This window comes from Ochotona princeps, chromosome 1 (assembly GCF_030435755.1).
Source record: "Ochotona princeps isolate mOchPri1 chromosome 1, mOchPri1.hap1, whole genome shotgun sequence".
Classification (NCBI taxonomy): Eukaryota; Metazoa; Chordata; class Mammalia; order Lagomorpha; family Ochotonidae; genus Ochotona; species Ochotona princeps.
The window spans coordinates 28,700,030-28,771,569 of NC_080832.1; the positions used below are offsets into that span (position 1 = coordinate 28,700,030).

The 71,540-nt window shown below is 44.0% G+C and overlaps 2 protein-coding genes across 7 annotated transcripts in view; both read left to right on the forward strand.

The window, feature by feature from the left end:
* Positions 1-13,854, forward strand: part of HBS1L (HBS1 like translational GTPase) — a 91,329-nt gene extending 77,475 nt beyond the window's left edge. For all 4 annotated transcript variants that reach the window (XM_058672612.1, XM_058672711.1, XM_058672765.1 and 1 more), the window contains 5 exons: positions 1,504-1,594; positions 2,300-2,408; positions 9,115-9,215; positions 12,154-12,298; positions 13,202-13,854. In XM_058672612.1, the coding sequence (XP_058528595.1) occupies positions 1,504-1,594; positions 2,300-2,408; positions 9,115-9,215; positions 12,154-12,298; positions 13,202-13,213 (458 nt within the window). In that variant the 3' untranslated portion in view covers positions 13,214-13,854. The remainder of the gene's footprint in view (positions 1-1,503; positions 1,595-2,299; positions 2,409-9,114; positions 9,216-12,153; positions 12,299-13,201) is intronic.
* Positions 13,855-24,656: 10,802 nt separating this feature from the next.
* Positions 24,657-50,056, forward strand: ALDH8A1 (aldehyde dehydrogenase 8 family member A1). Of its 3 annotated transcripts, XM_058671008.1 has the most exons (7): positions 24,657-24,793; positions 26,911-27,058; positions 29,418-29,573; positions 33,104-33,253; positions 34,974-35,230; positions 41,922-42,083; positions 49,593-50,056. In XM_058671008.1, exons 1-7 carry the CDS (start codon positions 24,665-24,667, stop codon positions 50,043-50,045), a joined length of 1,455 nt encoding a protein of 484 aa, XP_058526991.1. In that variant the 5' UTR covers positions 24,657-24,664; the 3' UTR covers positions 50,046-50,056. The 3 variants fall into 3 exon arrangements, with proteins under 3 accessions (XP_058526991.1, XP_058526997.1, XP_058527005.1); XM_058671014.1 differs by lacking the exon at positions 41,922-42,083; XM_058671022.1 differs by lacking the exon at positions 33,104-33,253.
* The last annotated feature ends 21,484 nt before the right edge of the window (positions 50,057-71,540 follow it).

Consider the following 71,540-nt stretch of genomic DNA (forward strand, 5'->3'; position numbering starts at 1 on the left):
CAAAAATTTACATCATTATGGAATTAATTGACATAGTAATGAGTAACCAATATGTTAAAAGTAAATGCGAGTTCCCAGCCACCTTCTGTGACCACCTCACCTACACTTCAATTTTAGTTTATACACAACATATAAAACCTAAATTTAATTAACGAATATTTATTCAACTTTTCTTAATATCATAATTGATAACATTTTGGAATAAAGATCTCTTTGATATTTGATGCAAGTTGTTCTTCTCAGATAAGTACAGATTAAACTTTTCATAAATCTTAGCTTGTCCTGAAACTTCCTAAAGCTCTGAACCTACTCCTTGCGAGTATGCTAAAGGGAAATACGAATATACTCAGAAAGATATGGTTATAATTTACTGAAGTATGTCAGTCATTATTTTGATGGTGGTTCTTCTCCCTCCAGTGCTGCGATCCTGTGTCTGAGCACAGGCTTGAATCCCAGCTTCTGTGTAGCTACCCCTCCAGCTCCCAGCCATTGTGCCTGGGAAAGCAGCAGGTGATGACCCAAGTGCTTGGGCCTCTGGCACAGTGGGTGACCTGGACGGAGGTCCTTGGTCCTCTCAGCCTCTTGGAGGGTGAACCATCAGGTGGAAGATATTTCACTTGCTCACTCTGAAACTGCCTTTTCAATATGTTTTTATTTTTAAAAAAAGACTTGAGTTCTAATGGGAGGGAATTTAACTTGCAGACCTACCTCAGAAATTAAGAAAATAACAAAAAAGAATCTAGATTTTGTGTAACTGACAAAATGAAGTTGGGTATATGCAAACAGGTGGCTACTTACTGGCGGTGCCTCTGAATGAAACTTGCAATGCAGAAGGTATTCATCTGTAGAATTCTTTTGCTAAATAAGCCTTACGTTGAGACAGCAAATTTTTAAAAAGTAGTTTAGTTTTAACTCCGAAGTAAATAAGGTCTTAGTGAAATTGTAACTGACTGTCAAAATGATACTGACTGTTGAAGATGAAAATGCGGTAACATTAAGCAATTTGCAAAGCCTTTCTGTGAGGTCACTGCTCGGGACCTGCTCCCTGGATCTGTTTTGGGATGCTCTCTAGTTAAATATTCCAGTGGCTCTAGGATTCACCTAATTCATATAGTTACATTTTCTTGCTACTATTTTCATATTCCCTTTTCTTTTTCATATAAACAGTTACCAATATACAGATCTCTGTCTGGGAAGAGATTGTGTTTGAGTTAAGGAATCTAGAATTCTCATCAAGCAGTCGAATCTTCTTGCTGAAGTGATCAAAAGTCAGCCACTTATGGGCAAATGCAAGTCGCTTGAAGTTTAAGTGGTATTCTAGAAAAGTCAGGTTGAGAGGAAGTGTTTTCCTCAATACTCAGTTATACTTCTCACTCTCAAAGCCATTCATATTGAAAATGATGAGTAGTGGCTGATGAAGCACAAATCAGCCAAGCTTTTTTGATTGTTATGGTTTAATATTGAGGTGTTTCACTGTATTCTTTGGTTCTTACTCATTTCCAGGAATCACTTTGCATGACGAACCTGTCGATTGGGCTGCAGCAGGAGATCATGTTAGTCTTACTTTGGTTGGGATGGATATCATCAAAATGAAGTGAGTAAGAAAATGAGTTTAAGTACCTGTTGTTTTGGATATGGTACATCAGTTTTGCAGTCTGTCAGCGCAATTTTCTAATTTGGCCAAAGATAGACGTAAAAGTATAAGCAAAACCCCCAGCACGGTAGCCTAACAGGTTAAGTCCTCACCTTACACCCGCCAGGATCCCATATGGTGCTGGTTCTAATCCCAGCAGCACCACTTGCCATCCAGCTCCCTGCTTGTGGCCTGGGAAAGCAATTGAAGTCAGCCCAAGTCCTTGGGACCCTGCACCTGTGTGGGAGACCCAGAAGAGCCTCTATGGCTCCTGGTCTCGGATCAGCTCAGCTCTGGCTGTTGTGGATGCTTGGGGATTGAATCATTGGACAGAAGATCTTCCTCTCTGTCTCTCCTTCTCTTTGTATATCTGACTTTGTAATAAAAAATAAATCTTTAAAGAGTATAAGCAAAGCCAGCTTAAAATTCTAGTTAATGTAAGTCAGCACACATAACATAGCATGTTCTTTGAAAGAAGGCAGTCACGTAAGAAAGTAACTACAGATGACTAATGGTTTAAAGCCATGGCTGATCCACAAAGCATTCATAAATTCTCTGATTTACTTGGTTGCTTTTGTTTCTTTGTAAATGAATTTAGATATATTCCTGTGTGATGCCAGTTTGTCACCCAACTACTTTTCCACTTTGTTGTTGTTGTTGTTACAGTGTTGGCTGCATATTTTGCGGTCCCAAAGAACCCATTAAAGCTTGTATGCGTTTCAAAGCCCGAATCCTCATCTTTAATATTGAAATTCCAATCACTAAAGGATTTCCTGTAAGTTTCAAATGTTTATTGAATGCCTTATTTTTGTAAGTTTAAGCTATCTTTACTCTAAAAAGTAATGATTTCCTTTGATAAGTGGCAATATTATATTTCGGTTAATCTTTTTGTTCCAAAAAGATTTTTTGTTCCAAAAAATGTAAAATTGGATTTTGAAATCATTTTAATCTTGATTCTTTAGACTAAGCACTTTTTCAAAGAGGAATTGTGAAGGTGTTTCACAATTAATAGGATACAAACTGATAATAACAATAAAATTTGTCCAGGGAAAGTGCTAAAGAATATTTTTAATGTGTTCTGAAGTTTCCCTGTTTTTATATTGAGTCTTAATGGTTTTTGTTTTGTATAATATGCTTATTTGCAGCTTTTGTGATTAGAAAAGCAGTAGATTGCTTTATGAAGTTTCAGAAAATCAAAATGCTCTGTAGTTATGTTATTCATAGGTTACATTTTAGTCTGCATATGTTAATACCCCAATGAATTAATATTGATATTTAGGTGTGTTCTAGGAATCTTTTATATATAGAAAATTGTAATTTTGCTGAAGCAGCAGATTCAGATCCTGCATCTGATGTTGATTTGGGTCGCCATTGAACGGTCATTTGAATGTATACGTAGAATGATCTTTCAACTTCTTATAGTTACAGTGTTTTAGATGTTGGAAATAAATATATTCAGTTAATCTAAATTCACTTTGTAGTTATACACCTATTTCTGTGATAATTGTGTACCTTACTTGCAGTTAGATATTTCTGTAAATTTGAGAGTATGAAATTATGTTTGTAAAACACTGAGTACTTCAATAATTCATTTCTTGCATACACTAAAAAATAAAAGCATCCCTCCAAAAACATTGTTACAATTTCAAATATCTAATTGTAAACTATGATCAAACCTGTGTTGGATCAGCAGGTAATCCTGCCTGTGCATAGCTAAGGAGTGCATGGAGTTCCTTCATAGAAAGCAGTGTGTCCTGTGCAGAGATGGTGGAGAGCTTGATTACTGCATGTTTTTACTCATGCAATAATAATGTCATTGGAGAAGTAGAGAGGTTAAGAGTTCAACAGTTACTTTGAATAGTAATGCTGTCTTCCTGTCTACTGTAGTTTCCTAAAAATAAGCTTGAATTGAAAGTATTTCATCATTACTTTATGAGATTCTACCTGCATATATTGATTCACAAACACCAGGATGAAATTAGTGTCAGAAAAAAAAAAACAGTCATATGTTGTCAATCAGCCACTCTATTGGGGGAAAAACTTCAAAAACAGTGGCTTTGTAGTCAAGAAAAGGCTTTGTTAGCAATTAAAATGGGGACTAATTGCTTTATACAACATACATGCTCTTAAATTTTACTTAGCTTATATGGTGAAGCCTGTATTTTTTTTAAGAGGAAATATGGAAAAATTGATTAGATTTTTAATTGGGTTTAGTTTTTTTTAAAAAAAAAATGTATGTGTCTATTTGCACATCAGAATGACACGCACACAGAGAGAGAAAGTGAGAGATCTCCCATTCAGTGGTTCCCTTCCCAAAGGTTCCTAATGTCCGGGTTTGGGCCAGGCTGAAGCCAAGAGTCCAGAACTTCCTCCAGATGCCCACATGGATGGCAGGGCCCCAGATACTTGATCCATCTTCCACTGAGTTCTTGGGCACATTAGCAGGAAGCTGAATCAGAAGTGGAGAGGCTGAGACTCCAGCTGGCGCTCCAATAAGGGATATTGGCATTGTGGGCAGCAGCTTAACCCATTGTGTTGCCATTTTTAACCATTTAAAAGATATAATTCAGTGGCACTGAGTTGCTTGCCAAAGTTGTGCAGCCATTACCTCTCTCTATCCCTAGAACTTTTTCGAAATTCTAATCTCAAAATCTGTTCCCTATGATCAAGTTAATTAATAACTTTGCATTATCCCTTGTCCCCATGTCCAGGTAACTACAATTCATCTTGCTTTCTGTTTTCTGTATATTCTACGTCAGTAAAGTAAAATCATATACTCCTCATTTTTTTGTGTGTTTCATTCTCTGAGTATAATGTTTTCTAGTATTATCCATGCTGTAGCATGTAGTAAAACATTCATCCCCTTTTTATAGTTTAGACATTTTAAATTTTTTATTTAATCTTTTTTTAGTTCAAATTGTGTTATATATTTCTTCTTGAGTAAGCTTTCGAAGTTTGTATCCTTCAGTGAATTTTTAAATTTAGATTATTGAAGTCATTGGCCTAATTTGTGTGTGTTAATCTTTTTTACAGTATATCTGGTGATGCTCTCCTTTTACTACCTAGTGTTAGAAATGTGTCTATATATTCTTAATCAAGCCATAAAATATTAATGATATTTAAGAAAGTATTTGTATTTTTTCAAAAATTTTATTTTTCATTGAATTCATAGGCTCAGTGATTTTTAATTTTTATTGTTTAATATCCTATTTGTTTTCATCATCAACTGTTGTGGAAGCAGTCTTTATGGTTATTAACACCCATCTCATTTTTAACTGTCTTAATGTTGTAATGTTCTCTTCATTTTTTTTTTAAAGATTCATTTATTTTTATTTGAAAGCCAGATTTTTACAGAGAAAGGAGGCGAGGTGGAGGCATTCCCCATGTTCACTCCCCAAATGGTTGCAATGGCCGGACTTGAGCTTTTTTGAAGCTGGGAGCCAGGAGCTTCTTCCCATCTTCCCATGTCAGCACGGGAGCCCCAGGTCCCTGATCATCCTCTGCTGTTTTCCCAGGCCGTTAGCAGGGAGCTGGATTGGAAATGGAACAGTACAGACTAGAACCAGCACTCGCATGGGATGCTGACACCACAGTAGGAGGGTTTTGTCCGCTACGCCACTAGGACCACCCTTCTGTTTGACTTTTTGAAGTGTCTTCCATAGTGGCTGTACCATTTTACATTCTTATCAGCAGTACACAAGGGTTTCATTTTCTCTTCCTTATTTCTTCGTAAGACTTACCTTGCATTTTCTTGAAGGCTACTTCTTTTTCTAAGTAATAGCTAAACTAAAGGATGTAAAGTGAAGTTGTATGATGGTTTTGACTTGCAGCTTTCTAATGATTAATGATGTTTCATGTACTCATTGAACATTTTGTATATCTTTTGGAGGAATTTGCTCATTTTAAAATTTGATTATTGTCATTGAGGTGTAGGAGTTCTTTATATGTTCTAAGTATTAATCCCTTATCATATACATAATCTGATAATATTTTCACCTAAGAGTTACGTTTTAATTCTCTTCATGCATAAAAGTTTTACATTTTGATGTTCAGTTGTCATTTTCTGTGCTATTGGTGCCGTATCCAGGTAATTATTGCCATCGCTAGTGTGCTGAAGCCTTTGCCCTATTGTCCTTTCAAGACTTTTATGATTTGAATTCTTATATTTAGATCATTAATTGGTTTGATTCAATGCTTTATGCAGTGTTAGGTTAATAGTTCATCATCATTCTTTTACCCATGAATATCCAGTTTTCCCAGAACCATTTATTAAAAGGCTGTCTTTCCCCTACTGAATGATCATCGCACGCTTGTTGAAAATCAGATAACTACGTATTTGTCTGCAATTTTAAAAGTATATGTTACCTAAAGGTTTAAGGAAAATCATAATTTACCACCTGACAAGCTTTTTAACTTGTTATACTTTATCACACCAGATAATTTGATTTTCAAAACACCACACAAAGCACAATGTCCTCACTCTTATCTGAAAGCCTTCAGGTAGGCCAGCGTGTGTCAAAGTTCAGAAATGTTAGGATTTTAGAAAACTAAATGCCCCATCTCTATTAGTTCGAAATCCTGAGAGAGAACTGGCAGCATTATGTGAGCAAACACACCTGTGTTTCTGCACCACAGCTCCTGAATGTCAGTGCTGAGATCAGTAAGGCTCTTCAATTAGTCCGTATTTATTACCTGGAAGGATTCATCACTGGCTCTGAGAGGTTGTGAGTTTTTGAACATTTGAATGCTTAAGCCAGGACTCTTCATCTATCACATTCACACTGAAACCCAGTCTTGTTTAATAATAATATTTTTTTCCTGTTAATACCATGTTGCAGATTGTTTTGAATTATGGATGGATTTGGTTATAAGAATCTACTTCAGAATCTTCGTGGTAAAAAGTAATTAAAAGATAAGCTTATTGTGATGCAAAGGTATCTTGAAATTCATGTGTGGAGAAGTCTTCAAAATTTTTGTGGAAAACTTGTGCTATGAGAGAACTATGGATGGATTTCACAGTATTTTTACCCCTGAATCAACATTTTTACTTACATTTTTTCCATAAATTTTTTCAAGCACCTGCATATACAATGGAAATTAAAATGTTTATAGATAATATTCAATAATGTCCTTTTTTGCATGTAGATTTTCTCACTGATTAGTTCAAGTATTTTATTTGAGATACTGCTTTTCAGTTGCTGTGGAGATGAACAATACCATAACCTCTTCTTTATGCACCTGATTTTGCTTAGCTTTTTGTTTAAAAAAAATGATTTAATTATTTGAAAAGCAGAGTTGGAGAATGAGAAGCAGAATGAGATCTTCCATCCACAATTCACTCCCCAAAAGGCTCCGACAGATAGGAGCTCCATCCAGCTGTCCCTGCCGTGTGGGTGCAGGGGCCTGAGTAGTTTGGCCCATCTTCTGTTTTCTCAGTGCATTAGCACTGGGGAGCTGGATTGGAAGTGGAGCAGCCAGAATTTGAAATGCTGGCATCTCAGGCGGCAGCTTAACTTGTTCTGTCACAATGCTGGCTGTTTGTTTCTTATCTTTCCTGGAATTCACTTCTAACTCACAGAGGGTAGAAGGAACTTAGTTTTATATGCTTTCTGTATTCAAATTTGGCAAACTATGGAGACCTATCTCTTAATAACACATGAGCTTAATAAAGAGAATCCTGTTTAGTCACCTGTACCTGTTTGTTATGGAAAAGATGCTTGTTAGGTATGAAGAGTTGCATTTAAATTACAGTGGTGCTGTTTCAAAGAGAGCAATCCATTGAATGCACAGGAGTGCTTCTGACAACTTCACCATGCGTTGTGGCATCCCCCCTCCTTAAGAGTCACTTACTGATTCTTTTGAGATCTTTAGATTTTCTAGTCTTTTAGTGTCATTGAAAAAGGAAAACCAACTTGCCTGTTGGGGGTAATAAGGTGTCATCCTGTCTTTGTCTTCTTAATGACCTGGTGTTTGCAAAGTTCCCATGGTGCATGCAGGGTCCTCCTCCCATTTCAGTTTTTTGAATGTGGAAACTAGACAGGATATTCCAGAGTAGGAATGTCAGTGATTCTACAAACAGTGCAGTATGGCATTTACAAACTAATTAAACATTGGTATCTTTACTTCTACTTTCCACTGTATCTCCACTCTAGGCATGTTACACACTTAAAGCTTGTTAATTGAGTGAAAAGGGTCACTATGTTCTGGTTTGGATTAGAACCTATATAAATCTTAGCTTCCTTTTTTATAAGATGAAAACTTCTACCTGGAATTTCTATAGGCCCATGATAAACTGATGTGGGAAGAGCTAGTGTAAAATATAGCTGTGACACATAGTATCTTGTTCACAATAAATTACTTACCTTTTTAATACTAGTTTTCTTTGCATGTAAAACAGGGACAGTAATCCCTAATATGTAAGGTCAGCAGTTAACTGAGTGTTTACCATGTGTCAGGCACCCCTTTTAAATAACATCAGATTTTCCACGTTTTAGTGATAGAATCACTCTGCTGGGCATTTGGGGAGGAGTGTATTGTTGGATTACTTCTCCTAAATAGAAGTGATTTGAATGCAGATTGTCTTCCATTTAAATAAAATTTTGTTATACTATTTACAATAAATGCCTTAAGCTATTATCTTATTATCCTACATATGAGACACCTAAAAGAGCAGTAAACATACCACTGAAACTTTGAAATGAATAGTGATAAATATTCTGTTTCGAAATACTATCGGAATTAAAAACTTGCCTGTGTATGATTTTTTGACATGAAACAGTTCACATTTGTTGAACATCTGCAGTGGCCGTTTGAATTCCCATCACTTTGCTACAAATGCCTCTGCAATTCCCCATTCAATCCCATATCCTCTACTACTGTAACTATAACAAATACATTTGTTCTAAATCACAAATTCTCTTTTTTGATGTTATGCCTTTTATTTATTTTTCACATTTTATTACCAATAGCTAGAATTTCCAGTATGATTTGGAAGAGGGGTAAATGTTCATAGCTTTCCCCATCCTGCCACATGGCAGCAGATCTCTCTTTTTCTCTTAGATTTCCTTAGGTCTTTTCTTACCTTGGAGTCCCCTCCTGTCACTACAGCAGGAGCCCTCTTTCTCTCTTTCTTAAATAAATCTTGCCTTACACACACACACACACAGCATGTCATTGTCCCATGTCTCAGGATCACATTGGCAATTTAAATGTATCAAAAGACAAATTCTCTGAATCTACGACAGCTCTAATTTACACAGTGCTCGGTGAGGTGGGTGAGGTGGCAACTCGCTCTGCTGCAACTGACCTCCCCCTTGTGTGGGTTAAGCAAGCACCTGTTAGAGTTGTGGGGCTCAGCGAAGCAGTTGGAGCTCCTGAGAGTGCAGGCAGAGCCCTGAGCTGAATGTGATTAGATGAAGTGCCAAACCCAAGACTGCCGGTGCTGTGGCGACCTGTGCTTACTGGGACGGTTTTTGTCTTAGGTGCTGTTACACTACCAAACTGTCAGCGAACCTGCTGTGATTAAACGCTTGATCAGCGTCCTGAGCAAAAGCACCGGTGAAGTCACGAAGAAAAAGCCCAAGTGAGTGTTTTAGTGCTAAAATAATAAGAGTAATTTAAGCAAATCCATTCACACTAATTCATTTGTACAGTGTTGGTGGCATAAGAAATCCATTTTTTTTGTTTCAGAAATTGTTTTCCAAGCATTTGACTAAAGGAAACTTTGAATAATGAAGCTTGTGTTTATGTGTGACTACTTTATCTAATTTCTGTTGTGTTCTGTGCTAGAAGATGTGAATTTAAGTTAGCAAGTTAAATATTTAAATTATATATGTAAATATTAAATCATTTGTATGTATATGATTTATATATATGATTTATTTGTATATCATTTGTATATATATGAAAATTTGATGTAAAAATAAGGGCATTTCAAGTACCATTCCTAAGTTTGTAATTATGAGTTTGAATTATGTCTAACCGTTGGTTCCAAATTTTAGGTACATGCTTTTCCTAATTTGTCATTCTTTTTTTAAATTATTATTTTATTTTGATAATCTTTACATAGTTGATTAGGGCACAAAGGGTCAAGGGCTATAGGAAAGTGGGTAAGACCATTGTTTCCACATTCTCTCTCTCTCTTTTTTTTTCTGTATCTGGGGCTGGAGGTGCAGAGAGATAAAGAGAGAAGCCCCACCCAGCCTCCCAAATATCCCAGGGTCCCGACGTGGGGCATGCTCCAAGAGCACTGCTCAAGAAGTTTTAATAGTTCAGCAGTTCTGAATTACCGCCAATCTCACCATTCCAAGCACAGTGAAATCTCTCCAGAATCCATTGGCTGACAACTGTTCACCATAGAGTCTCCGTTTGCCCAGATTTTCTCTACCAACACATGGCTGGGGTAGATGATCGATTTGTTCTGTCCTCTGTTGTGGTACTAAGTGTCCTCTGCAGGTTCCGATGGACTGCCATATCCTCCATGTACAACTGGACAAACTGTCCATTGCTTGTATGAGCTTCTGAGGAGGCTCAGCTTTGACACATACACTCCATAGTCAGACCATGGAACCTGCAAATCACTTCATGGTTGGTGTTCAGAGATTAGCATTTCAGTTGGAGGGATCTCCAAAGAAACTTCGTCTGAGCTGATCCCAGACCTGATTCTTGTGTGTGCATGCCAGTACAGGGTCCAGCCCAGTCTGTCGCTCCAGTCAGCAAATGCAATTGCTGTGTCAGTTCTGTTTCCAGCCCTGTGGATCTCTTTAATGAGACCCTTCCCTATGCTAAGAACACAATGATCTATACAGTCTTTAGCACCACTTCTTTTTCCCACATGGAAAATCTTTTTCTTCTGCTCTAAATCCACCTGGAGCCTTAAGCCGTGGTGATCTTCAGCCCATGGGTTCCTGTGATTATCTCTTCATGTCCACGCCCAGGAATGAACAGTTTACCTGTGCAAGAATGTCAGCCCTTTTGTAAGGAAGTTCTAGGAAATTAAGCAGTATCAATAAAAACAAAGGAAGACCAGAGGTGACTGTTAACAACATGCGGATTTCTTACCCTAATTCACTTGAAAGCTAGTTGTAGTCTGGCTTGGCTGCTTCAGCTCTGGGGTTTTTCTCAGCTTCAACCCCAGGGGGAATCCCACCCAAAATCCCCGTTTTCATAGTCCTTGGGTGTTCCTCATGCTCTGCACCTGCATAGGGGGCCAGAGGCAGCAGGTGGGTTAGAGGGTGGGCTGCACGTGGAGGGAGGGCCTGCACACTGCTGGGAGCCTGCGGTGACCCCACCCTGCCTCTCCTTGGGAGGAAAGGGCCTTGTTACCTTTGATTCAGAGATAGCTCTTTATTTTCAACCTGAGTCTTTAGCTTCTTACACGAGTGTTTGCCACGATGTTCTGAGAGATCTGCTATCACTTTATGACTAACGTTTTTGGAGGGACCACTATTTTGTAGACAGGATGTTTTCACATGAGTTATATTCTCAGCATCCCATATGAAGCAACTACTAGCTGGTACATGTGGCCGAGGCAGGACTCAAACCCGATCAGTTGTTTGCATAAACCATATTCCCATGCAGGAGGCAAGTTATTTGACCCAGGCAGTTGATTTGCGGAGCTTTCAGTCTGAAGCTGGCTCATTGTATCTGTCTGATCTTGAATTCTCTCATCTCTGCTCCTGCTACAAAGTCCTAGCTTAATGATGCTAGGGCCTCATGTATTTTTCATGTTAGTTTTCCCTGTCACCTTACTGGGAGCCTTGTCCTCTTACCTTATTTTACACCAGCACCAGTTGGCTACTCCCCTTCGTTTCAGTTCAGACACATCATAAACTCTTGTTTCCTTCATGCAGAATGGAATTGAACTTTCTTGAAAATAAAATTAGTAAAAGTTGTGAATATATATTTGAAGACTTCGATTTTTTTAAGAAACTTATTTGTTTGTCCCTGAAATTATTTTCAGCAGAATTTGTGATTTCTATCCTCCATCCTTCTGTGGCATATCAGAGTTAAATTGGAGAGCATCTTTAAACTATGTATTTTTGGAATCTACCTCTTTCAAAAGGAAAGTAGGAGTGAGGTCTAGGATTTGGTGGTTTTTTGTGTAGTTATCTCTTTGGAACCTTTTATAACCTGGTTCATGCCTCAACCCCCTTTCATTTCCTGTCAGTGTTATGTGGTGCGAAAGCCTCTCAAGTGGCTTATGTCCTAAGTCTCTGTTATATGACAATGAGTGTATATGGAGGGAGGGAGGGAGAACAACAGATTAGAAATCTTTAAAAAAGAATGTAATAGAAAAGATAGAACGTTGTATTATTATCTTGCAGAATTTAACCTAACTTTAGTTATTACTTACTTTATTAAATGATTGAACTCAATTTCTTGGCAACAAAGGGGGAAGATTTGATCAGGACACTTAACAGAGTTCTAGTTGGAATTGTATTGAAATGTTTATGTTTTTTAAGGTTCTTGTTATTACTTTTACTACTATCTGTTTGTTCCTTTTCCCCCTTCCTTAATAGGTTTTTGACTAAAGGTCAGAATGCATTGGTAGAACTACAGACACAAAGACCAATAGCCCTTGAGCTGTACAAAGACTTTAAAGAGCTGGGGAGGTTTATGTTACGCTACAGTGGTTCCACAATAGCTGCTGGAGTCGTCACGGAGGTATTTAAAGTGACTGGATTTTACATCCATGGTTATGGTGTCTTTTTCTTTACTTTTAAGGATGGTTTTGAAAGGGCCTATGGGAAGACAGAAATTAAAATTTGTTGAACAAATTAAAAGAAGGCAAGAAAATGTTTGATCACAGACATCCCCATAGTGAGGCCTACCCTCCTCCCCCAGTGAGTCTGCTCCAACTGTAAGCTGAAGGAAGTCTGTTGAAAGACCAGCCTGTACGCATGTAGTCCGAGTTACTAGAGTAGAGACTTCCCGAGTCAGATGACCTGGGAGGAACAACTTGGTTTAATAGAAAAGCTCTGATGAGATTTGCATTCATTGACTGACTGGTCAACAGCTTAGTGATGTTTCTGAAACCTATATATACCATATGATGGAAAATTGAGTTGAATTTTGTGAAAGTAGCCAAAAATTAACTAGAAAATTTTAGTGATTTTAAATTCCACTCTACCATATAGTTAGCTTGAATCTTATGAGTGCTAGATTTTAGAGAGGACTTCATTGCTTTCTAGTTATTTTCTGCGTGAAATGACTTGGTTTATTTTATTGAAGATATACTTTGAACACAAAATTTAAGCTGAATCAAAATTCAGTCACACCAGTGATCACATGAAATCTTCATTCTGAAGGCTCTAAAGCACCACATCTGTGCATCCTGTCCTCCCTCGAGTAGCTGTGTGTGGGAGGCACATCGGCTGGGGGCAGGGCAAGCCGCCTTAGAGTTCAGCCGCCTGTTCTGCCTGTGTAAACCTTAAATAGGGAGCCTGGGGATGGGAGGAAAAGGCAGAACGTTTTCTCTGAAAGATTGCTTCACTGTCATTCTCCCTTTTTTTGTTGTTCTGATAATACAAATGATTTAAATATAATGGATTTTTTTTTCTTTTACAGATAAAAGAATGATGGGTCAGAATTTCTGCGACATTTCCAAATGCAATGAAATAACTAATCTCCGATTTTAAAGAATCCAGTTATTTATGTAAAGGAGCAATGTGCAACTGATAAGTTGATATTTTAATGAAGGGAAAAATTATCTGCAAAGGAGTATTTCAATAATCATTCCCATAAAAGTTGCCAAGTTCGCCCCCCAGCAAAGAAAGGCCAATGTTGTGCTTTGATTTAAAACACCAGCTTTCCCTTCAAAATGTTAGTGAATGGATTGATTTTGCTGAGATTTATGCCAAGTATCAGAAACAGTATTAGAAGAGATTGAATGATCATGAAATGTCCCCTTCTTCAGCCACACTGCAAAATAGTTGCAGGTTTCTCTTTTCATTCAACTGTACTGCACACATTTTAAAGAAAAGTAATTTAACTAGAATTTTGAGGTCGTTGACATTTGACCCCAGCCCATTTTTAGTTAACTCTAAGACTTGCTGAAAGTTAAATAGAGGCACATTTTGTGTTGAGCATACATGTGTCCCTCCAACAAGAAAACTCTTGAAAGCTTAATTTGGATTTAGTGAAAACTGTTTTTCTGGCATCCAAGGTATTATTTAAGTTGTAAAGCCTGCTAATAAAATGCTGTAGTGTGAGCATAATGCGCAACGTGTTTTGTTCCTTAAGACAAGTACGGAGATCCTCTGCAGTGTTTTGTGGATCTCTTTTCTTTTTCGCATGTTTTCTGGCTTGTTGTCTTGCCAGCAGAGCAAATTAAGTCTCATCCATTTCCAGGCAGACTTGTTCCCTTCTATTCTTTCTTTCAGAATCTTATTTGGGAACTTAGGCTCATGCATCTTGCATGCCTGTGGAGTCAGGTGTCTCTTTCAAGTTGCAATAGCAAACCCCAAGGTTTACATACTTAGTAAGTGTGTGAAGTCTTCAGAAAGTTAATGGAAAATGCATGTTAAGAGAAAATTATGCATGGGTTTCATTTTTTTTTTTTTACACAAAAACAAACTTATTTTTAAAAATTATGTTTTCCAGAAACCTTTTGCTACCTTCATATTTGTTAAGTGCCCCCTGGGTATGAGGAACTTCAGAGGACATTTAGTCTGCTGCTGAGCCTGAGGTTCTAATGGTCACACACACATGTACACATACATATATACACATATATATCACACATATATATCTTGTACATATATCTATGTATGATATATATATAGATCTCAAGATGGTATGATTTGTTCATTTATATGGTCAAGGGCACAGATGTTGAACATGCTGTTCAGCGAATGATTGCTAGGTTGAAACACCCATACTGTGTGTGTCTGTACTGAACCGTTTGTCACTTCAGAGTAAACTTGCTGAAGTATGGACGTCTTACTTACATGTTGTATTAATCACAAACTTAGCATATATGTGTGATGGAAATACAACTTCAAGTGACATAAGCAGCAGAGAGGTTGTGCCTGACATGCCTGCAGCCCCAGTTGAGTGTCAGTGCAGACTGAGCAACTCACACAGTGTCGATGGGGCAGAACCCCTTGAAATGTTCAAGACAGGACACAGTGATTCCGTCCTGGACCCTGCTCGACCCACCCAGGGAAGATGAGGTAAAAGAGCACGTGCTTGCGGAAGTCCCAGGATGTCCCTGCAGTTGGTGGTGAAGAGTCAGCAGAGTCTTTAGCTTAGCGTCGTAGCAGGGGTAGAATTCCAGGTGCTGTTTGGAAAGGGAAGTGAATTGGGACAGGGTGCAAAGATAAAAAACTTCCACCTTGTGTATTACAGAAGGATGTTGCAGAAGTAAGAATGCAACTTCAACAACTACTGGTAGAAGGAATGAATGAGTTTATCCATTCTACATCTTTTAGTTGTGATATAATGCAGTCTTTTTGGGTTGTGTTTGCATTTATTTTTAGGTGATGGGATGCACTGTAGGGGAAGGATGCTGGCAGTGGAAGGCGGGGTTAATCAGGAAACAAGGAGGGCGAGCTGGCATTATGACATGGTGGGTTAAACTGCTGCTTGTGGTGGGTCTCAACTGCCCCACTTGCAATCCAACAATAATAGAACCAGCCCAACTCTAGTCAGAAGAGCCATACCAGTTTGAATCTAGCAGTACCGTCAGAATTGGCAGAAGCCAGCAGAGTCCCATGTCACTGTGCAGGATGGTCCAAGAGGAGACGTGAGCCCAGCTAACTGGAGAATTGCTTGTGCCAGTCCTCTTTTCTGAAGGCCATTGCCGCATTTTGAAGTCTTTATTTCCTGGACTCTATGACCCCCTTGTGCAAAGGATCCAGCAGTGCCTGAATTCCAGGTAAAAGCACATTCACCCATTGGCTTCCAGAAATGCTAGCACTGAAGTGGACGTGTGATTGAGGGTTTCCCAACCCTAGGTGTGGATGCTTTTATTTCATTAAGAAACAGTAACATGTGGGCCCAGCAGCGTAGCCTAGTGGCTTAAGTCCTGGCCTTGAACATCCCAGGATCCCATATGGGCGCCGGTTCTAATCTCGGCAGCTCCACTTCCCATCCAGCTCCCTGCTTGTGGCCTGGGAAAGCAGTTGAGGATGGCCCAATGCATTGGGACCCTGCACCTGCGTGGGAGACCCGGAAGAGGTTCCAGGTTCCTGGCTTCAGATCGGCGCGCACCAGCCATTGCGGCTCACTTAGGGAGTGAAACATCGGATGGAAGATCTTCCTCTCTGTCTCTCCTCCTCTGTGTATATCTGACTTTGTAATACAATAAATAAATCTTTAAAAAAAGAAAAAAAGAAACAGTAACACGTGCAGAAAAGCCTGTAGCATGTGAGTGGAATAATGACCGGAGCTCATCGAGGCAAAACTTGGCAGTTTTCCTGCCTACCAGAGACAAGCCTCCTGCAGGCAACTGCCACATGATATCCGAGAACACTGGCCTTGTTGAGAAACAGTCGAATATGTTAAGATAAACTACATGGGAAGCTAAATCATGACAGCCAAACTTGGATACTCGTAGAAGACTAAATAGTGATTGGGCCAAGGGGATTGGTGATGCAGAACACTGAGCTTGGGTACCACACTTAGAATGCAGGCAGATGAACAGCAGACATCAAGTCTGCACATGGAAAGAGTGCACCGTAGTTTAGGCAAAGGTCACAGAGGTACTACAGGTGCACTAATATGGGTTAGACTACCTTTGAAATGAAACTGCGAAAGTCATGGTAGGAAAAAAAACACCGACGATCCGACAGCTTCAGGCTTTCCCACAGCACAAAATTCCTAAAGGTGAAGACGTTGAGAAAGAGGGATTTTAATGCACAGGTTCATTACGTAGCTGTGTTGCCGTGGATAGGGGAGGGTCAGAAAGTTTCAGCAGGTTTCTGAGAAAAGGTTGAAGGAGTGAGTGAGGTGGCAGGATTAAAGAAAATGTTCAGATCATTCAAGGTTAAGATTGGGGAGGTGGTGGTAGAAAATTTGGCAGCCAATGTTTGTTGGTGCCAGTCGTTTCTTAGCGTCGTCAGGTGAAAGCCACCAGGCCACAAGTGTTGTTAACATTTGGTTGAAGCCGCAATGAGAGACTTGCACAGCACTGGGGACTGCAAGTGCTCAGAAAGAAGATGTGAATGGGACTTGCACAGTCATCCCAGGTCGGTGATTTTGACGGGGTTCATGTGGTCCACAGTTTCTTCTAGCTTGGGTGTTGTTGGTAAGTGTGTGTGTATGTGGGGGGGAGAGCGAGGGAGAGGTCACTGCGATGATCAACTTTTATGTAAGAGAATGAAGAGAAGTTGAAGTTACTCATGTCAACCACAAGAGGGCGATTGTAGCCATTTTTCTGGCTTGCAAGTGTTCTTTTTGTGTGTAGTCAGGCGCAAGCGCAGTGTCTGTCAGGATCACAGAGTGAGTGACCTTGTCTGATAGCTTAGTTGAAAATTTTTAACCTTCGGCAAACAGTGGCATAACCAGGAGTTCCAGACTAGCTCTTAACTGTCAGAATCTGTTCTCTCTCACAGTGAGGCTATTCAAATATGTAAAATAGCAATGTAAATATAGTTGTATAATGCAAAACAGGATAATTAACAAATTAAAGTATAACTTCCAAATATGACATAAAAATATAAGGAAAGTGTTGCCAACATGGTGTCATAGTATGCTAATCCTCTGCCTGCGGTGTCAGGATCTCATATGGGCACTGGTTTGTGTCCCAGCTGTTCCACTTCCCATCTAGCTTTCTGCATATGACCTGGGAACGCACTGGAGGATGGCCCAAGTACTTGGGACCCTGCACCTGTGTAGGAGTCCTGGATCCCAGGTTCAAATCAGCTCAGCTCCACCTGTTGCGGCAGCTGAAAGACCCTCTGTCTCTCTGATCTCTTTTTGTAAAATCTGCCTATAAATAAAAATAATAAAGAGACTGCATTAAGTTGCTGGTAAGAGGAGTGTATTTTGTCATTCTGATATAACAAATTTTAAGATTGTGTAAGATAACTACTAAAGAGTATGAATAAAATTGTACCAGTCCAAAAGACAGAAGGAGGGAGAACTGTTTTGTAGAGCAAAAAAGAATAAATCAAATGGACACAAAGATTGTAATTATTGCAATAAATAAAAATATTTTTTAAAGATGCATTTAAGCTGTAACTAATGACATGCTATTACAAAAATATGCAAAAAAAGAAATGTGGATTGAGAGAAAATGGGGCACAAATGTGTGGTGAGAAAATCTATGATCAGTTTGTTGGGTTTCTTTGACATTCCAGACAATTTTTTAAATTAATTGATCTTTAAAATAATGATTACATGGTTGATCAGGGTGGGAAAGATCAAGATGTAAGGAAAATTGGGTGAATTCATTGCTTCCACAGACAATTTCATACTCCAGTTATAATTTTATATAAATTCCTTAAGATTATGATTTCTTCTTTTTTTTTTTTTTTTTTTTTTTAAGAAAATTGAGAGACAAATCAAGCTGCCCTTCACTGATTCACTGTCCAAATGCTTGCGATGACCTGGAATTGGGCCCGGGCTGGAGCTGGAGCCAGGAGCCTGGTGCTTAATCCAGGTCTCCTGTGTGTGGCAGGGCTCCACTGCTGCCTCCCAGGGCCTGCGTTAGCAGGAGCCTCTGGTCAGAGCCAGAGTCGGCAATGAAGGCCTCTGAACTGACATTTAACAACTAGCCTAAGTGTTTACTCCTGACAGGTTTTTAAATCACCCAGCATAATGTCTAAGTACCCAAGTGTCTGGGTTTTTTGATAGTTGTTTCTCATGGTATGTACATTAGCAATTTGGTGTTAAGTGTCAGTGTTGTGAGTTAAAGGGACCATTCTTGGGGCAATGACAAAATCAGATCTCAGAGCCTGCAAACCACGTGTCATGTCAAGCTAATTTCATCCATGCCTGTGGAGCCCCCTGGTGACAGCACATGGACATTGTCATGTGAGGAATTTAACCTGTGCTTTGGTGCATTTCCCAAATGTCTATTTTTAAAATTTGAATATATGCATAATAATGAAGGTTATTAACAGGCCAATCATAAAAGTAAAGACAAAGACAAGAGTTTCCAAATGTAACACCAGACATCTAAATGCTAATAAAAGAGGGAAGGAAATCCGAGATTTTTTGGGAGAAAAATCAGGTCTGCTGAAGTACATGCCTTCAGGAAGCAGCTTGTGGTGACAGGTGCTCCTGGCTGTGAGGAAGGGGCAGCCCCGTGCGAGGCTCAGCCCCAGAGCTCGGAGGCACGTTTACAGTTTTCCTCACTTGGCTTTGTTTGCAAGCTCTTATTTTCAACTCTTTTGAGTATGAGTGCTCCCTCACCCTTTGGTCTGTAAGTCTTCTCAAATCATTGCGGAATGCAAAATAAATCAGCTATATGAAAAGCTGCTGTTCAATCCATGACAGACATTTCATATGTGTTATACAAGTATTCTTCAAAAAGTTTGTTGGAGGGTGGGATGAAAGGCACATTTTTCTAGGTGCAGAAGTTTTGAAATGCACTGTGCTTACATAATGTACGTTTCATGAGCTTTTGGAAGACCCTTTGATATGTTTGGAGTTTGTAAATTTTTGTAACAGTAAACTTACCTTTTTAATATCTTGAAGTTTTTGAAGTACCTTCATATAAGCTTATTATATAACCCAAATGTGTGATGCAAAATGCATATTCATGAGTATGTATTCATATATATTTAACAGGAAGGAATCTGTAATCTTAAATAGTTTTATTGTTGACATATAGGAAAATAAAATTTAAGATATCCTACAAAGAAACAAAATTACTGTTCTTGGGCAGGAGACATGTCCATGAATCCATGCTGCTGTAGCTCTGTGATTGAATACAGAACTACAGAGAAGGAGGAGAGACAAAGCTCTCTTGAAGAAGTGTTCCCAGTGACTTCTGTACGTCATCCTGTAGGAAGCGGATTAGAACTCCCCACTCCTTAAATATGGGCCTCCGTAAGTGGTGGATTCTTTCCAAAGATTACGGTGGAATCATGTTGAAAAATAAAATTTTTAAGTGGGAAAGTCTGAGAAGTCCCAAGTCAGCCAGGTGATCGAATTGGATCTTTTGAAGGAGTTGGGAAACCCAGAAGGATTGAGCTGCCTGGGAGTCTTGTTCCCTCTCCTCAGTGTACAGTTTTGCCACTAAGTCCCCCTACTAAGGTGTGTGGGAGGTGGCTCTGGTTGCTGCTAAAAGGGAACCAGATTTCATCCATGGCTAGGAACAAAATTCTAGGGGTGTGGCCAGAATGGATTCCCACGCAGTAAGGTGGGTGTGGGGACAGGAGAGGGGCAGCCAGATCTGGGGGGTGGGGGGCGACATTTGTAGGACATAGGCTGTCAACCCCTAGGATTTGATGTCTCTTTAAGGGGAACAAGGTTGGTACCAACTATAGAGAGGACCTGGAGGACGTACCAGAGTCTGATACGAAGCCTAAGGTCTAGGCATGAGGCTGCCACTGTTGCCTTCATCATGCCTTCCCAGAGGCCAAGGACTGTTTCCAGTTCTCACCATCCACAGAGAAATTCACACCCGTCTTCCTACATTGTCCTGGATAACTTCCTTTCTACAAAAAAAGGTCATCTTTAGATACTTCTTTAATTAGCACATTTTGGAGCATCCAAAAAATCCAACAAAAAGACGCGTTCACATTAATCCATTAGGGCTGGGCTGAAGTGCTTCAGCCACATCACCAGACTCTTGCCCTCAGTGTGTTGGGTGATGTCAGTCTTGTTTGAATGGCTCGGGAAAGAGAAGCCACTGGGTTAGTTTGAAGTATGAAGGCCTTGGCAGAAGGGTGGGTTTCTCAGAGGTTCTGAAGGGCAGAGAGTAGGTGCCCCAGGAGGTAGGCCACCAAGTCTCTGGGGCTGCCTATTTCCTTGGTGCCTCTCAGCTGTGTGCTCACTCTTCGGTCCTTCCCACAGTGGAATCAGGATGACATCTGCACACCACACAAGGGGATCTGAGAAGGTTCGTGGAAAAAAAGGAAAGAACATCTAAGCTGATTTTAGTAGCAAAAGACTGTAAACCCAGAGAGTTTTTCTCTGAAACACTTTATCTGTAAATATCTTGGAGACCCCTTGTATTTCTCACTTCTCCTGGCCAGTTGGCTTTTTGCCCATAGAAAACACTAGAAAGCAGAAGAAGGCAGGGGACAAGGGTGAGTCAGCCCTTTGGCTCTGGGCCGTGGCAGGGCGGACCAGCTTCTCATCATGTGGCCAGAATACCTGAGAGATCAGCTGCCAATGAACGGAGGTCATTTGTTTTGGTTCACAGCCCAGAGGGGCACAGTCCAAGACGGGATGGCTCGAGGAAATTGGCACTTGCTAGATATTATGGCTGGGGCAGCAACCAAAAGTGAGTGATGAGCAAAGAAGCGGAGAGGGACAGTGTACCTAGTGAGAACTGTCCTCCCAGGGTATACCCCTAGTGAGGTAAAGATCTCCCATCAGGCACCATGCTTGGAGCAGATGGTCTCCCTAATCCATTAACATTAACAGTAATCAACTGTTAACAAGAGATATGGGGGTTTAGAGTCTGCACAAGTTGGGGAGCACAATTCTATTCAGATCACAGTGGTGTCCCTCCAGCTACAGGGGTAGCTTCCTATCTGGCCTCCTGCTGCTCGTGGTCTCTCAGCCTCAGCCACACTGGACACCCTTAGGAGCACAGCACCACCCAGAGTGGGGGAAGGTGACTGCTTTCCTCCCAGCTTCTGGGTTCAGCAAGGCAGTAGAGGATGGCCCAAAGCCTTGGGATCCTGCACTCGTGTGGGAGACCCAGAAGAAGCTCCTGGGCCCGGTGCAGTAGGCTAGTGGCTAAAGTCCTTGTCTTGCATGCTCTGGGATAAAATCTTTCTGTTTCTCCTCTCTGTAAATATGACTTTACAATAAATACATAAACAAGTAATTTTTTTTAAAAAGCACTGGGAAGCCATTAGGAGTTAAAGGACGGCTTAAATGTCCACTTGTGTTTTGAAAAGATTGTTTGCCTCAAATGCAGAGAAGCAACTAGAAGGCAGATGTTGTGTGTTCTAGGATATCAGTTAAGAGACATTTGTTTCTGGCAAAGGTTGTTAGCTTGAGCAATGGCAAGTGGCAGAATTCGATATAAGATTAACAGGAGTTGAGACTGGAGCAGTAGCTCAACAGGCCAATCTTCCACCTTCAGCCTCTGGTATCCCACATAGATGTCAGTTCATGTCCTGGCTGCACTTCCATCCAGCTCCCTGCTTATGGCTTTGGAGGACAAGGGAGCATAATCCAAAGGCCTGGGACCTTGTACCCATGCTTCTGGCTCCTGGCTTTGGATTGGCTCAGCTCCAGTCATTGTGGCCATTTGGGGAATGAACCAGTGGACAGAAGATCTTTCCCTTTCTTACCTCTCTGTGGATCTGCCTTTTCCATAATAAAGAAATAAACCTTCATTAAAATTTGTTTTTGAAAAAGGTTTTCATTTTATTTGAAAGAAACAGAAGAAGAGGGTAGAAGGAGGAGGGGAGAGAGAGATGGGAAGGAGGAGAGAGAGAAACAGGGAGAGAGAGAGAGAGAGAGAGAGAGAGAGAATGATCCCACCTGCTGATTCACTCCCTAAATTGCCAGGATATTGAAACTCACTCTAGGTCTCCTATGAACTCACTCTCGGTCTCCTGTGCGGGTGGCAAGGATCCAACACCTGCTCCATCACCTGCCACCCCCAGGGTGCAGGCTATCAGGAAGCTGGTACCCAGAGTGGACTGGAACTAGGCACGTGATATTCAATGCAGGGCAGCGCCTCAAATGGCATCGTCACCACTGCACCAAGTGCCCATTTCCTTTCCTGCTTGTCACTGGTTGAGGAGGAGGAGCCCTTGTCAGAAATGAGTTCTATGTTCAAAGCTTCTCCAGAGGTTTGGGAGTGCAAGAAGCAATGGCCACTGAGGTGGTGTCATGTTCAATATCACGGATAGTTCTCAGAGACACAGAGTCTTGCAGCAGAGGGCTGGCATTACCTAAGGCTTCACGTCATTGGTTGATGGGGACTTTTTTTTCTGGAAAGTAGAGAACAATTAAGAGAGAAGCAGGGAAGACACCTGGAAAGCAGCAGCAGGTGACTTGGGTAGTTGGGCCTCTGCCATCCACTTAGGAGTGTTGGGAGTAGTTCCTGGCTCTTGTCTTCAGCCTGGTTCAGCCCTGACTGGCGCAGCCCATCTTAGAAGTGAACCAGCAAATGGAAGACAGACTACAGATGGATGCACGGGGTGTGGACTAACTCACCCCTTGTGATGCCAGTATCCCATTTCAGAGCATGAGTTCAAGTCCTGGCTGTTGCCTTTATGAACTACCTCCTTGATACCATGTTTGGGGAGGCAGTGGATAATATCCCAAGTGTGGGCTTTCTGCTTACGGCAGCCATTTGGGGAGTGAACCAATGGATTTCTTTCTCTGTCTCGCTTTCTGTGGCGTTGCCTTTCAAATAAATAATGTGGTTTTTCTTGATCTATTTTGAGTTGATTCTTTTTGTATGTGTTAGGATATAGGAGCCTAATTACTTTCTTTTGTCTTTAAATATTCAATTTACTAGAATTGTTGATTGAAAAAACTGTCCTTTCTCTAATGCATATTCTTGGTACTTTTATGGAAAGTCACTTGCTTTACATACCTGGATTAATTTCCGGATTTTCTAATTTATTTAATTTTCCGTATGGTTTGATGCCAACAGCATGTTCTTCTAGTTATTATAGCTCTGTAGTATGTTTTGCCCTCCAGTCTTTTGGTGGGCAGCTTAGATATGTCATCAACTAAAATGTCTGTTGACAGATGAGTAGATTTTAAAAAGTGGTGTGAAAAAGTATTAGAACAATATTAAGCCAGAAAAAGATTGGAAGGTTATTTGTAGCAACTGGAGACTCTTACACTAAGTGAAATAAGCCAGGCACAGAAAGATGACATATTGTCACTCATTGGTGGAGGCTAAAAATGTTGATCTTTCAGAAATGGAGAGAATATAAGTCTCTAGAAGTTGGGATGGCAAGACACAGGGAGGCTGGTGAAAGGATGGATAATAGGTATCAAAACACAGTTACAGGGGTCAGGCACAGTAGCCTACTGGCCAAAGTCCTCACCTTTCACACGCTGGGATCCTAATATGGATGCTGGTTTGTGTCCCAGGTGCTCCACTTCCCATCCAGCTCCCTGCCTGTGGCCTGGGAAAGCAGTCAAGGACAGCCCAAAGCCTTGGGACCCTGCACCTGCGTGGGAGACCCGGAAGAGGCCCCTGGCTTCAGATTGGCTCATCTCTGGCTGTTGCGGCCACTTGGGGAGTGAATCATTGGATGGAAGATGTTGCTTTCTGTCTCTCCTGTTCTCTGTAGATCTGACTTTGCAATAAAAATAAATATTTTTTAAGAACCACAGGTGAGAAGTAGTCCTAATGTTCTCTAGGGCTGCTATGCCTCCTGTAGTTAATTACACATTACAAAGTAGCCAAAGATTTGAAGACTCTTAACACATAGAGATGACAGCATTGAGGAGAGGAGATAGAACTGCAGACGCCTCTGATTTGACATCCATTACATACCTGTGTTGAGTTATGATTCAACAAATAAGTTAAAATACACAAACTGAAACAAAAAGGGAAGAAATGATGTCTGCTTTGTGTAAGATTATTCTATGTAGCAAATAAGGAAATAAGAAACTTGCCTTGAGGCCTGGCACCTGATCAATATCTGAGCACTGAAATCAGAGAGCTTGTGTAGACCCTAAAGGGGCGTGCATATTTGATTTGATGCTGGTTGACTTTTCACAGCGTCCGGGAGGCCTGCGATGTACCTGCGAGCTCCCTTGGTTCGGTGTTTGGAGAGACGTCCTCTGAGGGAGTGTCGGGTCTCCTCCCACTTTCACTGATTGACCAACAAGCACATAAAGGCCAGAAAAGCAGATGAGCTCAGCAGTGGGGGCAGCTGGGTGGGGAAAGCAAAGGCAGAACTTGTCCTTCCCAAGCCTAAGATGGATGTACCGCTGGTCTTGGAGAACTTCATCGGTGGCACATTTTCACCTTGCAAATCCTACATAGACTCTTATGATCCATCCACTGGAGAAGTGTACTGCCACGTACCCAACAGTGGGAAGGAAGAGGTGAGTGCATCCAGGGAAAACCTAATTCAATGTTTAAAATACAGGAAAAAGGTGGGTACATTAATTTCGTCAAGGCAAAGGGGCAGGAGGAAGGTCTGGAATTGTTGAACATCAGCAGGCAGAGATGGCAATTTTCAGAAAGTTCACCGGGCAGCTGCATATAGGTGGTAGTTCAGCTTTGGGTGACTCTGCTCGGATCAAAGTCCTTTTTGTGATCGCCCCAGTCTGGGTATGCAGTGGTTTTTTTTTTTTTTTTTTTCCTGCTACTAATTCTCAGACATTCTCTGATAGGTATTTAGTACAAAATATTACCAAGAACTTCTTAAATTTACTACTATATCCACAAATTTCTAAAAAGTGTGTCACTTGTCTAGAACAGAGAAAAAAAGAAAACCCTAGGGCTTTATTTTACATTGTTCTCTAACAATTCCTCATGTCTTTAAAATATTTAGTTAAATAAAATCAATCATTTGAATGACGAAACCCAAATCAAATTCTCATACTTTGAGATTTAGGGTTAATAACTATTTTTCATACCCAAAGTGCTGATGGCACATGCAGTAGCTTTTTTTTTTTAAGCAATGGAGAATTAATTTTATTTGGGGAATTTCATCACTATTTGAAATACGTTTGATTAGTTCTGAGAATGTTAATGTATCTAGTATAGTAAACACAGCTAATGTAGGTATTATCATCTGATGTCTACCAGATAAAATTTATTCTTTTTAAGGCACAAAGAACAGAATTATTTAAAATGGAATTGTAGTCATCATACATAAATATAGATTATAAACAAAGTTTTCTTATGAGGAGTGACTTATTCTATATTATTAATATTTCAAGCCTGTCTTGCATGTCAAAACCTTTAGACCTTAGTGGATTCGAGTTCACAAATGTTGCCTAATTCGTCAGTTAAACTACAACCAGCCATTTTCTTTGCCTCACATGATCGAAAATAGATGAGGAAAATCCAGTTTTGGGTGTTCTATTTCTGCTGTCCTACGAGTGTTTTCTGAGTTGAAGTTAGAAATGACAAGCACGGCAGAGTCAGCGGAAATCTTGTTTGCACCCCAGAACTTCCTGGATTCGTGTTCAGCCACAGTGACCCCTGGTGCCAGCAGAGACCGCTTGGTTTGGGCAGAGGTTGGCAGGGTGTGGGGGGGAGTGGGCAAGAATGTGGTGATGTCATCACAGGTGAGCTGGTGGGCTAGGGGATCACAAGGATTCAGGTTTGAATCCTGATTCTGTTGCTGTTGATCTGTGTGACCTCTGAGAAATCTTTGGAGCTTCGGGGGCCTCAGTTGTATCATCTGTAAAATGGACACAGCCACACTATCGCGTCAGAACTTTAGCAGGTGTTAGATCAGCAGATGCCTACAAGATATTCAACATGCTCTCTTGCATATTAAAAATAGACATTAAATATTGAACAGGATTGGTCATTTCCTATGGGTATGATAGTCCTAGAGTGTAATTCCACAGAGGACTTTAGCCTTTATCAAATATTTGCCTCTTACAATATTGAATGCATATACGTCAGGATCCAAACAGCTGTTTTTCCATGTATCTGACTGCCACATCCCAAGTACCATGACTGAAACAGGGTGCTGTTTTGGGTTTGGGGGTCTTAATTCCTTGTTAATTTAACAAATAAGCCAAGGTGGACAGGTGTGAGGTCCAGGGCCCTCATCAGGCCCTTTCCATAGTTTAAAGGGTCCCTATGTGGCGCTGGCAGCAGGCCAGGGCAGGAGCTGGGAACTTGAGTATCTCTGTGGCCTCTCCAACGAGGGAGGCTCCACCCTCCTGAGTTAAACAGATCTATTGCTCTGAATGCCGGGGTTGCATTAAGTTCCACCACCACCAGCTCTTCAGAGCATGCATTTAAGATTTAAGGGTGGGGAGAGGCCACCCCTAACCCCAGCACCTCTTTTGTCCCTTGTGTCCCCATGTGTGTCTTTTGATTTGGGTGGGGCAGGGGGCTCCGCTTTGGGCCATGGTGGGTAATTGAAATGAGACAGTAACAACGGTAGGTGTGTGGGGACCTGTGGCCTCCGGGAATCATCCAACCCTCCTGGCGGAAGGGCTGAAAGTGACTATCCACGGTCTGCTCCTCCAAGGTGGAGGCAGCGGTGGAGGCTGCCAGACAGGCCTTTCCAGACTGGGCAGCCCGAAGCCCCCAGGAGCGCGCTCAGGTCCTCAACAAGGTGGCGGATTTGCTGGAGCAGTCCCTGGAGGAGCTGGCCCAGGCGGAATCCAAAGACCAAGGTGAGAGCCGTGGGGGAGGATGAGTGGGTCTTACCTGTGACTTCCCTCTGGCCGACCCAGGCTTGGGCGCAGGCGTCTCTTGTTAGTAAATACTTACACAAACTCTGACACGTTTTGCACACACTGGCCATTCCTGATTTCGTCCCAGCTTCTCAGATGGGCTCTTGCCTCCCCCTCTGCCCCCTAAAATTTATTATTTATTTATCTTGTACAGACAAGAGTTACTGAAAGAGAAGCACACAGGTAGAGCCACCTTCCATCTGCTGATTCTCTCCCCACATGGCCACAACCACCTGGGCTGGGTCTGTCCGAACCTGGGAGCTGGAAGCTTCTTCTGGGTCTCCCACATGGGTGTACAGGTCCAAGCATTTCAGCCATCCTCTGCTGCTTTCCCAGGCCATAAGCAAAGCAGGGAACTGGATTGGAAATGAAGCAGATGGGACTGGCAGTGGGTTCCTATATGGAAAGCCAATACTGCAGACGGAGACTCAGCACGCCAGGCCACCGCACCGGTCCCTGCACTCTCACCTCCTTAGAACATTGGCTGTGTCTGAGGAGCCCCATGACTATTCCCACCACCCCATCAAGGCATGCCTCCTACGTGGGACTGCGTGGATGGGGAGAGCAGCACCACGGAAGGTCACTGAGGCCCCACGCTTGCACGCGGCTCACTCTGGCTTCACTGAGAGCAGAATTGTGGGACTGAAACCCAGAGCCAAAGGGCAGGGTCACACCCTGTGTGTTCAAGGAGAAGGGAGTGCAATGAGATGTGGCAAAGTTTGTGAGGAGTGCTGGAGCATGAGGCACCATGAGCCCAGCTCCCACCCACTGGCAACAGAGACTAGAGAGATAAAGAGCCAGTGACCGGGCTGGGGCTGGACCATGGTCAAGTCATGAGTCCTAAACTCGAGCTGCGTCTCCCATATGGGAGAGTAGCTGGGACCTGATGACTTGAATGATCACGTGCTGTGTCCCAGGGTGCACTTCAGTAGGTCGCTGGGAGTGGGGAATGGAACGGAGACTCAATTGCAGGCACTCCAGTATTGGACGGGCTTGTCCCCAGCGGCATCTTTTTTTTTTTTTTTTTTTTTAAAGATTTATTTATTTTGGGCCCAGCAGTGTGGCGTAGCAGCTAAAGTCCTCGCCTTGAATGCCCCGGGATCCCATATGGGCGCCGGTTCTAATCCCGGCAGCTCCACTTCCCATCCAACTCTCTGCTTGTGGCCTGGGAAGGCAGTCGAGGATGGCCCAAAGCCTTGGGACGCTGAACCCACATGGGAGACCTGGAGGAGGTTCCTGGTTCCCGGCTTCGGATCGGCGCGCACCGGCCATTGCGGCTCACTAGGAGGAGAGACAGAGAGGAAGATCTTCCTTCCGATGATTCACTCCCCAAGTGACTGCAACGGCCAGTGCTGCGCCCATCTGGAGCCAGGAGCCAGAAACCTCCTCCAGGTCTCCCACACGGGTGCAGGGTCCCAAAGCTTTGGGCTGTCCTTGACTGCTTTCCCAGGCCACAAGCAGGGAGCTGGATGGGAAGTGGGGCTGCAGGGATTAGAACCGGTGCCCGTATGGGATCCCGGCGCATCCAAAGCGAGGACTTTAGCCGCTATGCTGTTGCCGCCGGGCCCCTCAGCGGCATCTTACCTGCTGAACGCCCGGCCCTGGAAGGTTTTCTGAGGAGTCAGATGCTGGCCCGTCCCCAGTACAATTGCTTGGTTTTTGTTTTCATTCCTTTCTACACATCAAGAAAATGGAGTAAACATACTTGATCTCTCCTTGCAATCATTTGCAAGGAGAAGCCAGGAGGCTTACAGTTAGACGTGTGTGGGCTCCTACTATGTACGTGGGAATCCTGAGTGGAGACCCTGGCCCTTGGCTTGGCCCTAGCCCTGCCCTGGCTGGTGTGACCTCCTGGAGAGTCAGTTAGCTGATGGAAGATCTCTTCTTTCCATCTGGGGTCCCACCAGCCCTGGAAGAAAATATTTCGCCTGCAGGTGTTGTTGTAGGCAAAGGGCCCCTGCGTCACTGAGCTGCCTCTGCCTTCCTTGGAGGAGTAGCTTTTTTCTCTCTCTCTTCCCAGGAGCACTGGGTGGGCAAGCTGAGGCAGGAGCATAGGGCATCCTGTCCCTGGGTCGTGGTCATCTCTCCCCAGAACTGCTGCGTGTCTGGAGGACATGTCATGCATCCTGCGTGTTTGTGAACGTGATTGGCGTGTGTGTGTGGTGGTGGGGGGGCAGCTCCCCCAGGCTGGCCTCGGGTATGCTGGGATATTTGTGGTTGAAACCAGGCAGGTGTTGTATCAGTGCCACCGCCATGTGAAATGCACTCACCATGCAATCTGGGGGCTTCCTTCTCACAGGGAAAACCGTAACTCTGGCAAGAACCATGGACATCCCACGGTCGGTGCAGAACTTCCGGTTCTTCGCATCCTCCATCCTGCACCACACGTCTGAGTGCACGGACATGGACCACGCGGGCTGCGTGCACTACACCGTGCGTACGCCCGTGGGCATCGGTAGGTGCCGTCCCTGGCCAGCCTGCAGCACCGCAGGCAGAGTCAAGCGGCGAAAATGCTGTGCACTGGAGCTCACCGAGCCGACCCAGCAAAGGAGGGAGCGGGTTTGATGGGTTTCCGCAAGGGTTTCTGGCAGTCTCAAACATCTACGCTGTGTGTCCAATTCCCTATTCACACTTAGAGTGTTATTTTGGAAAAATCATGCGAGGAACAAATTCATATTCCAGGACTTTTTCCTATCTATGAAGCTGCTTCAAAAAATTCCTGGAAAGGTGAAATCAGCATATAAACTTATTTGGTATTCCAGATGTTGACATCCATTGTATGTGTTTTCCGTGAATTTTTTGAAGACTCTTTGTTTTCACAGGTTTCAGAATTTTGGACACTAAATTGAACGTATCTGCTAATTCTGTTTTCCACATACTTTTGGAAGTACTCTTTTTTTTTTTAAGATGTGTTAATTATTTATTTATTGCAAGTTTATTTGCTTTTATTGGAAAGGCAGATTTACAGAGAGGAGAGACAAAGAGAAACACATCCTTCCCCAGGCTCACTCCCCAGATGGCTGCAACGGCTGGAGCTGAGGCAACTCGAAGACAGGAGCCAGGAGCTTGCTTTGGTTCTCCTATGCAGGTGCATGGTCCCAAGGTTTTGGCCCATCTTCAGCTGCTTTCCCATACCACAAGCAGGGAGCTGAAAGGGAAGTGCAGCAACCGGGACACGAACTGGCACTCACATGGAATCCCGACACTTGTAAGGAAAGGATTTAGCCATTGAGCAGTTGTACCAGGTGTCAGACTCTTCTAAAATTAAAAAATGATGTTTCCCAAGAAATTAGGGGTGGATTGTAGACTTATGTAGTTAAGGCACTTCTGTGTGTTTCATATAAGAGAAGCTGATATAGTATTTTTAATCGTAGTTTTATGTGTTAATATGAACTAAATAAGTTAGTAAATATAGAGCCTTAGAATAACGCTAGGCACGTGGCCTTTACTCATCTCTGAACATAAAAATATATGTAGTGGCTACAACTGTCCACTAGGTGTCACTGTCTGCCGCAAGAAAAAACAATCTGTATTACTAGTTAATGCCTTTGAAAGGAACTAAGTCAAAAGGAAAGAAAAAGAGACCTTTTATTACTTTGAGGGAAATCATGCTTTCAAGACATTATGGAAAGTTCTAACTAATGTCTAAAAAATATGCTAATGTGTTATATTGCAAAAATACTCTAGTTTCCCCTAAAGAACAGATTTTTCTGGGAAATTTAATGTTCCAAATTGTTTCCTTTTTTATTTAAAAAAATTATTTTTTATTTTAAAGAAGGATCAAGAGTGAGCGACAGCAAGAGAGAAATACCTTCCATCCACTAGTTCACTCCCCAAATGGATGCAATGGCCAGAGCTAGACCTATCTGACATCAGGAACCAGGAGCCTTCCTTGGATCCCCTTGGGGTGCAGCGGAAGTACTTGGAATGCCCGGGCTCAAGGCCTTGGGCCGTCCTCTGCTGCCCTCCCAGGCACATTAGCAGGATCGGAAGTGGAGCAGCTGGGTCCTGAAGTGGTGTCCATGTGTGCTGGCGCAGCAGGGTTTACCTGCCATAGGCAGTGCCCACCCTTTAGTGTTCTTTGACAGTGCACACTTGGAGGGCAGAACCTAAAACAGAGCCAATCAGTTTCCTGCTTAGGGCAGATTTCGTCTGTGTGTTTTGGGATTGGAGACCCAGCCGGTTTCAGTTGCAGGGAGCCCCATTCTAGATGCAGGCAGCATTACTTGTGCAGCAAATTTGACAGGTGACATTACAGATAGGAACCTAAGGAGTGTTACTATCTGAAAATCTTCTGCGGCTGGACATGGTGGTGCAGTGAGTTAAGCCATCACTTGGGATACTCCCATGATGTCTCTACGTGTTTGGGATTGAATTCTGTTTCTGCTTCCAATCCAGCTTCTTGCTAATGCACCCACATTATCTTTATAGAACATTTCAATGGGACAGGTGTTGTAGCACAGTGTGTTAAACTCCCCTCTGGGATGCCCACTCCCTGTATTGGAGGGCTGGGACCAAATGCCATCTCTGCCTTCCTACAGATGCAGGCAGAAAGATGACAGGCAGCAAATGATGGCTCGAGTCCTTGGACTCCTGTCATCCAGGTGAGAGACCAGACGGAGTTCCAGGCTTCTGGCTGAATTATCACCATTTGGGGAGTGAATCAGTAGATGAAAGATCTTTCTCTCTCACTGTGTGTTTCAAATGGATAAAAATATATTAAAATCTTTGAAAAAAGAGAACTTCAGAATAGTCAAGGTGAACTGCACAGCCTGGGATCGAAGCTCATTGGCCTTGTGGCTGGGACAGCCCCACAGGGACGCTCAGAAAATCTTTTCTCCTGTTTCACAAACAACTTCTTAAAGCTTGAAATGTTACGTCTCAGTCCGCAGAAGGTTGGAGGCAGATGTAGGGAGCTTGCAGAAGGAGCAGCAACTGGGCAGCTTCACAAATTCCCGGCGTACACTGTTTTCTAAAAAGCAGCACTTGGTGAAGCAATCTCAATGTGCATCATTCAGAAACTGATGGCTGGCAGCCTTTTAGTCCTGAAGCTTCGTGTTTATCATAGCGAGCCACCCAAAAGCGAATAAATTGTGTTGATTTGACTGCCATCTGGATATGTTTTAAATGTTCTGTTTTGTGCAGAGGCAGAGACAGCTGTTAGATGGAGAGAAGGGGCTTTCCCCCCTTTAGCTGACCACCGGCCCCTCCCTACTGATGCTCTTAGTGGCCAAGGATGGTCCCGGCTGAAACCAGAAGCAGGAGCTCAATCATGGCCCCCCAGTGAAGGTGGTAGGGACCCCCCAAATTGATCTCTCTTCTGCTACCTCCCAGGGTGGGCATTAGCAGGAAGTTGGGATTAAAAATAAAAGGGAAGGGAGGCTGGCTGGTACATGGCTTAACAGGCTAATCCTCACCCTGCATGCATGGGGATCCATATGGATTCTGGTTTGTGTCCTGGCTGCTCCACTTCCCATTCAGCTGCCTGCTTGTGGTAAGGAAAAGGAGTGGAATGACCCAGTCTTGGGACCCTGCACTCACGTGGGAGACCCAGAAAGAAGTTTCTGGCTCTTGGCTTTGGATTGGCTCAGCTCTGACCACTTGGGGAATGAACCAGCAGATGGAAGATCTTCCTCTTTCTGTCTCTCCATCTCTCTGTAAATCTACCTTCCTAATAAAAAGAGATAAACATCTTTAAAAAAGAAAGAAATAGAGAAAACAAGGGTAGACCTCAGACCCTGGTCTGATCTGGTGTAAGGGGATCTTAGATGGTATGTTAACCCCTATACCCAAGACTCTCCCCATTTGTAATGGTTTGTACAAATTGCCTGCAAATAAGCAAGGTTTGTGGAGAGGAGGGAGGTAGTTTGGAAGAACAGCTGACATTTTGGGCTACTTGAAAGTTGTCTGCATTAGCAGTTGGGTAGCCTGCTTGCTCTGTGGAGCGTGTCCTCCTGTGCAACGCTGTGTCTGTTCACCTCCCAGCCGGCCTCATCAGTCCTTGGAATTTGCCACTCTACCTGCTGACCTGGAAGCTGGCCCCGGCCCTGGCTGCCGGGAACGCTGTGATAGCCAAGCCCAGTGAGCTGACTTCAGTGACTGCCTGGATGCTGTGCAAACTCTTGAACAAAGCAGGTGACGATGTGTGGTGCCTTGGAGGGAGGCCCAGGGCTGGGGTAGAGTTGCAGCAAATAGAACCTTCTACTCAGTGGTAAAATGGCTTCCAGGGACGTCCTTACTTGCTTGATCTATTCTTGATCGCTTTCACTTACAGCATTCTTGCCCACGTCTTCCCTTCTGTGCCACGTGGCTCCAGGCCCCCGGAGTCCACTGGCAATACAGTTAGAGAGCAGCAGGAGCATGGGATAAAAGGGTTTGGGTCCAACTAGGGATTGAGACCTGCACTTCTTGCCACCAACTCCTTGGGGTGCCCGGAATGGGGCGTCATGACTCCCTCAAGGTGTGTGGGTAAAACTTGTGGTTCTATGAGGAAGGCGTTGCAATCATAATGGGTCTGTAATGTGAAATTTTAATGTGTGCTTGAAAGTAGATTCTTAAAGAGGAGCTCTAAATCTGAAGGGGAGGGTTCTAAGGAGGAGGGCTAGCTGGCTCAAGACAAGGGCAGGGGCCCAGGATCAGGGACACAGTTACAAACGCTGACACACGGCAGAGTTTCTGATTCCACTGCAGGGCTAGCCTGCGGCAAGAGAGAATGAAGTGAGCTACCTCTGGAAAACCCAGCAGCTCTGCGGCTGCAACACGACTGTCCATGTCAAGTTGCTCTTTGCACACTGCTTCCAACTTCCCAAGTCCACAGACCAGTTCTCACGGGGGTGCTGTACGTCAAGCTTTACAATTTACTCATTGACTTAACATGCTTGTTGATTGTTTTTCAACCTCACTCTGCCTCAGTGTACCTGTAGGTAGAGGTGATGTGAGTATTGCTCATCTGACAGGGCTGTGAAGTCAGGAGAGCATGCAGGACTAATGGTGCTGGCTGGCCCATGGCAAGCTTCTCAATGAACGTGAGCCTTTAGCAGGGTTAGCTCTGTGTACAAAACTAGGCCTCAGTGTAAAGGATGCAATGAAGAACCAAACCCATGCACCATTCTGCCCTCACTGGCATCCCTTCTGGTGCTGGCCATGGTCAAGTATGTGCAGAAAACACAAATCAATGCACCGAGACACAGGTGAGGAGAGGCTTGTGGGGGGAAGATTAGGGGCTTCCATTTGTGGTTGAGTTTGGAACTTGGGAGGTGGCTTTAGAGTGCAGTGGTGTGATGCAACCCACGGGCTCAGGACTTCTATGTCAAAACTCACCTCCCTGGGAAGCCTTGTGCGGCTCCCGTGAGCCAGGTTAGTCAACCTGTTCTCCGTGGCTGTGCAGCCTTTACATACCCTCTGTCCCCTGTTTCATCCTGCATCATGATTTCTGGGTACCAGATTGAGGCAGGGCCCTGATGACCTTCTGATGTTGGCCTACCTGAGGTCATGTGTGCATCCGTAGTCCGCTAAGGCCCAGGGGCTCCTGTGGCATGAATGACCTAGAATGAGCAAGGCACTCAGAGAAATCCCACCTGGCGGAAGCTCTAGGCAGGGCTAACTTGGAAGTCGTGGCTGTTACGCTGGAGACAACAGTAGAAGTTCTGGGTTTTGTCAGCCCTCTCAGAAGCTCTGCTGGCCCCCGTACCTACCCAGGCCCCCGTGCCTAACCAGGCCCCCATAACCACCCTGACCCCCATACCCACCCCAGCCCTGCGCTGGGACTGAATCCCTTCTTGGAGTAGCCCTACTTGGCCTGAAGGCCTCAGCACAGTGGGAGGGAAGTGATGGCACTAATCCTGTTTCCCTGCAGGCGTTCCACCAGGTGTGGTCAATATCGTGTTTGGAACAGGGCCCAGGGTAGGTGAGGCTTTAGTGTCCCACCCAGAGGTGCCCGTGATCTCCTTCACCGGGAGCCAGCCCACAGCCGAGCGCATTACCCAGCTGAGTGCTCCCCACTGCAAGAAGCTCTCGCTGGAGCTAGGAGGCAAGAATCCTGCTGTCATCTTTGAGGACGCCAACCTGGAGCAGTGCATTCCAGAAACCATCAGGTCCAGCTTTGTCAACCAGGTGGGTCTTCCGGGGGCTGCCCTCTCCATGCGGTCCTAACAAGGCGGATGGATGTCATCACAGGCTAAAGTCCAGGAATGACACACGCTCTCCAGCACCGGTTCAGTTGCCGGAGGACCAGGACCTCGTGTCCTTCTGTTGACAATCTGTTCCACCTCAGTGACTGTCAGTGAGCTCATTCGTTCCAAGCTTCTCTTGAACAACTCCTCTGGAGTTCACACCTTTAAACAGGTGCCAGACCTGCTCAGTACTTCTTATTCCTTTATTCACGTAATTGTCCCTGCTTTCCATCCTGATGTCTTATTTGTAGCAAACAATATTCTTCCAGTGCATTCACACCGAGACAGATCCACCCAAAATAACCCAGCACAGGTTTTTGAACTTGGAGTCAGTGATGGGCTTTAGGGCACCTGCTCAGACTTTCGAACATGTTTATCAGGCTCTGTGGTTTTAGCCGATTCTTCAAGGCCACAGGCACTTGAAAGGTTAAGCCCACCGCACCAGATCAGTTAGGCAACCGCCTTATGAAGATGGGGTTCTGGGCTCACTTCTGTGCAGTATTTTTGGCACCCATGCCCAGATCGCTGCCTAGAATGAGATGGCTGTGTTTAAACTGTGGGTTACTGCTTTCTACTGGCTGTTTTTGTTTCAGCAGAGAATAAAACCTTAAATCAAGGAGTTAGAAGTCTAATAATAGGGAGAAACGGGTGTGAAATGAGATCAATTTGTACTTACCTGACTCGGGTAACATTCAATGTCATGTAACCCTCTGAATCTATAACTTAATTTTTTTTGGTCAATTGTTGCATTTTCATTTCATTTGAAAGGGAGAGTGAAAGTACATGTGAGAGAGGGAGAGAGATTTTCCCTCCACTGGTTCACTTCCTGAAAGCCTGAACAGCCAGGGCTGGGAGAGACAGGAGCCTGGGATGCACTCTGGTTCTCCCACGTGGTGGCAGGGATGTAATTACTTGAGTCTTCACCTGCTACAGCCCTGGTTCCCTATTAGCAGGAAGCTGGACTCGGAAGTGGCGGGGCCAGGACTCAAGCTAGCCACTCCAACATGGGAGGTGGACATCACGAATGCTAGCTTAACAGCTACACCAAATGCCTGCCTCTGGACTTGTCAAATCATATGGGCAATAATAATGCCTCCCAATAGGATTTTATGAATATAGAGTGAAAATAGAACTTCAATGGTTATTTTCACAATCATAACTGTAAGTATTTCTCTACGATAAAATTTAGAGAAAATGGTAGAAATAGAAAAGGTTTCTGGGGGTTGGCTTTGTGGGCACAGCAGGTTAAGCCACTGCTTGGGGGGATCGGCAGCCCATCATGGAGTGTCAGTTCAAGTCCTGCTGACCCTGCTTTCAATCCAGCTCCCTGCTGATGTGAAGGCAGTGGTTGATATTCTAAGCGCTTGGGCCTCTGCCAGCAGTGTGGAAGATCTAGCTTCCGCCTGAATCATCGTACCCATTTAGGTGTGAAACAGCAGGTGAAAGATTCTCTCTCTTTGTCTCTCCCTGTCCTTGTCTCAGCCCCTTAAACCAATAAGGAAAAAAGAAAATATTTCTGGATCAATAGATCAAACTTTTATATATATATATACACATATATATATATACACACATATATATATGTATATATATATATGTATATATATATATATATATATAGATAGATAGATAATTGAATCCTTAAACTAAACAGGCACCAAATGAACCATTTACCTGAGTGTTTTGTTAGCTTGGAGCAATCAGAGGAACACATTTCGTGGGCTGAGAAATGGAGATGAGAGGGAGGTGAATTCCGTGTTGAGGTCCGTGATGGCTGACCTGGGGTCTGGGCTGTGGACTTCTCAGACACTAGAATCATGCTAGGATGAAGTTTTCCCAGAGAACTCTCTAGAGATGAGGGTGGCGATGCTGACTTCAAATGTCAATGGAAAAGAGGCATGCACCAAATGAGTCGGCTGATTCAAGGCAGTAAATAGGTTTAAGGTGAAAAGAACAAAGCAGCTGTTTACTTAGTCGAGTCATGATTCCATATAATGAAAACTGCTTCCATGCTCAGGAATGTCTCTGTCCACTCTTAGGCATGTATCAATCCCAAACTTCAGCTGCTAGCCACAAAGTGGAAAAGCTGACCCCTTCCTGAAATAGGATGCAAAAAGCATCTTCACCAGCTTGGCGCATCATAGACACTCAATATATACTATCGTCCTTTTCTCATTTTCCCCAAGGACATTTTTCCAGGAATCTCAGGATCTCTCGTGCATTCTTGGCCTGAGTAATGGGAAATGGTAAAACTCGCAAGTTGCTTGCCCATGCCTTCCTTCCCTGTAGGGCACTTGTGCCAAAGAAACCTTCAGTGTTGACTATTTCCCAAGCAGGGCATACTGATGGCTCTAATAGCAATCCTGGTTGTGGAATTTATTTCAAAATTTTAGCTGTTTACTTTGGACAGTGAACCATTGTACAACACCCAAAACAATTAGAAGCTGTTTCCTACCATTATTGTGCATATTGTGAAGACCAAATACAGATACGATGAGGAGGTTATTCACCTGTTTATTTGTTTATTCTAGAGGCATAATGTTTTGACATGTCAAGAACCGTCGTTGTAAACTATTAATTATGTGCTGTATTCCATTGACTGTGATTGTTTTTCTTTTCTTTTTTTTTTTAATTTATTTTTTTTTATTATTTAACTTCATTAATTACATTGTATTATGTGACACAGTTACATAGATACTTGGGTTCTCCCACCCCTCCCCAAACCCTCCCACCATGGTGGATTCCTCCACCTTGTTGCATAACCACAGCTCAAGTTCAGTTGAGATTCCCCCATTGCAAGCATACACCAAACATAGAGTCCAGCATCTTATTGTCCAGTCAAGTTCAACGTCTTCTTAGGTATACCCTCTCTGGTCTGAAGACAGAGCCAGCAGAGTATTATCCCAGTCAATTGAAAGCTCCATCATACCATCAGCAAAAATTTACATCATTATGGAATTAAATGACATAGTAATGAGTAACCAACATGTTGAAAGTAAATGCGAGTTCCCAGCCACCTTCTGTGACCACCTCACCTATACTTCAATTTAGTTTATACACAACATATAACATTCAAAACATAACATGTTATACATAACATCATATCATCTTAAATTAAGGCAAACATGTGGTATTTAACCTTTTGGGATTGGCTCATTTCCCTTAGCATTATGGTTTCCAGTTTGGCCCATTTGGCCACAAAGAACTGCATTTTGTTTTTTTTAATAGCTGAGTAGTATTCCATGGAGTAGATGAACCATAGCTTTCTTATCCAATCCTCTGTTGATGGGCATTTTGGTTGCTTCCATGTTTTTGCAATTACTGATTGTGCTGCTATGAGCATAGGAGTGCATGTTGGTTTCTCATAAAACAATTGTTCTGGATATATTCCTAGGAGTGCTATTGCTGGATCATACGGTATGTTGAATTTGAGTTGTTTGAATATTCTCCATACTGATTTCCATAGAGGCTGCACCAGCCTGCAGCCCCACCAGCAGTGGAGTAGGGATCCCTTTTCCCCGCAACCTCGCCAACAAGTGTTGTTGGTGCTTTTATTCATGTGGGCCAGTCTTACTGGCGTTAGGTGGTACCTCATTGATGTTTTAATTTGGATTTCCCTTATTGCCAGGGAACTTGAGCATTTTTTCATATGTTTATTTGCCATTTGGGTTTGTTCCTTTGTGAAGTGTTTGCCCATTTCCCGTGCCCATTTCTTGAGTGGCTTGTTTGTTTTGACATTTTGGTTGTTTTGTAGCTCTTTGTATATTCTGGAGATCAGCCCTCTATCACCTATGTCGTGTGCAAAGATCTTCTCCCATTCTATGGGTTGCCTTTTTACTTTGTTGATTGCTTCTCTAGCTGTACAGAAGCTTCTTAGTTTGATGAGGTCCCAATTGTTTATTTTGGTCTCGATTTCTACTGCATTTGGAGTCTTTTTTAGGAAGTGAGGGCCTACCCCTAAGTGTTCCAGTGTGTTTCCAACATTTTCTTCCAAAAGTTTGAAGGTTTCTGGATGTAGGTTTAGATCTGTTATCCATTTAGATCTGATCTTAGTGTATGGTGAGAGATGTGGATCTATTTTTTTGTTTCTGCAGGCTATTAACCAGTTGTCCCAACAGCATTTATTGAACAGACCTTCCCATTTGCCTGGATTGTCGTTTGTCTTTTTGTCAAAGATTATTTGGCTGTATCTGTGTGGGTTTCCTTCTGGTGTTTTTATTCTGCTCCATTGATCTTCCTCTCTATCTTTGTGCCAGTACCACGCTGTTTTGATAACCACTGCCCTATAGTATGTCCAGAGGTCCGGAACTGTGATTCCCCCTGCTAACTTCCTGTTCTTCAGGATGGTTCTAGCTATCCGTGGTTTTTTGTGCTTCCAGATGAACTTTTGGATCATTGTTTCCAGTTCCATGAAGAATGTTTTGGGCAATTTGATTGGGATTGCGTTGAATGTATATATTGCTTTTGGCAGTATAGACATTTTAATGATATTGATTTTACCTATCCAGGAGCATGGGATGTTACTCCATCTTTTGAGGTCTTGTTCAATTTCTTTTTTAAGTAGTTTGTAGTTTTCTTCGAATAAGTCTCCTACATTTTTGGTTAGATTTATTCCCAGATATTTCATACTTTTCTCTGTTATTTTGAATGGTATCTTGCTGGTTAAGTCTTTTTCCATCTTGGGGCTGTTCGCATACACTATGGCTGTTGATTTTTGTTCATTAATTTTGTACCCTGCCACTCTACCAAACTCTCGTACAAGTTCTAACAGTCTCTGTATTGAGTCTCTTGGCTCTTCTACATAAAGAATCATATCATCTGCATATAGTGAGAGTTTGACTTCTTCGTTTCCCATTTGGATTCCTCTGATTTCTTTTTCTTGTCTTATGGCCTCAGCGAGTACCTCTAGGACTATGTTGAATAGTAGTGGAGAAAGTGGACATCCCTGTCTTGTTCCAGATCTCAGTAGGAAGGGTTCCAGCTTTTCTCCATTCAGTATGATGCTGGCGTTGGGTTTTTCATATATGGCTTTAATTATGTTGTGGATTTTTCCATCTATGCCTACCTTGGTTAGGGTTTTTAGTAGGAAGTGGTGTTGGATTTTGTCGAAAGCTTTTTCTGCATCTATTGATACTATCATGTGATTCTTGTTTTTCAGTTTTTGGATGTAGTGTATCACATTTATGGATTTGCGAATGTTGAACCATCCCTGCATTCCAGGGATGAATCCTACTGTGATTGTTTTTCATTCACAAGCTTGTTGAGAGGACCTCTCAAATGAATACTCAGCATCTCTGCTTTCTCTTCCTGGATCCATGTGTCCTTCGAGGAGACACAGTCACCATCTGCTCTAGGGCTTAGGCCGAACTTCTGAGGTTCATCCTTGTTCTTGCTTTCCCTAACCCCCACGTCTCAATCTTCCATAGGCCTGCCTGCTCTGTTTTTAACGTGAATTCCAAACACTCTCTCTTCTCCAGTGCATCTGTGTCATTTGGGGGGCACTGTAAGAACTTAACTTGGCAGATTCCATCACCATTTACCGCATTGGTGTCTCCCCTGCTTTCATTTATCTGGGTTTCCAGAATATTCTCTCAATTCTCTCCTCTGTCCCCATGCTCATTTATTTCTATTTTATTTCCCTCACAGAGTGATCCATTATTTGAAATATAAGATTTATTTATTTCCTTGGAAAGCAGATTTACAGAGAGAAGGACAGACACAGAGAAATCTCTCATCTGCTGGCTCACTCCCCAAATGGCCACAATTGCAGGAACTGAGCCAGTACAAAACCTGGTGCCAGGAGCTTCTTCCAGATTTCTCATAAGGATGCAGGGACCCACAGATCTGAGTCATCTTCCACTGCTTTCTCAGGTCCATTATCAGGGAGCTGGATCAGAAGTGGAACAGATAGGATCCGCAGTGGCACCCATGTAGAATGCTGGCACTACAGGCAGTGGCTTAATCCATTATATCACAGTGCCAGCCCCAGAACGATTTCTTTTAAAAACCAAATGCAATCATATCCCTCTGTTACTTCAATCCTTCTATGATCTTTTCATGTCTTGAAGATTAAAATATAAGCTCCTCATGAGCCCACGAAGTTCACAACCTCATGATGTTGCCCACCTTCTAACCTCCTCTCCTACCAGTTCCTGTCCTTGCCTCCACTCCCATCCTCAGCCTGGCCACCTCGTTGTCTGTCCTGACACACACCATGCTTATTCCTACAGCAGGTCCTCCCTACTCACAGCCAGAATTTCTTTCTTCAGATCTCTGTTCCTTCACATCAATCAAGAGTCCCCTCTATGATTGCCTCTTGGCAGGTGGCTTCCATGACTGCCATTAGTCAAACAGTTGCTGTCACATCAGCTTATACTTCCATCTTGTGCCTGATTCCACCTTACAGCTTTGAAAACCATGTGAAGTTATATTTATTGACCATCTTCACTGGAACTTTTATTGTCTTCCCCGCAAGACTGTGTTTTCCCTATGACAATGAATTTGCTCTGTTCCCACTGGGTCCCCTTGTTCCATCCAGTTCTTTATCCATGGCAGATTCCCCAAAATTCCAAGGTGAGTGATCCATGAGATTGAATGTGCTCAATTCTAGCCATTGTCCTCATTCCTGCCAGGGTGAAGTCTGTCTCTGCACCAGCAGGATCTTTGTCCAGAGGAGCATCTACAATGAATTTCTAAGAAGATTTGTAGAAGCTGCCAGAAGATGGAAAGTTGGCATTCCCTCTGATCCATCGGCGAAAATGGGTGCTCTGATAAGTAAAGCACATTTGGAGAAGGCAAGTAAACCTCTATGAATTTCAGAGGGAGTTTTCATTCAGCAAGCAGCTCAGGGAAAGTACCACTGTTCAATACTAGCATAGCTTTGAAAAATTATGACTTCAGGAAATTGTTTCTGTACATGGGTATGAACAGTTTAGGTATGAATGTACAAGTGTAGCTCATGTTCATGTAGCTGACAAATGAAGTTAACAAACTTAAGAAGAGGACTTGGAGGTAGCACCAATGCACTGGAGAGAGCCAGAACAGCCAGGAAGAATGGTATGACTCAAAAGTTGCAGAGAATTTCATGGGGAAGTTCTTCTCTGGTTTCTAATAGATGGGATTTCACAAAAATCAGCATAGACAATACAAATTACATCATCCATAGCCAATGGGGTATCCAGTAGTGGCCCATCTGGGAGTAAACATTCATGGTCTGTCAGGGATTTATGGAACTAATATCTTTAGGGATCATTTTTATTTACTACCAGATGTGACTCCCAAAAGAAGCCTCAACATTTGTCATTAGAAGAACTTTGTGTTTAACTGAGAGAACTAAGGCCTACCAAGGAGAATGCTGGGATTTGAATGATTTGTGTCCCCCTCAACTCATGCAGGATTTTAACCACTAAATGTGTATGCTTATAGTATTTGAAGTGTGGAAACATAATTACACAGGTGTTTAGAGTGAAGACTTTGGAAGTGATTAGATTAGATTAAGTCCTTGTGACTGGAGACTCCATGACTTAATCCTGTTGGCTTTATAAGAATGGACAGGGGGAGAGATCACACATAAATCATTTAGTTTCTTCTCAGCGTATCAAAATGCCTGGAAAAGGTACTAATTAAAGAAGGAAGATTATTGTGGCTCACAGCTTTAGAGTTGCACAGTTGAAGACTGAATAGGTCCTTTAGATTCAGTGTCTGGTGAGATCAGTGGAAGGTAAGCAGAGAATGTGTGCAGAGAGATATCAGAATGTGTGCAAGGTCAACCAGAAGGAATAGGCATAGCAGCTGGGCTCACCTCGGGCTTTTACAGCTAATGCTCTGCAAGCAGCACCTTCTGAAGGCCTGTCCCAGGGACACACGGACTTCCCTCTGGAACAACCTCTCAGACACCATAATTGAATTGAGTTTCCATTTTCTTCATTTTATAAACTTAGGACTTTCAAAATTCATCATCTGCATGAGAATGGGAGTTGTCTTCTATTCAAACGATGGCATTTTGCCCCTGGCTCCCCAAAAGTCCCACTCTTCTTACGTAATTTCAAAAATCTCATCTGATACTCAAGGTAAATTCTTCCAGTTACGAGTCTTTAAAAATCTGAGTGGTAGCCTTCCAAGACACAATTGTGAGATAGTCATAGGGCACACATATCTACTTCACAAGGGAGTAACAGATCAATAAAAGGATTTCCTAAGGCAAGACCAGACACTAGAAGTGCATCCTGGGTACAGTGTGGCATGGGCAGCCCTTCCCATGCACTATAGCAGGTGACAGCCAAAGTTTCAGATCTCACTGAAGGCTGAGTTCATGTCATTGCAGCTCCACTTGGCATTGCAATGTAGGGACTCTTTGAGGCAGCTCTGATATCACATTTCTGCTTGGCATTGCCCTAGTGAAAGTTCTCTGCAGTGGTCCACCCATGTGGCAAGTCTCTGCTTTGGCCCCCTGCACACAGACATCTATGTCTTTTCTGTGCAGGTGCACATTTCTGGCCACTCTGTCTTCCCTGGGTTTTCAACTAGTCTCCCTTCCCACACTTCCAACAGGCATCATCCCAGTAGGATCACCAGACAGGGACTCCAAGCTTGTCTGGCTGGCCTCTTCTGTCTTCCTTTGAAATCCTGGTGAGAGCCACCATGATGCCATAACTCTTGAAATATGTACACCTGCAAAACCAGCATTGTGTGGATAATGCTGAAGTCTGCTACCAACAGAAGTTGTATCTGAGTCTGCTTAAACAAGGCATGTGGTAGTCTTGGAGCTCTTATCCAGCAAGCCAGAACTTGCAACTGATCCTGGGCAAGCAACAAGTCTGGGCCTTTTTATCTGAAAGAAGTCTTCCTTGGAAGGTCTTTGAAACAAATGTGTTGTTTGAAACCTCTGAACCTACAGTGAGAGGGGCAGACTGGAAGATCTTTGAAATGCCTTCTATGCCTTGGTATAACATAGTTCAGTCACCAAAGGAATGCTCATTTCCATCTGAAAAATGACGTCTCATCAACCTGACATTTACTGTCCACCTTTCTAGACTGCTAATCCCTCATCAGAATTTCCAAAAATGCTCTGCTTATTGCATTTTAGGCTTTCTCTAGCCTGATCCAATCTCTTTCAAACTTTCCTGGTTCTAGTTTCCTCCATATTTTCAGGCATAGTTATAGCAACAGCTTTTCTTCTCAGTGCCAATTTTCTGTGTCAATTTTTCTGTTACTGTAACAAAATACCCACAAGGAGTTACTTATGCAGGAAGGAGGTTTATTTTGACTCACAGCTTTGAGGATTCACAGGCCAACATATGGCAGGCCCCATTTGTTTGGTGTCTCACGAGGCTCACAGGAGACAATGACGGAGTATGTGCTCATGCCTACCTCCTAATACCATAATTGGGCTGAGACTCTACCTTCTTTGTAACGTCAACCTATGACTTCAGGATTTACCTACCTGATTGGGGGAGACATAATTAATTAAAATCATAGCAACACAGAAAAGAGAAATACTATGCTGTTTGCCATTTGAACTTCCAGAACCATGAGCCAAAAGAAATCTCTCTTCTTTATAAGTTGTTTGCCTCAAGTATTTTGTTATAGTAATGAAAGCATGAATAGTAAAAAGAAAACTTCTCCATCAGTCAGTGAGTGAGGAAAAGAGCTTTTGCGTATGTTTATAGGAATGTCTGATACTGTATAATACAATGGCAGATGGATGATATTTAACTCTGGATTTTTAAAAATATTTATTTATTTTTTATTGGAAAGGCAGATATACAGAGAGGAGGAGAGACAGAGAGGAAGATCTTCCATCCAATGGTTCACTCCCCAAGTTACCACAACAGCCAGTGCTGCACCAATCTGAAGCCAGGGGCCAGGAGCTCTTCCAAGTCTCCCACATGGGTGCAGTGTCCCAAGGCTTTGAGCCGTCCTCGGCTGCTTTCCTAGGCCACAAGCAGGGAGCCGGATGGGGAGCAGGGCCACCTGGATTAGAACTGGCCACCATATGGGATCCTGGCGTGCAAGGAAAGGACCTTAACCACTATGCTATTGCACCGGGTCCTAACTCTGGATTCCACAACATTGTGAGGCATAGATGCATGTAGATCAGGAGAATGTAGCAGCTTGATGAAACTTCCTTATTCCTGCTAATTTAATAGTGAAATATAAAGCTTGGTAGAAGGAGAGGCGGTATTGGAGGCCGCAAAAACGGAGTTTGGATTATGTGTTAAGAAGTCAGCAGAGAGAAAGTCAATGATAGAAGAGATTAGCAGGTAGCTTGAGAGGCTCACTTGAGGCTATGGTCATTTGTGTAGAAGCTAACTAGCACAGCAGCTGGACATATACTGGTGTCTTGGCAGCTGCACCAGAATGTCCATGGCGACCCATAGTTGTGCATGTTTCTACCTTTGCAGAGTGAGGAGTCACCAAGTGCAAAGAAGCCCCTGTCCCTTCTCTCTTCTGGCTGCTCTGGGAACCAGGGTCACATGCTTGTTCATTCACTTGCAAATGGCAAATGGACATCAGCTGTAATTCTCTCCTGAGTGATACCTGGGAGGCAGGTAGGGGTGAAATGAAACTTATTGCCTCAGAAGACTCTTCCTGAAGGCTCAAGTGACAGTACAATTTCAGGCCCTCTTTACAGTCCAATCACTTTTCTGAGGCCCAGAGTTTCTCTGTATCAACCCAGCACTCAAGCTAGAATTTTCTTTTTCATGCACTGCCCTGGTAACTAAGTGACATACTCAGCAGATATACATCAGTGAAACAGTTCCAAATATTTCACTTTTCTCTATCAATGATTCGCTGTGTGTGTGTGTGAGTGTGTGTGTGTATCTGTGTGTTGAAAGAGAATTGATGCCATACATTAGCTCACATGGGTAACTATGGCTTTTCTTGCTACACTCTAAATATTTGCCCCTGCTGAGCAGCCTGAGGAAACCATGCCATTGACAGACTCAGTGGGTTCCAATACACGATAATTACCATGAGCTTTTATACAATATTTTAAAATATTGCCTTTGGTTGACCACAGGAATCCACTTATTATCTTTTTAAGTTTTGATGTCTATTAGACTTAAGTGGACCACCACTGGAAAATTAAATGTTTAATATGCTGATTGTATAGGTGGTGTGCTCCACGTATTTAAAAAAATGCAACACCAGTTAAGCTAAGACAGAATAGGTGGGAGTGATGTCAAACAATGCCATGATGCCAGCTCCTTTGATTTTCTTTTTACTTTCTGGAATTCTTCTCCATTAGGCATGCTGGAGAATCTGGCTATGAGCCTACCTGTCCGAGAATAGAGGCAGAGAGAATTCTGGAGTATTTACAGCGAAGCTGTAGGAAGCACAGAAATTCATAGGTCAGCCTCCAGTAGAGCAGGGCATCAGGCCGACCTAGGATATACCTGGACAGTTCCCTACCCAGTTCTTCAGATCAAAAAGAAAAATTGCTATATAGAGTGAGGGAAATCTCTGAAGTCTCTTAGCTAGTGTCGGACCATGAACTTCCTCTTCTTCCTCATTATAATGTTCTTTATCTATGGGGTATACATTCTCAGACCTCCAGTAGATGCTTGAGACTGGCTGATACTGAACTCTAAATACAACACCCTGATGTAGGAATAATCAGTCTAATACCTAATATGGCTACCCACTGATTAATGTGTGGATAGGGTACACAGCCTGAATTCACAGGACAAAAGATGAATCATGTCCCTGTTGATGTGGAGCAAGAGAGCACAAGGACTCATGATACTATTGAGAACGATGTATCATTTAAAACCTATGAGTTGGCTATTTCTGGAGTTTTCCACTTAAGGTGTGTTTAGACCTTGGTTGAACATGGGTAACTGAAATCATGGAGAGCAAAGTCACATATGTGGTGAATTACAATAGCACTGTCATCACCATCATCACCATCATTGAACAAAAATGACTGAGATTCGAAAAAGACTTACTGGGTTGGGTATTGGGTCTAACAATTGAGTTTCTGGCTAGGATACTTCCAGGCTGTATATACTTCCTGGGTTTGAGTCTCAAATCTACTTCAATTTCAACTTTCTGCTAAGGTTGCACTCTGGGAGGCAGCAGGTGGTAGCTCAAATGTGTGTGTCCCTGCCATCCACACAGGTGACCCACATTGAGTTCCGGTCCCCTGGCCTTAGCCTGGCCCATCCTCTCGCATTGTGGGCAACTTTTTACATGCAATATTTTGTAAGAACCCTCTGAATAAGTAACAGCATTAATCCTATTGTTCAGATAAGGAAACTCAAGCATAGACCATTTAAAAGGTGCCAGGCAGTAGGTGGAGGAACTGAGGTTCCTGCATGCATTAGTGCTCCCAAGTCTAGTTTTTTTAACTGCCATGCTGTAATTTTATGTCTAAATTTTCTAATAATAATTTCTTACATTTAATGCACAGTATCAGTTACAAGATTTTTTCCCTTCAAATTTTGTTGGAAATCTCAGTTCTTGGGCTGCTAGGTAGATAATACTGTATCATTGAGTCTGACTTCCTCTAGGAAATAAATTCACTTTAGTGTGATGTGCCTTATATATTAATATTTTGATATATTCACAGTGTGCAACCTGACACTTACCTTCCTCTAATATTTTCCCCAGAGCTGCTGAAATGTATCACATGCCCTTATCTGTAGCTTTGCTTTCTGTTGTTTCAGTTAACTATGCACAACCACAGTCTACAAACACTGAAGATATTTTAAGGAAGAGACTATATTCAAATTACTTATAATATGTCAATATCATTTTTCTATTTCATTATTAGTTGTTGCTGTTAACCTCTTACTATGCTTAATTTAGAAATCATGTTTAATCATAATGTAAGATTTGATATAAAGAGCATGGTATCTATAGGGTCCCATGCCACCTGTGGGTTTGGGCATCCACAGTTGTGTTGGCGTGCGTCCCTTGTAGATGTGGGGCGGGGGATCGCCATTGCATTTAGCTGGGATAGACTAAAGCAGGAGCGAGCCTTACACTGCTCTCCATCATCCACCCAAGTCCTGCAGCACTTCCCAGGTGTGCCTTAGGAGTCCTCCCCGGACTTCCCTTCCTACAGGGCACCCACTTTTAGAGTCCTTGGGTGGGTGGGTGATTTCACAAGGACCAAGAGAGTAAGGGAAAGAGAAGCATGGTGCTTTATAGCCACAAACTAGAATAGGGAAACTTCTGAAGCAGCTCTGAGGTTACTGTGGATACTGGGAGAGAAGGGGAGGGGAATACAAGTTGGTACCAAATGTTCTATTTTAAAAAAACCACAAAACTTTAACTTCATGGCTTAGTAAGAATCCTGTAAACTAGAAGGAAAATTAATGGAATGGCATTATGTAGCTTTTCCACGGCAAATGGGCACTATATTCACCATAGTGATACAGAGAAGTTCAATCTAATTCTGGGACAGAATGCTTGGAGAGAGGAAGGATAAGAAGAAATCTGAAACATCATTTCAAAATTGATCTTGCTTTGATTTCTCACTCAAATGTCGTTCTATAGTTTTAATGTTGAAGACTGCTTTTCCACTTTTATAATATCCTTTGGGATAGAATCATTGTGACTTCAACAAAATTTCTGTATGAGTACGTATACACATGCAAAATTATTACAGTGAATTATTTCTACAACCATTGTCATATCTGAGCCACTGGGTTAGCATATTATATGATTTGCTTTCCACTATCAGTAATTATATATTACCTAGAAATATTTTCAGAGTATAATCAGTAACAAGACTAGAAATTAAAAATGATTTGTTCTAGAAGTGCAAGTATGGAGGGGCTTTTTGGTCTTTAACTAAATCTAACACATTCGTTACTTTCTGTTTTCTGCAATGGATGTTGCCTCCTAAAATGGAGGAAAGATTCTTTTGGGTATTTAACTCCCAAGTTTCCCTGAGTGTTAATCCTAGCTTCATTGTTCATTAGCTCTGGAAACTATTTTCACCCTTTCTGAGACTCAATTATGTTATCAGCAAAGAGGGGGTAATGATAGATAAAAATAGCTAATAATTTTGGGAGAGAGTCAAGGGAGAATGTGTGAAAAGCCCTTTTCAGAGTGCCTGCCATTTAGACATTAATGACCTGGCCCTTCTGTGCAGCAGGGCTGAATGCGCACGTGATGGCTGGAGCAATTCTGAGTCCTGGCTTAGCAGCTGAGTGACGAGATAATGAACCTTAGATTTTGTAGCAATGACCTTACGTCCCTTTCTGATGACTAGAAAATTTTGAATTTTCTGCTGTGTTGTGTGATGCCAGATGGTGAAGTGGTGCTAATTTTGGTTCTCACCCACTCAGGTCAGAAGTTACATTAACAAAGCTCGTGCTGAAGGAGCTCAAATTCTCTGTGGTGAGGGTGTGGACACACTGAGCCTTCCCCTGAGAAACCAGGCAGGCTACTTCATGCTGCCCACTGTGATCACAGGCATCAAGGATGAATCCTGCTGCATGAAGGAAGAGATATTCGGTCCAGTGACGTGTGTTGTCCCCTTTGAGAGCGAAGAGGAAGTGATTCAAAGAGCCAACAGTGTTAAATATGGCCTAGCAGCCACGGTGTGGTCAAGAGACGTGGGACGCATCCACCGCGTGGCTAAGAGGCTGCAGGCTGGCTTGGTGTGGACCAACTGCTGGCTTATCAGAGAGCTGAACCTTCCCTTTGGGGGGATGAAGAGTTCTGGGGTGGGGAGAGAAGGAGCCAAGGACTCCTACGAATTCTTCACTGAAATCAAAACCATCACGGTCAAGCACTGATGGATTGTTCCGGTCCCTGCCTGGTGGCTGGCGAGTCTGTCGTTTCGTGATGTGAATGGAAAACTCCTGAGGGTTCTAGCCTTGCGCTGAATTACCAGGACATTACCTCCAGTTTAGCCTTAGTGTTTGGTATTTTCACTTGCTGGTAAAGAGATTCCCCATATGAATCCACAGGAGGGAAGGCTTCTGAATAGGAAAGCACAAAAGAGAAATCAAATGGTCATGTGTTTCCTCATGTATTTTGTCTTCACAATCATCTTTTTCTTCATTTGATTTGAGTTTTGGGGACTCCCAGATAAGCAGACACCTTCAACTGTATCACTAAAAAAACATTTTATGAAGACAAAGACATGCTGTTGTTTTCTGCTTTCGGGGGAATGTGGAGCTGGAACCATGTCAGTCAGTGGAGAGGCTCAGTGACAACTGTCTGCACCCCGTCATAAAGGCATTGTGGATGACTATGGAATTTGTTGGAGAAGACCTGCATGCCAGAGAAGACCCAATAAATAAAGGACAATAAATAAATAAATAAATAAATAAATAAATAAAATAACTGCCACTTTTGCTAGAAACTTTAAAAAAGAAAGTGGAAACATTTGATCCTTACCTACCAACAAGTCTAATCAATTCCAGTCCTTGGACTATGCATCTAGGAGCTGGCATGGTAGTGTGATGTGTGAATCCTCTATCTGGGGCACTGACATACCATATGGGCATTGGTGTCTCATATGGGTACTGGGTGTTGTCCCAGCTGCTCTGCTTCTGATCCAGCTCTCTGTTGATAGCCTGGAAAATCAGCAGAGGATGACTCAGGTCCTCGGGCCCCTGCACCTGTGTGGGAGACCCAGAAGTTCTTGGCTCCTGGCTTTGGATTGGCTCAGCTATGGCTTTTGCAGCCGTTTGGAGACCAGCAGGGTTCCAGCAGATAGAAGATGTCTCTCTGTCTCTCTCTCTGCCTCTCTTTCTCTCAGTATGTTTACCTTTCATATAAAAATAAGTAAAAGGATATAAATAAATAAATAAATAAATAAATAAATAAATGGATAAAAAATAAAGGATGTGCCTCTGATAAGGTTTATTTACCAGCTCTAACAAAAACAGTTCAAGTAAAGCAATTTTACTAGCCTGTTTGACAAATACCTTCTTCTTGCATTGTCTTTTATTCTTTCTTTTTCCCATGCTATTAGAAATACTAGCTTTTGAACTAAGTAACAAATGCATTTGTAATGCTTATATTCTGGATCTTCCAAATGATTGGAGGAGTGAAGTTTGTATAGGTTAAGTACAGAGGGACAGAGGCTGGATTAGAACCCACAGTTCTCAGGCTCTAAACCCCACTGTTTCTGACACCTCCCACTTGCTTTGGGGCATGCTCCCACATGGGTGCAGGGTCCCAAGGCTTTGGGCTGTCCTCGACTGCTTTCCCAGGCCACAAGCAGGGAGCTGGATGGGAAGTGGAGCTGCCAGGATTAGAACTGGTGCCCTTATGTGATCCTGGCGAATGCAAGGTGGGGGTTCAGCTGCTAAGCTACCGTGCTGGGCTCCTATTTTTAGAATTTTTTAAGTTGTGGCACATTCACTTTAGGTATAGACCATATGTACATACAGAGGGATACTATTTTTTTCGTGAAATCAGATGTCAGTATCACAGGAGAGATACTGATTATGGCAATGAGCATTATGTGGGGGGAAAAGTATATGTTGTCATTTACATGATGCGATTCAGTGAAGCAATAGCTGCAACTGGATACTAAACGATATGACATCCACATAATTTTATACTCTGTATTAACTTCCACAAAGCAGAAAATGAATGTGATATTTGTGTTTCTAGGTCTGGCTGGTTTTACCTGGCATAGCTATCTCTTTTTCCATCCATTGTGTTGCCATGACACTTCTCATCACCTATGAGTACAGAGGGACAGGATTAACAAAGCTCTTAGGGAAAACTATTTCATATGTGGGTTCCACAGTTTGCCAAAGTGTTACTAACGAATAAAGGCAAGAAAAGTATTCAATGAGCCAACATTTTCGCCCATTACCTTTCCTGGTTGGGTTTGTGGAGGTAGTATAGCAAAAGATAAAGCAAATCTGACAAACACAACAACTACCAAAGGAACCGAACAAAAAGACAAGAAATGATCAGATGTGGGGAAGGCCTGGGAGGCAACTGGCCCAAGTCAGAACAGGAAAGATTGGAGCTAATGATTGAAGAATGCCTTGAAGAGGAACACATATTTGAAGGTATTTAGTGTATTAGAAGATTGTAGCTATGAAAAATGATTAACGAGGATTAGAACATGGTTCCAGAAATACACCACTTCTGCATAGTGATTACCATGAGAGGAAGGCAATTAAGATACAGTCTTCCCCTAATAACACGTCATAAATTGACTTTGTTAAGTTGTTCCTAAAGGAGGCTGACAAAATTCAGATTCACAGGAAAAGGACATACATGAACAAAAGGCTTCATAGAAAATAACACCCAAAAAACGAGCCTAGGCCAAGAGTGGGGCATTTATCACTTTATGCAGAAATGTCAAAGCATAAGTTTGAGTTTCTAAGCAAGGTAAATTGTAGGAGAATAAATAATGGGGACTCTTGAGTGCGACCTTGGGGTCTGTGTAGAGAAAATTTCCAGCAGCCTATTGGCTGCTGGGAGGTCCCAGGCCAGGTCGGGTTTCATGCTTGGGGCCCTGGCCGCTGCCATGTGGTGAGTCTGTCCTAGGTTTTGGGTGGCCAGTGCGCCATTGGGTGCCAGGCTCCACCTGCTGGCTGCCCGGTGGCAAGCTCTAGGGTCTTGTGGGTGTGGAATTGCTGCCTAGGTACGTCCATGAATGAGGCCACTGTGCGTGTAGGTGAGGAATTAATCCTGAGGGACATCCAATGACAGGGTCACTTTTCCTTGAAGGTAAGAGAGGGTACTGAGACCTGGTGGTTTGGAGGGGAGAGACCCAACGATCTATATGGGTCAGATTGATACACTAGTCTATTTGTGAGTCCTGTGTAGAATTTGTTATTACCAAACAATGCTGATCACTACACACCAGTCCATGTGAAAGCTAAGGCTGGGGGCCTGTTTAGCAGGACCAAATCTTAGTACCTGACAGAAGAATGTTGGGTCAGGGGACAGGTCACATTAGGCAGGGCCATGACACTAACTGGCACACAAGAGAACCATGTCTGGGGTAGATTCTGTGGGGGATATATAGACCAAACCGTGTAGAAATACAAGTCCCATTGGTTAGCTCAAGAGTTGGGGTGGTGATGGGCTGAGCTAGGAGTGACCATGGAACCTGCCATCACTCACAGGTAAAGGAAATGACAACAGTCTGGGCTGGTCAAGGTGGCAGCACCCAAATATGCATCTTAAAACAGGGTCTAGGGTGGGCTGGGCTGCAACTTTCACCAGCTCATACAAGGCCAAGAAGGAAGGGCAGACTATTCTGGGTGCTGGCCTAACACCCATTGGCATGTATGAGATCTGGGTCTGGGAGTGGGTAAAGTGGGGGGACTTGGGAAACTCTCCTAGTGGGTCATAACTCTCACAGATGGTCACATGGTCCAGGCCTGGGGGTGGGGCAAGCTGGGTAAAGTAGCTCCAACGGTTTGCTAATATGTGGGTTGGTTATGGAAGGGGGTGGACTAGGCAGGGCTGAGCAGCTCACCAGCAAGAACAGAAATCAGGTTGGAGTACAGGTCACGCTTAGCTAGACTCTTACACCTATTGGTCTGCATGAGCCAGGGACATTAGACCACAGCATCCAAGGCAAAGGCTAAGACAGGAGAGGGGCTATGCCAAACTGAGTCAGAGCAACCACTGGCACATGTGCGACCTATGGCTGGGAACAGGCTTGGTTGGGGAGCTAAGAGGCCACCCAACCTGGGTTGGGGTTCCCACTGGTGAGTGTGGGGGCTGAGTTCTGGTCTGGATATGGCTGCAGTGTTCCTTGACACAAGTGTGGACTGGAGCTGGGTACCCCGAGTCAGTTTAGACTCCAGCACCATCTGGTACTCTGGAGGACCAGGGTAGATGTAGGACAGACTAGGCAGGTCTCTGCCCTAATGAGCCATGTGTGAGCTATGTCTGGGTATGGATGATCCTTGGCTGGGCTGAAACATCCAATAGTAAGAACAGGAGTGGGTTGAATGCCAGTCAGGAAAGGCCACTGTTCCTGCCAAGACAAGAGGTGGGCTAAGTAAGACTGGCCCATGTACCCACTCTGGTATGTGCGGGAGCTGGCATTGGGAGAGGTTCTGATGGAGAAGCCTGGGCAACTCTTCTGGCAGGACACAGACCCTGAAGGTGAGTGCAAGAACCATGATAGGAAACAGCCCAGACCAGGCCTGGCATATATTTGACACAGGTCAGGGGCGGACCAGGCTGAACCAATTCACATCATCCACTGGTGAATTTGAGCACCGGAACAGTATGTGTCGCGTCAGGAATGGTCGCAACACATACCAGTACACATTACGGCTGGGATTGGGTGCCTGCTGGGCTGGGCTAGGCTGTAACCCATTTGGGGTGAGGGGTGAGAATTGGGGGTGGGCCAGGCCTGGCCGGGTTATAGCACCCACTGGCAAATGCCGAGGTGAGGGGGACCATGCCAGACTGGGCCCTAACACCCAACCAGCACATGTAAGAACCAGGGAGGGCAGGGGCAAAGCCGGTAGGGCAAAGCCTGCTGGACCACCACTCCCACTAGAGAGTGTGAGTTGGGATGGGGGCAGACCAGACCAGGCAGAGCTATAACACCTGTGGGCCTCATGTGAGCTAGATTAGGGAAAAATCAGGCTGGGCTGACTGCTCCTACTCGTGCAAGCATAAATCAGAGTGGGTGAGGGTTGGTTGGACTTTGCTGCAGCATCAGCTGGCAGATGCTGGTTCTTGGGGCTAATTCTGTCATGTTAAACTGCAGAACCACCTGGAAAGTGCATAATCTGTGAGTGGGAGTGGCTCAGCAGGGAAATAGTGGGCACTTCCTTCTTGGATTGTCACTCCCACTGGAGAGCATGAAAACCAGGACTGGGACAGATCTGCCTGGACAGAACAGCACCCACCAGCAGTATATGCATGGGCTGGATAATGGGCCTGGTTGGGTTGAACCAGGCACCAATGCCCATTGACATATAGGAGAGCTGAATGGGATGTGGGACAGACAGAACAAGTCTGCGGTACATACTGGTAAGCATGGGAACCAGGGCAGGAGGCTGGCCTGGTGGGGGTTATTGCAGGTCGCTCCTACTAGGCTGCAGCTCTCACTGGTTTGTGTGAGGGCGGAGTGTGAGGTGGGCAGAATCAGGCTGGACTGCAAGGCCTATTGGTTCACGTGGAAGACAGGGCTGGAAACAGAACTGACCCAGCAATTGCAACCACCAGCATATGCATAAGCTCATTGGGTCGATGGACTGTGCTAAACCCTGTACTGGCATGCACACACAAGAATCAGGTCTGGGATCATCTCAGACGAAGTTTCTTTGGGGATCCCTTCAACTGAACTGCTGATCCCAGAACTCCAACAATGAAGAGAAGTGCAGGTTCCATGGTCTGACTATGGAGTGTATGTGTCAAAGCTGAGAGGCTCAGAGTGGTAACAGCATATACAGGTGCACATGGAGGATATGGCAGTGCATCAGAACTGCAGAGGACCCCTGGTACCCAACAGAAGACAGAGCAAATCGATCATCTACTCCAGCCATGTGTTGGCAGTGAAAATCTGGGCAAATGGAGACTCTATGGTGAACTGTCAGCCAATGGATTCTGGAGAGATTCCATTGTGCTTGGAATGGCAAGATTGGCAGCAATTCATAACTGTTAAACCATCAAAACCACTTGAGCAGTGCTCTCAGAGTATGCCCTACGTTGGGGCCCTGGGATAGGTGGGAGGCTGGGTGGGGCTTCTCGCTTTATCTCTCCCCTTACCCCAGATACAGAAAAGAAATGAATAATAATGTGAGAAAAAATAATGGGGGCTCTTTTGGGAGGTATGGGTTAAACAGCAAGAGTTGTTTATGCAGATATATCTTAGTGCTGCCTCCAAATCTGCTCGATTCTGAACCATAACAATGTTCCTGGGTTTCAATTTCTGAAGTACAAAAAACTTCTTAAACCTATAGTCACATGGTTGGATGATGAATCTGTCAACTGACAGGATGTAAGAAGGGGCAGGCTGTGAACTCTTCTAAATCTTACAGAATAAGGAGCAGGCCAGAAGTGTCAGACACTGAGGAATTAGCTATGCCACCCCCACGGCACCAACCCCAAGCCAGAACTGTTTCAAAATGATCACTTCTGGGGAAAAAACCTAGGGGTTGGGAGGGGGATGTTTAGTATAACGGAGAGTCACTTTTACTTTCATTTGAGCTATGAGGCAATATTAGATTTATTTTTACTAATTTTCACATGCTGTAATTACCTTTCTATAAGTAATAGCATGCATATTTACAAGCTCGCCTGGTGATACTTTGCCTCAAACATGAGACTTTGGAAGCTCGTTCTCCATGTTCTCCAAGGGTCTCCAGCTCTCTGCCCTCTGTCCCTGTTGCCTTGGCGGTCTGAGATGACCTGGTATCTGGGGAGACCCAGTGCAGGTGGAGACAGTGCTTCCTGCAGAGTTCCCTGGGGAAGCCTGCCCTAAGGAGGGCAGTGTCTTCTAGGGTCCCCATGCTGCTAGCCTGCTAAACTGAGCTCTGCAAGGTGGATCCTGTGAGCACCCACCTCCCTGATTCTTTCTCCCATGCCTGGCACAGGGAGGGCATGGGATCTTCTGGGATAATTCCTGTACCTTCTGGTTCCCCATCCTGGATGTCCCCTTAAGCCTCTACCCAGACCTTTGGAAGCAGATTCCCAAACCCTGAGCCTTCCTTGCTTTGGGTCTGCTCTTCTCCTGGAAATTTCCCATCTCTTTCTTGGAGTTGCCAGTAGCTGACGCACCTGGGACAATCCAAGGCCCTCCCTTCTGATCCACAGTGGGAGACTTCTGGACGTAAATTTCAGAACATATTTTGATGTCCTTTTGTTCATGAGTATCTCTGTTGAGCCTGCTGGAATGCATCCTGAACATTCAGATTGCAGTCCCTGGTGCAGGCTGGTCAGTGCCCTGGCAATGCTAATTCATGGGCCTGTGCACACCCTTGTCATCACTGCTCTAGGGTTGCTGCCAGGCCAATGATAGGCAGCTCTTCTGGGAAGAGCCGTGTTTCCTGCCGCAGCTGACTCCTCCTCTGGCAGAGGCTGGGCATGTGATAACGGCTTTCTCTTCCCATACCTCATCCCATGTCTCCTCCACATTCCCCAGTCCAGATCTCCTTACATGCCAACCACCATAACTTATAATTGCTATTCCCTCTGATGTGACTCATCAGTTTCCAACAACATACTAGAAAAATATTCTGAGGAAGATTAAGAATGGGGGAGTCACTGAGTCATAACAGAGCAGATGGACAGAGGTATTGAGGTCACCCTCCGTAGCTCTGTCCCCCACTCCCAGACGGACAGTTGAGGCACAGAAAAGTTTCCCAGCTTGCTAAAAATTGTACAGCAAAGACCGCCTTAAGTGGAAGTAGAGAATGGAATGTCCAGAACACACGGAAACACACAGGTACCGGAGAGTTAGAGGATTTCAGAGGGCAGTGAGAGACTTAACTGTGTCACCAGCCACAGTCCTCCCACCCCACCCAGCGTTGCCAGCTGGCTTTCACTTCTCCTGGACAGGAGATGGTGGGGGCGTTATTCACTTCAGCTGCTGGAAATGAGTTTCTACGGGAAACAAACATACTCGCTATTTTGAGCTCAGAGATAGTGAATAACCGATCAGAACGGAAACTCTTTCTCTGGGTGATTCTAAAGTCAGGTGGGGACCATGTTGCCGCGTGGAGAGCCCTCTCCAGCACTGAGGAATGTGTGGGACTGTTCAAGAGCTATGGGTGCCTCTGGGGCGGGTGCCAGCAGGTACCTGTGTGAGTCACAGGAGCGTGCTGGTGAGGTGTCACGCACTCTGTCGCTAAGACTAGCGCTGGTAATTGTGCAGCGGGATTCATGAATTTCCATGTCCGGAGAAATCAGAGTGTGGGAGAATTATCAAGATAGCTGAAGGTCAGCTGATTTAACTTTTCAAGGGATTTTAGTCTGGGGGTTCTGCTTGTGTTCATTTTAGGTCTATTAGGAGGAATTCTCCCTCCGAATAAAGGAGTAATAAATCTCCCAGTAGGCGCTTTGAAAGGGTTATTTTTAACTCCCCAGGGTTCCAGGCCACTGGCTTGCCCTCAGGATAAGCTCTGGTCTGAGTTCAGGCTGAGTTCCCTTTTCAGGAGCTGGGGGGGCAGGGGGAGCGATAATGTCCCTCCGGCCCCCTGGAAGCGATACCAAGGTGCTGCCCACAGCCTGAACTCTCACCCTTTGCTGCTCCTTCCTCTGATACCCTCAGCCGAGAGAGACCGAGTGCGCGTTTGCGTCTACTGGACAGCATTCGCAGATAATGGACTTCTGCCTTCCTCAGGATATGTTGAGCGCATCCTAATCTAGAGAAACTCCTTGAACTTTCAGGTTAGAAATAATTAGACAAGAAGATCCCTTTCTTGGATTTCGCATAACTGTCAAAGATGATGAGTAGTGGAAAATGGCTTCAGGTCAGACTCCTCGCTTTCCCTGAACCTTTGCACTGTATTGTTTATACAACCTTCCTCCGGCATGATAAGGTGAGTGATGTTATTTCATGATTTGCTGTCATAAGCAAAGCCCCACTTGGGGATTTTCAACATGCTCACTCCCTCACTCACCTCTCCTTTGCCGCAGAAAACGCCTCCTATTGTCTTGGCAAACATATTTGGAAAAATGATTTCCATCTTGGCAGCAGCAGACAGCTTTTTATATCCTGTCTAGGTTGCCTTGGAGGTCAACCACAGAGAAAGTGTTATTCAGTTTCCACATTCAGCAGGATTTAAGGAGGCCTCTCTCTCTCTCTCTCTCTCTCTCTCTCTCTCTCTCTCTCTCTCAGGAATTCATGTATTTTGAAGCACAGGTGTCATGTTTGTGTCCCCTACATGAATTCCAACACACTCTTCCTAGAATGCAAGTCTGTCTGTCTAAAGCATAAATTGTTTCTCATATTCCATGTATGCCAGCCTTTTCCCTTACAGATCTAATATCAGTTTCTGGCAGAGAGTAGAGACTACATACAAATCTGATACACTGAGTTTAATAAAAATCCCTATATGAACTATCTGGTGTCCTGGGAAAATTGCACACTTGTTTATGAAGAGATTGAAACCAAGTCATAATCATTATTTCAGCTTGCTCTGTTTTCTGAGTTGAACCCATGCAAGTCCTGGTGCAGCAGGCAAGACAGAGACCAAGGCCAGATGCTTCTTGCTTAGTGAAGAGTTATGGGCCAAGGTAGGAGAGTAGAGTCAGGGCCTTTAGCCACCACTCAGACCATGGTGGCCTGGTCCAGTCCATTATTAAGGTGCTGTTGTGTGCAGAGAGTTCACTAAATATAATCCCTTGAGAAGCCCTCCCCAGGGACCCACTCTCTCATGAGTGGCTAAAAGACTGTATGGTGATGATAGCAGTGCCTTACGACTCCAGAAATGAATCCCAGTATTTCCGTAATGCTCTCTCCGGTGCATACTTGCATAATGAACGAATAAGAAGAAAACCAAAACAAGTAGTGGAAAACTCAGGAGGGAGATTAAGACCTAGTAAATCAATTTTAATATAGCAGAAGTCAAACTGAGTGCATGGACTTACATTTTGTAAGGATTTTAAATCACGGATTGTATTATCTATTCTCTGGAACTCATGTGGGAGTTTTGTGTAATGTTAAAGAGTGGAAGCTTAATTCAGCTGTGATGTTTAGAGGGGGTGAATTGGATTAGGTAGAGTCTTTAGTGAACCTGCCATGAAGACTCACAATGCCTTAACAAGAAGAGAGAGACTAGAGGACACATGCAGTGCTCTGAGCTGGTGTCCACGTCTCTGCCAGCATGAAGCCACCAACAGATGCACTCCCTCAGTCTTAGACCAGAATAGCAAGCCAAAATAAAGTCATTTCCTAAATAACTTACCCTGGATGTGTTATTGTATTCCTGGCAATACAAAATGGACTGGCTTGTGTTTTAGATTAAACTTATTGAGACAATGAACTTACCTCTTATAAAGAAAAGCCTTCTAGTATGATGGCCTTGCCAGTTACCAAGGAGTTTATCTCTTGGGCCAGAAAAATTTCCTGCAGCTTTCATGTGTAACTCCTAAAAGCCTTCAAGCCATTTCTTTCCTCTTGTTTTTCTTTATCGCTGGTTGGTTCAGTAAGTGTGGTTAACATGAAGCTTTGAATTTGATCCATGTTCCGGGAATAAAGTGGACGAGCCTAGCTTTCATCTTATCTCTACTTTGTTGGCTTCTGTTTCCCGCAGACGAAAGACTGACAGAGGGAGAAGTATACAATTTTTACTCTTCATTTTCCATACATAAAGGTTTCACAAAAAAAACTCAAAAAAGGTGTCATACTCGGGAGCTTATATGCCATTTCAATAAAAGGTAATAAATGTGGAGACAGGACTGAACAAAGGAGCAGGGGTTGGGCGGTGAACTGAGGGAGGGTAAGTATATGGGAGAATGACAGGTGTGCTGTGCAGACTCGCCTTAGGTCTGTTGAAAAGGGTTATTCTCCCCTCTCTCCTTGTGAGGGTCCATTGGTGTCCTGCTTGTAGGCAAATAGGGAGAGGGCAGAGGGTCCTTGCATCTGCTTTTCTCCATTAATTTTAGCTAAAATGCTCCTGATACCAAAACAGCATGTTTGGGGAAGGTTTATTCTGATCCCATTCATTTCTGGTGTCTTCCATTTCATAAGGAAAAAATAGGCAAAACCCAAACCAAACCGAAACACCCAAAAAGCTACAGTTGAAGTGAGAAAATGTTTGGGATGTCACTTGGGCATGTATATTCTGGGGTAAGCATGTGGTGAGAAGGTAGGTGATGTGGATGCTGTGGCCTAGCAAGGCATCTAATCTCAGGCAGGGCCTCAGGTGAATGGAGAACAGACCGTGAACTAGGTAAAACGCAAAAGTGCTGGTTCATATTCATCCCTTCTGGGTCCAAGGTCATCCCAGAACTGAAGCAAAGAAGGTGAATCTCTTCGAGTCGAGTTGTCTGTTTGAGGGATATCCATGAAAAAGGACTTGAGATAACCCACAGGGATTCTGCACCTGTAACTCAAATGAGTGCATTGTGAGAAATTGGATGGAGAGCTCAGATCATGAGTGTATAATGAAAATAGGTGCTTTTCATCTTTCCATAGAAGTCAGTATTTTTTTCAAGATGTTATGTCTGCCAAGAGTCTTTTTTAAAAATGCATTTTTTATTGGAAAGGCTAATCTACAGAGAGAAGGATAGACAAAGATCTTTCATCTGTTGGTTTACTTCCAAATGGCTACAATAGCCAGAGTTGAGCTCATTGGAAGCCAGGAACCAGGAACCTGCTCTGGGTCTGCCATGTGGGTGCTGGGTCCCAAGGCTTTGGTCTGTCCTCCGTTGCTTTTCTAGCCCATAATCAGGGAAATTGGGTAGCCAGATCACAAACTGTCACTCCAATGGGTCGCCAGTACTTGTAGGTGGAGAATTAGCCAATTGAACAATTATGCTGGCCCCAGGAGTCTTAGATAATGACTTAGAACAGATAAACCATCCGACCAACTAAGTAAGTAAAATATAAAACAAAGGCATCATTATCATGAGTCAACATTTTCTTCCTGGGAAAATCTTTAGGAAGTTCTGAATAAAGCACAGGAGTCAGCTGATGAGTGGTCAAGAGGAAGACTGGAATTCTAGAAAAGAAAATGTATTTGGAGATAAGGTCTTTTTGAAAATTTCTTTCTTTTTTTAAAGGTGAAAGGCAGAGAGTAAGAGCGAGAGCAAGAGAAAAACGAGAGAGTCACAGAGAAGGAGGTCTTCCATCTGCCAATTCACTCCCCAAATACCCAGAACAACCTGGGCTAGTTCAAGCCAAAGCCAGGAGCCTGGAACTCTGTCGAGGTTTCCCACATGGGTGCTTTTGAGCCATGACCACTGTCTCTCAGGGTGCATGCTAGCAGGAAGATGAAGGAGCCAAGCTGAGCCTCAGACCCCGGGAGGCAGTGTTCCCAGGAGCATGCTACCTGCTGCATCAATGTTTACTCTATTAGAGACAATTTTAATACAGCATCATTGTGATGCTTTTACTCCTGTCTGGAGGACAACTCTATTCTTCAGGAACTGGTGAATTTACTGGCATTTGTAAAATAGAATTGCTTCAGAACATCTCTTTATCAGCTCACTCTGAACTAATTACAGGGGATGAATCATGATCACATCAAGTGCGTGGTTCCAGAAGCCAAGCCCTCTACAGTAGGATAACTCAGCTGTGCATTTTTGTCCTGTAAGTGTGGAGGACCATTGTCTTCTAGGCAACCGTTTGGTTCACAGTGAGTGGTGCAGCCTCATTTCATTTTATCTGGGAATTTCTGCTCTGTCATTGACCTTTGCTCAGACTGTTAAATGCTCATGTAAGCTTTGGCACTTCCCTTCTTGTATTTCTTGTTTAAAGAGACTTTTTATTTCATTTTTAATATTGTTTACATAGTTAAGAGGGATGTACACCCAGGAAGGCCTCTGATTAGGGTGAGGAATGTCAAGGTATGGAGGAGGGTGGGTGGGACAAATGTTTCAATTCTTTTCTTCCTCTTTTGTCTGGGGGTGAGTGTGGGGAGAAGGAGAGGATCATTTCTCGCTGTCCAACTACATCAATGGCCCAGGGGTGGAGATGGTTATTTGATGACCATTAGAGACACCAAAGTGGGGAAGAATGTTTCAACGGGGCTGCTTGAGTGGTCTTGATAGTTCTGAAACATTATCAGCTTCATTGCACCAGGGTTGAAAAAAGCATTTCCAAAGTCTACTGACTGACAAGTCCACTTTAGTGCATCCACAGACCTAGAAATTTGCTATAAGGCCTTGCCAAGAGAGTTGTTTAACCTGTTCTGCTTTCCATTTGCTGATGAGGTTCTCAAAATCCTCTGTTGACTTGGATGAGTTGACTGTCATGACTTTCATGTGCATCTGGGTATGTGCTCTTTTGCACAAGTGTCAGCAACTGAGAAACCCAGTCCCAACACATGCACCCCAATGTTGGACCTCATATGTTGATTTTCCCTGAGGCCAGGGTTTGAGTCCAGCTGTCTAGTAGGGGAATCTCCAAGAAACCTTGCCTGGGATAACCTCAGACTTTACTCTTGTGTGATGCAGCTAATTCAGGGTCAGGTTGAGTTTGTTGCCTTCACAAGCAATGTACATACCAGTGGATGCAGCTGCTGATCAGTTCTGCCTGCAGCCTGCCTCTTACATGAAGTGATGGGTGCTGTTACCTATTGTAGCCTAGCCTAGCCAGCTCACAAGCTGGTTGACATGTGCTATAGCCCTGCCTAGTCCAACCCACACCCCAGTCCTAGCTCTCAAACTCACCAATGGAAGCTGCAGCCTAGCTGGGGAGTCCCTGAATTTCCCCTGCCAGGTATGCTTCTAGTCCCTAGTCTTGTGTTGGTATGTGTTCTAGCCCAGTCCGGCATGGCCTGTCCCCAGTCTTGGCATTTACTGGCAGGTGCTGCAGTCTAGTTCAGCCCAGCTGACCCCTAGTCACAGCTCCTGCCAGCAGGTGCAGCAGCCTATCCCAGCCTGGCCCACTCCAAGCCCCAGCATTATGTGAACTAGTGGGTGTTGTGGCCCCTCCCAGCCTGGCCTGCACCCTATCCTGGCTCTCAGTTGTTCCAATGTACTCTATAGACTGGTCCAGCCTGGCCCACATGTATACCCACATGTGTTGCAGTCTGGTCTGGGCTGTTCTGCCCCCAGCCCTGACTCTTGCATTCACCAGTGGCAATTTCAGCCTAGCATGGGCCAGCATATGCTTTGATTCAGCCTGGTGTGGCCTTCCCACAGTCTCTGCTTTCGCCAGTGGGTTTTGTAGCCCAGCGCATCCAAGAATGGCCTATACCCTGTCCTGGCTCTCACATATATCAGATGGTACTGTGGTCTGGCTTAATTCACCCTGTCCCCAAACCTGACACACAGGAATGTTGCAGACTTGCTTGGCCTGGCCTGCCCTTAGCCCTGCTCTTGTGCTCCTTAACCAAGCCCAGGACTCCTACATAGGTGGATGACTTTGTCTTCACCCAGACATGTCCTTTGGCTTCCCCACTCTAAATCACTCCATCTCAGCTCCCTTGCCTACCTGTGAATGCAGTAGCATTGTTCATAGAAGCCCTCAGAAGTCACTCCTTACCTGTTAAGCATGCCCTCAGCAGCTTCCCCCCACACCCTGCCTACTCCAACACATCCCCAGGTTCCCTTCCCTGGGCAATCTGCAGCTACCCACCACATGGTAGCATGTGGTAAGCTTGGGGACCTGAACGACATGTCCAAGCCCAGTGTCCACAGCTTCTGTCATGTGGCACCTCATGGCAGTTCGTGGGCTTTCCCCCATATCTTCAAAAATCATAGGATAGAATAGGCAACTATGCTGTCCCATTGATATAGTTAATTCAGATTTGGCATTAACCAAGCCCAGAATGCCTGCCAGCTATTGGTAGCTTTTCTTCCAGCAGTGTAACACTTGCTTAGTTGCAAGGAAACCTAGGCAGTTGCCTACAGCTGGGATCCACTTGTACTTTTTCTAAAGTACAACAATCACATGCCTGAGGTATATGATTCACCAGAAAAAAAAAAAACCCTCTTCATTTCCTCTTAGATCATTTAGAGCCTGTGATAAAAAATAGTTTAATTTCTGTAGCAGAGTTGTCTTGAAATTCTCAGAATGATGTTTTAAAAATATTGACTTATTTGTCTATTTGAGAGGGGTAGAGAGAGAATCTACCAGCTCACTCCTCAAATGCTCATGACAGCTGTGGCTAGATTAGGGTCAGAATCAGGAGCTGGGAATACAGTCTGGATCCCTCATGTGGGTATCCATCGCCCTTGCCTCCCAGGATCTGCATTGTTTATTTACTTTTATTAATTGGAAAGGCAGAGAGATAGTGGGGGTGGTGATTGGGAAGGAGGAGAGAAAGTGAGCCAGAGAGAAATAGACGAACAGAATGCTCCCATGCGCTGCTTCATTCTCCAAATGACACAGCAGTCAAGGTTGGGCAGGCTGAAGCCAGGCGCCAGCAACTCACTCTGGGAATTGACACTGCTGCCGTTAGGGTGTGCATTAGCAGGAAGCTGGATGAGCGAATGGAGTTGAGACTCAACACTAACCACCCAGATGTGGGATGTGCTCGCCGCAAGGAGTGTCTTGGTCACTGCACTGCTTACCTGATCCCCTCTTGGTTCTTGATACGCGGTCTGCCCTTACTATGTTTAGAAAATAGTAACCCCAAGAGGCTGCCTGGGGACACAGAACATTTTAGTGGGAGTTCGTTCACCAACATTTGGACAGTGCTGAAGTGACTAAGTGAATAAGAAAGCAGAATCCCAAGATGTCCTAGTTCTGCTCAAGCTCAGTGGGGATGGCGTTAATGAGCTGTGTGTGGCAGATACAAGGAGGACCTGCAGCTCAGCCTCCATGTTTATGAGCATTTAGAGCTTTGCTGTGTTCATGGATGACTTTGCCTTTCAACACCAGTGACATCAGCTTTTTGAAGTTGAGGAGGTAGCGAGGGTCATTTAAAAAACAAGATCAGGTCATCTTTGTGAACCCCAGCAGAGAGCTGAAGGCATCACTGTGCTGTGTGAGCTGGAGGGGCACCCGATCTGGGAGTGGTGAGGTGGGAGGCCTCCTTTCTTGCACTTTGGCATTCCTTTCCTTCCGCCTCCTTTTCCTTTTTCATTTCCTGGTGTGTTGTGCTTAATCACTTTATTAGTGTGCAGCTCTCTGGAATGTTTTAGTATCTGCATCATCACAGGTTCTCCTCCCTCTTGAAGTATTTCTTAGATACCGTCGGAACAGCCTGTACTCAGCGCTGGAACAGCAGGCCCCCCTGGCGATTTACACATGCATTCATGGCCCTGAGCATCACCAAGTCAGATGAAAGATGCAGATTGGGGAGGAGCGGGAGGTGGGGGTTTGTATTTGCTGACAGAGTTGGAGACATCAGTTGAGGTACTGTGACAGCAAATGCTCCTGGCTCATCTGAGTGTGGTCTTTCTGTGACCTGTGTGGTTTTTAGGGAAATGGTTGAGTGGTTTTGTTCCCCTTGGGTGCCAGGGCATGGGGCTCTGTTAGTCAACACCTATCTTACCTTCTTTCTAAACTGTGCTGAAGAGCAGGAGCAGATAGAAAGGCAAGTTCAACCTGTATGGTTGTCCTTACCACTAACCTTACCACATGAGCTTACCCACATAAGAATGTGCCCCTGGGTCTAAGGATTGCTATGACACCAATCTGGCAAATAGGGGTTTCTTTTCAATCCAGTGTTAGCCTCCCCAGGTCTTGTCAGCATTGGGAGAGAGTGATGTTTTTCATTTCTGTAATGCCCAGAGAGCCCAAGGCTGCAAGAGGCTCTCACTGGCAGTAATCCCATGGGAATCTTGGCTGATCTCAAGGTCAGATTGAATCTGGTTGTATGCTCTGATCTGCTCATCATGCCTCTCCAATGCATCTTGAACTTGGCTCAGGGTTCTTGGCCTCTGGCAGTGTGCGGATAGACTGAGTTTCATCAGACAGACAATGGCTTTATTCCCAAAAGTTTACTGAGCAGCCAAAAAAACGTCACACTGGGAACAACAGTGCCCTTTAAACAAGGGAAATAAAAGCTCCCTTTCTGCCTGAAAATTAGTTCTAACTTCCAAACTGGAGCTCCCAGATCCTGGTTAGCAGAGCTAGTTTTAGTTACTATGAGTAGAGCTGGGATAGAGTGTGCAGGTGCCCTGGGCCAGGGGCATACTTGAAGTCAAGGCCTGGTCTGATTGGGCTGTGGCCTGGCTGTTTGTATAAGACCAGGAAGAGCCAGGACCCAGGACTGGATGCTCCTAAAAGACTGGTACAGGTGCTGCAAGGTCAAACTGTGTCAGGAAGTGAGAGCAGGACTATGTTTGTGGCCTCTTTTCTTATATTAGAAGAAGCACATCTTCTATCCCACCATGGGGAGGATATTAAAGAGAGAAATACAGAATGAGAGAGAATTAAAAACCCTGCCAGCAGTGTGGCTTCAGGAAGGATGGTGGGAACAATGGGTACTACTAGAATTCAGGGGTTCAACTCTGATTCCAAGCAGGAGGATAGGAAAGTTGGGTTGAGCTCCAGGTTAGTCAGTGATAGAAGCACCAGGGAAAATATATAGAAAGAGGGCTGCCCCTGAGCCTGTGGTTGAGACAGAGTCTTATCTTGAGACTAAGGATCAGAATTGACGGCTTACATTGAGCAACCTAGACACACCGACTTGCATCTGCAGCTCCCTTAATCCGTGCTTTCTCAGCCCAAGGGTGGTTTGGCCTGTAGATGAAGGTCAAGTGCATGGTGTGTGTGTGTGTGTGTGTGTGTGTGTGTGTGTGTATGTGCAGAAGAAAGGAAGAAGGCCAGGTGAGAATTGCGTTACAAAAGTTGACACATCACCAAAACCTTGCAGGGTCTTTGGGAGTTCAGCATCAGATATGGTATATTCAAGCAACCACAGAAGGAAAATTGTCACAAAAACTATTAAATACAAGAAGAGTGTTAGTCCTGAAACTTGGTGAGATAGCAATATGTTCCCTTTCAAACCAGAGAGAATCTGCCTGCTCTGTTTGTCCTGACTCTCTTTTTGCCCCCAATTCTCTAAGCTCTGCTTCTCTCAGGTGATTCCTATGTAGTCCGCTTACCTTTTAAAGCTCATTTCTGCCTCCTTTTCCTGGGACAGTCCTTTCTGCATCTTGAACACATCATTCAGAGCTGAGTTCCATATCTTGGCTGTCCCCTTCAAAGCAGAGTTAGAATCTTGTGTGTATTTTCCCAATTACTTAACAACTGTTGGCCTTTCCTCATGGTGGATGGAGGGCAAGTCTGTTCTGTTTGTGGCTCACTCTCCAGACCTGAAACTAGTGCCTGGTGAAGTCTAGGGGTTACATCATTACTTGTTAAATCAATGAATATTTTTTGAAGAAAAGAAATTTTTTTTTTTCCGTAGGAGAAACTGGGAGCATAATTGTTGGTGTTTGGCTTTGTGGAGTACTTAGGAAGATAGATCATTCTAGAGAAACATGTATAGGTTCCTCAAGGAATTTCAGGAGACCAGATTGGAAGGAACTCGAAGGCATAGGAATACAGACATTAAATCTGCATGTGTTCAACCATATATAAAGTGAACATAAGCATAAATATTAAATACATTCTTTAAGGGGAAGATAGGAAAAGACAGTGTGGCACAGTGGGTTAAACCATCACTGGGGACACCAGTGTCTCACATTAGAGTGCCTACTTTGACCTTGGCTATTCTACTTCTGCTCCATCTCAATGCTGATGCTCCTTAGAGGCAGCAGAAGACGGCTCAAGTACTTGGATTCCTCCCACTAATGTGGGAAATACACTTTTCTGGCCGGGCCTTGTAGCAAATTTCTACGTCTGTGGATGCACTAAGGTGGACATATCAGCCAATAAAACTTGGAAACGCTTCTTAAACTCTGGTGCAATGAAGCTGATTAGTGTATCAGAACTATCAAGACCACTCAAGCAGCCTCCTTGGAATATTCTTCCTCTCCTTGAGGTCTCTAATGTAACATCAAATAACCATATCCACCCCTGGACCATTGATGTATTTTGTTGGGACTAGAAAGTGTGTTTCCTACAAATGCTCAGTTTTCCATCTCAACCGGGAGTGGAGCTAGAACTCCAAGTAAAAACTGATGAATTTCATGTTTGGCCATCCAGGGCAGTAGGGCAGTAGATGGCACAGCCTTCATGGAGCTTGGTGGGTGTTGCTTGGGTTGCTGATTCTTGATCCCATGGTGCTTGGGACCTCTAGAACTCATGTAGGCTTTTGGGAGCAGAGGAAAGACCCCATGCATCACCAGAGGCCTGGTCTTTATTTATTTTTAGATTTATTTATTTTTATTGGAAAGTCGGATTTACAGAGAGGAGAGACAGAGAAAAAGATTCTCTATCTGCTGGTTCACTCCCCAAGTGGCCACAATGTCTGAAGCTGAACCGATTGGAGGCCAGGAGCAAGGAGCTTCTTCTGGTCTCCCACACAGGTGCAGGGTCCCAAGGCTGTGGGCTGTCCTCGACTGCTTTCCCAGGCCACAAGCTGGGAGCTGGATGGGAAGTGGAGCAGCTGGGACATGAACCAGCACCCATGCACTGGGATCCTGCTGCGTGCAAGATGAGGATTTAGCCACTAGGCTACCGCACTGGACCTAGAACTGGTGTTTTTCTAAAGGTACTGAAATGATTGTTTCACATTTATTTAAAGAGACTTCACTTCCATGTTCCCAGCAAGAGAGACCAAGGTTAGGGCTGAGTATTAGGGGCATGAGATTTGGTGAAGAGAAAAACAGGAAAGAGAAAGGAATGAAAGGGCTTCTACAATGTTCTTAACTGTTCTTGAAGACCTGAAGGACTGATCCACTGAACAGGAATTACTCTATTCGAATCATCCTCCAGATGGGTTTTGCCCCAGTGCACAGAACTAACATGGGGCTCTGAATTGGGAGAGTGATGAATTCCAGTTTGTTCTCCCTTTACACAGCAATGTGTGTGTGTGTGTGTGTGTGTGTAGCACTATTTAGAAACTTCCATCATTTCATTCTTTTTATAAGTTGCGTTTAAAACCACAGGTTTTTAAAGCCTTAAGGAGATCTTAGAAAATCTGTCACGAGGAATGTTTCCCAGCTCCAAGTCTGAAACCCAGGTGTTAGCGACTTTGGGTAGACTCTGTTCTTGGATGATGTGTGGTCCTCCTCATCTATGAGATGGAGTGAGAGCAGCCAGGGAGGCCGCTTCATTTCTCACATCACCTGGCGTGTCACTCCAGGTGAGCACCTGGAGCTCAGCACGGGTCACTTGTGCCTAGCACACTCCATAGCCCTGCTCTGCCCGTTGGGCTTGCCCACACACTCTGGGGTGCAGGGCTATCTTGTCATGAGAATGGGGTGCCCAGAGCCATGGCTGCCCCATGCAGTTGAGGCAGACCTGGATTTCAGAACTCATGTGTTTGCCTGCGGATTGATTGCTGTTGAGAGGCCAAACTGTTTGCCATAGTGCAGTCTCTCTTCAAATGGAGTGAGAGTGAACAGTTTCTTTTCTGAATAACCACAGTTTTTATGAATTGAATTTCCTATCTCCTCAGACTCACTCACCTCCTCTTTTGTGTTAGTTTGACCTTCCCTTGTAGCTTAGTCTGTTACATGCATGTGGGCTGTATCCATGTAAGTGGGCCCTGGGGTCATGCCGCATTCACCGTATCAGATACTGGTCTCATTCAAGTTTTATTCCAACCCAATCAATCCCTCATCATCACAGTGTGCACAGGAGGTCCACACTGGACACATCTTGGTCATCCTTGACTTCAGTACTCATTGCTCAGGGGTACTGTAACACAGAACCACCCACCAGATGGCCCCAGACAAGCGCAAAGCTGTCTCACAGTTCTGGAGGCAAGCAGTTGGACGGGACAGACAGCAAGGTCCTCCCCTCTCCTGGCAATGTTTGGCAGCCCTTGGCTTGTCTCTGCATGATGCCAGTGTGCCTGTGTTATCCTGGGGTGTTCACGGCTCTCCTTTTATAAAGATAGTGGTCACGTTGGATCCCATTGCAAATGAGATGATACCATAGGGGCTGGGGATTAGGACTTCAACCTACCTTTAGGGGAGACACTGCTTGTGTCTTCCTCTTTATCCTTACTGGCCTTCTCTTGCCTCAAGTCCTTTTCTGTTTTCATTCAAGGCTGTCAACTGTTCAGCTGCTTCAACCCCAGCCCCACAGCCTTGGGAGATGATGGTTTTTTTTGTTTTGTTTTGTTTTAAAATAAGCTGCTAGAAGTGGAAGTATTGGCAGAAAGGATGCATATCTATCAAATTATGGCAGTTACTGCCAATTGTCCTTCAAAGAAAGAGCCTACACTTGCAGTCTTAGCTGTAATGCATGAGTGTGTCCTTTGCCACACTCACTTGCCACCAGATTTTGATCAGCTTGTGTGATTTCTGCTAACCTGTCTAATTATGGCATTTCATCTGTGTGCTTGCACCTTTCCGGGTCACTGGCCACTGCTGTGCTGAGGGCAGGCTATGTCACCTTTAGCTGCCGTTGCCCTCTGCCTTTCCCGGCATCACGAGAGTTCCAAGCAGCCTCCGTGTGTTCAGATACTCCCGTGTCTATGTGCTCCTGTGCAAAAGGCATACACTGCCATCTTCTTCGTCTATTTTCTGTTGCTCTAATAAAATATCTGAAGCTGGACACTTTTTTCCATTTCTTTTTTTCTGTTTTGAATTTTATTTCTAATTTTGCATTTTTTAAAATAAAAAAATCTAAATTTTCCACCGACAGGAACCCC

Coding starts and splice junctions, on each gene's coding strand:
- ALDH8A1 (XM_058671008.1), top strand. CDS start 24,665: ATGGATGTACCGCTGGTCTTGGAGAACTTCATCGGTGGCACATTTTCA. Junction 24,794..26,910: donor CCAACAGTGGGAAGGAAGAG/GTGAGTGCATCC, acceptor TGCTCCTCCAAG/GTGGAGGCAGCGGTGGAGGC. Junction 42,084..49,592: donor GTAAAGCACATTTGGAGAAG/GCAAGTAAACCT, acceptor TCACCCACTCAG/GTCAGAAGTTACATTAACAA.